Raw genomic sequence first — 72,089 nt, 5'->3', positions numbered from 1 at the left:
CAGTTGTTGGCTCCTTCCCAGTTTTTATCTTTCAGGAATGCCAAAGGTCTTGTTAAGAGATTTCTTTTAATCAGTCTAAGCCCAGAAAGGCTGAGTTCTGGGAGGAGACTTGGCTCCTGACAAAAAAACCTATCCTCCGCCTTCACCTTGCAAACGTTTGCAGGTGCTGTCTGTACCATAGCCCAAATGGGGTCAGTCTGCTATTTCCTATAGTTGATGTGCTTTGAGATTTCCAAAGTCAAGGTGGCAGATAAATGAGAACTTGTGTTTTCAAGGGCTTATGACAATCTAAAACCATAATAATAATCAGATTCTTTGTTTTCTCTGTGCTTTCCGAACCATCTTGAAGAATTCAATCGTATTTGTCATTTCTTGCCCCACTGCAGTGGGGTTTATGGGTCTGGAGCATCAGGTGGTGGTGCCAATGGCAGTGCTGCATCCCTCCTGGACACCTCCACACCTCAAATGTCTGCTTGAGAAGCGGCTCTCTTCAACCCAGGTTCATACAGACAAAAAGGGAACTGGAAACCTGCTTTCCAGCCCTAGGGGCTGGTTTGTAAGGTGCAGCTCTTTGGGGAGCTGAGCAGCACCACAGCTTACCTCGAGCTTATTCAGCGCTTGTGGGCTCTAAATCTAAATTCAGAGATTTTTTTGCCATTCAGTTTCCATTGCTCAGCATGGAGCAACACCACCCTCTCAGTGCTGTTGGCAGCTCTAGGTGTACAGCCCTGCCCCCAGAATTATCTCCCTCAATGTTAAATACAGCAAAGACAGCAGCAGCCCAGAAAAAGTGATAGCCCATTATCAGTGATGCCAGAAGACACTGAAGGGAACACACAATGCAGCATCATTTGGTTTACAACAGCCTTTCTGGAAATGCAATAATCTGTCATGGAGTCACTGTCTCTCTCGAGTGGCTCAGCATAAAGAAAGGTTAAGGCAGCATGGGTGGGTAATTGGCTGGTGTCACATCAGTGGGAGCTTAGAAAGCTGGGAGAAGCGAAACAGAACCAGACCCGAACAGGCAGCAAGTAAACTCCTCTAAAGAATGTATGGAATAAACATTTACCACACTTGCAAGACTAATAGACCTAATAAAGATTAATTATTATGTCTTACTTTAGAAATTTTCCCTGCCAAATGTCCCATTATTTTTTTTCTTACAAATTCCTTCCTGATATACCCATAAAGCTGAGGCAGCCAGGTGTCCAAGCCAAAAGGCTTTTTCTAACGCAAAAATCCCCAACACAACCAAATAAATAAATTAAAAAAAAATAGATTGTGTATTTTAGCTCTGAACATCTCTTTCATGATTGATTTTGAGCCTCACTAAACACATTGATGTGAAGGAAAACAAACACCGGTCTCTGTTAGTTTAACCCATCACAGGGAATCACCTGAACTGGTTCTCCCTGCACTCCCTTGACACGAAACTGGGCCTGTCCTGACAGGGTCTCCAAGCACTTTGGAGGTGTCGGTGCCCAGCAGTCCTGTCCTTGTTCAGTACTGATACCAAAGTACATTCATTTGCACATATTAGTTCAGACTGAACAATACAGAGAGGACAAGGGGTGCTTAATAAAGAGCCTTTCCTGAGCAACTGATATTAGAAGAGTTTTAAGGAACTCATAAATTCCTGATTTGCAGCCCTGTGATTAGCCTGTACCTCTATATATCCAGCAGCTGTGTGAAGAATTCAAACTAACAGCAATATTAAACTGCTGTGGAAAGTGAAGTCCTTTAATTGGTATAACAAATATATTCAGAGAAATTGATGGAAGGCGATTTTTTTTTTTTCAGACAATGCACAATTAGCCTGAGGAACTCATTATCATAAGATATTAACTTTAAAGAGCGTCATGAAATTCAGAAATGGATTGTTTGTACTGAAGGCAAAAATATCCAGTACTAACAGTAAGCACATCCTCTAGAAGGGCTCAGATGCAATCTGAACAAAAATGCAAAAAAATTCTTTTTCCATGTACTGACAGGTAGCAACCTTCCTTGTGGGCAAATCTCTTGCACCATCCCTCTGAAACCTATGGTGCTTGCAGCAACTTTTGCTAGGATACTTAGTTAAGTGGGTTCCGGGAGTAGGATTGCTCTCATCTCATTTTATCCCTGTAGTAAGTGGTGTCCAGTCTCAGCTGGCATCCTGGGTGTCTTCACAAGTCACCCCACTTTACCAAGATAGGCAGCCATTCCTATCAGCTTCTCCAGCAGCCATGAAACAGGAGGAGGAGGGATGCAAGCTTCCAGTCTGTCCGAGGTTTTATCGGGGCAAGCAAATACCCAGCAGTGCAGTGGTCTCCCTTACACCCAGTGGAGTCAGGGATTCAAATCAGTCCTGCTCAGGATGTGAGAGAAAAGGCTTTGTTACAGCTGTAATACCTTGGGCTTTTCTTGATTGCGTTCTCAGAATGTGGAGGACATTGCAAAAGGGGCATCGAGCTACTGCAGTGTCCAGTGAAGGGCCATGATGATGGTTGAAGGGACTGGGGCGTTTCTCCTATGAGAAAAGGCTGAGTGAGCTGGGACTGTTCATCCTGTGCATTCTAACCCAGATACAAAGTCAAACTAGCAACTTGAAAGGGTAACATCTATCAGAACTAATAAGCGCTAATCTAGCATAAAAGAGATAGCAACCAATTGAGTCGACAGGCAGAGAGAGGAACAAAGTCTAGCCACAGCACATTGAGAACCTATACAATTATAAGTCATACATTATAAAACAGCTCACTGCAGACGAAGGGTATAGCCACAGTAACAATTCTAATAAATATTTGAAATAATGCCTTGATTTGGGTAGCGTTATAAAATCAGACTACAACTCAAGTCATTATACCTTCCCAGAAAATAAAACTCCTTACCTGAATCTTCTGTTACTAATCAGAAAAAAAAGCTTCTTTGTAGATAATCAGTTTATTTAAGGAATTGGCAGACAGTTGGCTGTGTGTATGTGTCACAATTTTGAAACTGTCAGAGCTGCACTTATTCTTATTCACTAATCATACCCATGTACCTACAAGCTACATTTCTAAATGGTATGGATGAATAATCCCTTTGCTCTTGTAGAGGGTTTTTTATGGCTCCTCTAAGCTGTGCATCTATTTTCACTTGACTTTAAAGCAATCAATATGCTGGCACAAAGGCTTTGGGATAATTCATAGCAACAATCTGTAGCAACTTACAGACTGATTTGGTTCCCTTAAATTGTGCTGATGAAAAAAATACTAGAAGATTCCAAATGCCTAGAGTCACCACCCCCACCACCCTTCCCCCCACTCAAAAAAAAAAAAGAAAAAAAAAAGAAACCAAATAGAATAGAAAAAGGAGAAAAAAAATAGAGACTGTTCTCCTTAATAAGGGTGCAAATCAAGTATGAAAGTATGACCCTTTAGTTTTCACAGTGGCCTTTCAAATTTCTTGCAAGGTAGCAAGATGAGAATTTAGCCCCAGAGGTAAACCTTGCTCAATGGCTTGGATTTCAAAGACGCAGGAAAATGAGTACCAATTCTTAGGTCAGTTGCTGTGCTCACAAGAAAAGGCAAAGAGGGGCACAAATTCCTGCATTCAGCTTTTCATTGGTTCTTCTTTGTACTGAACATTCAAGGAGCTGCCCTGCCAAAGACAAGCAGCTCCTGTTGGTTATGCCAGTGACTGTGGAGGCTCTGCACAACCACCAGAAAGGGAGTCACAGCAGAGCACTCCCCAGCCTGCTACTAGTGGGGCACCTGGCACCTGGTATTTCTATACACGGGAGATTATTGCACTAAAATTGCACTAAACCCACTGGCATCTGCCTCACAGACAAAGATTAAATGAGACACGTTGCTTTTGTTGTTCCCTCACCCATTGCAAGACATAAATTAGTCGGTTGATGGATTTTGTTGACTAACGTGAACTGTAAAGAAGCAAAACATCGCATCTGTGTTGGCTGGGTAACAATGGCTCTTTGTAGAGGCTCTGTTCTTGTCAGTCCCAGCAGCCATGACACAGTCATTCTGCAGTGCTCTCCAGGAGGAGGAGGCAGGCATGCTTCCAGTCTGTCTGAGGTTTTATCAGGGCAAGCAAGTACCCAGCCATGCAGAGGTCTCCCTTGCACCCAGCAGGGTCAGGGATTCAAATCAGTCCTGCTCAGGATATGGGAGAAAAGGCTTTGTTACAGCTGTAATACCTTGGGTCTTCCTTAATTGTGTTCTCAGAGCATGGCAGGGCATTGCAAGACGTCCAAGCAGTGAGGTGAATTGATTTTCCTTCTTCTTTATGTGCCTGATCCTCTCTCCTCCTGTCTTCTTCTGAGTCAAAAAAGTTTTGCTGCCAAACTGTGCCATTAGTAGTGCACATGATCCACACAACTGATCTGAGACCAGAATAATAGCTGATATCAAGGAGGCAATACTGCTTTGCTTTCATTTATTTGTGATTTTTGTAATTTTTTATTGATATTAGCACACCTGAGACCTCAGCTAGGCTGTCCTCTGGAGGAGGTAAGCTGGCTTTTACCTGTGGGAATCGTAGTAAAGGGAAATAATGACCAAAAGAGAGGTGGCCTGTGCCTGCTGGAGACAGGCTGAGTGAAGATGAAATGGGAATATACTGCCTTCAGTGGGGACACTTTTGGACTGAGGCAAAGTGATGGCAGGTTCCAGACTGATATGTTAAACCATAGCGGATGTTAGACTTAACAAACAAGGAGACATTAATGGGAAAGTTTTGGAAAAGGTGACTCAGACTTTTAAAGAGAGCAAGGTGGACTCCTGCACAAGAGCATTTCTTGCACATCTGCAGTCATTGAACTGTAGGGCTCAGCAAGAAGCAATTGAATGTTGGCTTAGCAAGAGAGCGAGACAGAATCCTCCCACAGGGAGCAAGAACACAAGGACAGATATAAGTGTCCATGAAACCGTGATTGTCTCAGGGTCCCTGACAGATGATAACAAGAAAGTGGTGTTCCACCCGTCTGGGAAGCAGAGGAGTTTTTGCATGGTGAGAAGCGTTCCTGGGGACAGCAGTTAGGTCAGGCTTAGTTGATCAAATGTCATATTGCTGGGCAGTGTGAGCAGCTGGTGTGGGATATCCTTCATCCATGCTGCTGATGGCTAGGTCCCTAAGTCTCTGAAATCGTGTGGCTCCATGCACAAAGCCTGCCAGGAATATACCCTAGCTGGTGCTAACTACTGAACAGTACCTGGGAATGGTTTGGGAAGGTATTAGTTGTACCAGAATCAGGACAGGGGCCATTATACTCATTCAGTGGTATAGGTAATTCCATTCCAGGGTGGGCACATTCCCAGTATATGTTTTTTGAAAAAAGTAATTACTACTATTATTCCTGAAGCTATTATTTGTTTCTGCTTTCTGCTTGAAAGTGGACACTTGCTCCAGTTCAGTCTAGCTCTATCAATACTATCTGTATTTTGTTCCTAATTCTCAAAAACAAACAAACAAAAAACAAACAGACTCGACAACTTACAGGCAGAGAAGCAAAACACCCCCACTTTCAGATCATGGTAGTTAATAAACCTGTGAAAGCAATTTGTTTCTAAGAACTCACATTAGAAATATTGCCTCTTTTTGGTTTAGTCAGCTGTCCACTAACTGGTCATGATTTCTAGAAAAATCAATCTGTTAGTCACAAGCACCTGACAGATAGTTTGCATACAATATAGCTTAGCATGGGGGATTTGTCAGCTGTTTTGCACACAGAGTTCATTATTCACTGTATCGTGTGACTAGCCACTTCTAACATGTGATACAATTCCTTCCCTTAAATTAAACAATGCAGCTATAAACAGGACAAAACCAAACAGATAATATACACATATATAACAGTAACAATGCTAAATAACTATTTTGAATTCTACAACCATTCATTCTTGTGAATCCCCAGGTATCTTGAGAAGGCATCTGAATAATTAACAGCAATGACTCACAGCACATGGTCATGAACACGGCCTTCTATTTATAGCAGTATTTCTAAATTCATCTCCTTCTTAATAACAGCAGTAGTAGCTGAAAAAAATTACTGCATTACACGTTTCTTTGGATAAAATCATACGTGTAGTAGCACCTTTCTTCATTGTCACTGCTCTCAGTCTATGAGAAACTCATGGGAAAAAAAATTAATGTCAAGACTCTGCATTTTTCAAAGTCAGCAAAGGTAGTTAGCTGCTAACATGCTCATTGAAATTAATGATTTGTGTAGCTAAATTCCCTAGTAAGCTTTAAGACTAATCAAACAAGATGTTTTTAATCGGTAGACAACTGCATAACTAATTCTGATAGTCCAGCTGAGATTGTCAGCAAAGAGATTTTTGTTGCACATTCCCTTCCATTTCTTCCAATTGTCTAGCCTTTCCTTGTTCTGCCTTGGCATTCTGCTCATGTGCTAAGTAATGTGTTTTCTTATATCAGATACTGCAGTCTTGTATCACTTTATCTCAATTTTAAGGGCAATCAATTGAAGTTATAGAGAGATATAAGGCCTCTGCATCACCCCACTATCAGATCCACTTTGCTGTTTATCAATTAAAGGTCAGACACAGGTTAGTGAGAAAAAGCTCTCTGAAACGCTGGTCTGCTAGCGTTATTACAGCTTGTGCTTTGGCATAGGGTTAGCAATATGTCAGCTGGGTAGCACAATATATAGAAATGGAAGAGAAATGGTAGGTTTAGAAGCTAAGAAGCAAACTGCAGCAACAAAAGAAGGCATAGGTAAATATGTATTTCTGCTGTTTTGGGGACAGATCTTTAGCTGAAAGAAGGAATTATGATACTATTGCTTTCATGGATTTTGCTAAGAAGGGCAAAGATTTGTGTGGGTGTGTAGAGATACTTGGCTTTACTGCTGTTGTCAGGTCTCTGCTAGAGGAAAGCAGCTGGAGCTGACCCCATTGTTGAAAAATTTGCCACAGGGCCCATTTGCAAATCTCGCCCGATCGAAAGGGAGGCCAGGACCATCTGTATGAAGCACAGATGCCTCTGCTGCAGAATAGCAGCAGCTCTGGCCTCATTCCTGGCAGGGTTTTTCTGATAGAGGTGTGCTGTCACAATGTTATCCTGAACAAAATTCCCTCTGAAGAGGGAACCCAGCCCATGAACAAGCAATGAGAGGTTGTGTCACCTTTCCTCTTAAACTCCATTAGGTCAGCGTTGGTTCAACACTGGTGAATACTGGCCTACTACTGCGCCATTGCCCAAGCCTTGTGAGCAGCCTTTGGGCCAGGCCTGAGGGTCATCCTTCACCAGGGAGCTGTAAGGCATCCAGGACTGTCTTCATGACAGCCGTTTAAAGCATCCACACACGGACTGATGGTGACAAGCCCCTGTTCCTTGTCACAGAATGACAGAATTGCTGAAGCTGGCAGGGCCCTCTGGCGGCCATCTTGTCCAACCCCTGCCCAAGCAGGGACACCCAGAGCAGTGTGCGCAGGGCCACGTCCAGGTGGCTTTTGAAGGTCTCCAAGGAGGAGACCCCACAACCTCTCTGGGCAACCTGTGCCAGCACTCTGTCACCCACACAGCACAGAAGTGATGCCTGGTGTTCAGAGGGAGTGTCTTGTGTGCCAGTGTGTGCCCAGTGCCCCCTGTCCTGGCAGTCGGCACCACTGGAAAGAGCCTGGCTCTGTCATCATTGCACCCTCCCTTCAGGTATTTGTACATATTGATGGGATCCCCCGACCCTCCTCTTCTCCAGGCTGAACAATCCCAACTCTCTCAGCCTCTCTTCACAGGAGAGGTGCTCCAGTCCCCTGATCATCTCTGTGTTGGACTCCCTGCAGTATGCCCGTGTCTCCCTTGCACTGGGGAGCCCAGAACTTGACACAGAACGACAGCTGTGGCCTCACCAAGCACTGAGTAGCCCTCCCTTCTCGACCTTCTCAAAACATCCTAACAGGCATGTTTACCAGTACAAGAGCTCTGCTAGCATGTCCCTGTCACATTAAACACATCTCGGTGTTTTACAGCTCTGTCTTCAGAGATGTTAACAGCTATTTCTCCTGGTGCTGTCACAGTAGTAACAATGAGCCTGGCACTGTGCTGGACACTGCAGTCTCTATGTGTAGTAGCTGCTGTTAATGCTCCATCCTGTACTGGGGTGTTGTAGCTTTGGTACTCCAGGCTTTAGTTCCTTCCTGATTCACAGATAAGTAAACCATCTGGTCCTTGTGATTTATTGCTGTTTAGATTCTACATTAGTTGCTGCTCACTCCTTCTTTGATGTAATGGATGTGATTGTAGTGTTAGAACCTGGCTAGAACCGGGAACAGCGCTGGGGCTGTGGGCTACATAAGGGTAAATTCCTGCATGCTGTGTCTCAGTCCCTCCTGTTACCAGATCAGATGCATGGAAACGCTGCCTGATGACTCACACTGTGTTAACTGTGCTGCGGACACAAGCAGAGTACGAGTGGATTTCTTCGCCGGAGAGCTCATGTTGAAGAAATAAAGACCTCAGTAACAACAGGCAACAGAAATGTCTCAGGTCATGCGTCACGCTGGAGAGGCTGATAAATGCCAGCATTAGAAAAGACCATGTCTGACTATGGAGCTGTGCTGTAATTGGCTTATTGAACTGACTGGTGTAAGAAATTACCATTTTTTTTCCTGAAGTTGGCCTGAGAGAGAACTTACCCTGCATTGCTGCTGCCTCCCTTTTATCATCAAATTGCAATCTCAGATTGCCCAGTCTATTTGCCAGCCTGGTGTGCAGTTATTTGCAGACCAAGCAACAATGCACTGGGGAGGTATTTCCAGCAGAGAAAACAGAGGTGGCATTCACAGACATCTCCCACTGCCTGCGGTGGGAGCTGAGGGAGGTATCTGATGACGCTAACTTTCTGGCTATGTGCATTTAGTTGCTAACCTTGAGCTCTACTGACTGTGGACTGTTTGATATGTTCAAGTGGGCAGATGTGTTGCTGCATAGTCACCGTACTGAGCATTCTGGAAGTAAGGAATAGTGTCTGGGATCTTTCTGTCATCCAAGGATGTGGTCAGAGACTTTTCTTATCTGCACACCCAAAATGTCATATTTTCTCCCTAAACAGGCCTGTAGCAGGCTGCACAAAGGTACTTAAAAAGCCAGTAAGAAAACTATTGAAGACTCAAATAAGGCAAGTTATTGGCAGACAACAAAATGGTGGTAAAGCAAATTCCTCTTTCTGTGATGTGACTGAGGAGGAACATTTGGATTTGTGGCCCTTATTATCAGGTAAATACTTGAGGGAAGAGGAAAGATGTTCACAGAAGGAGCATCTGACAGGCAGGCTGGGGAGCATTAGTGTTGGTCGTTTGCTGTGTTAAAGGATGCCTGCCAGCTGTGTAAATCGGGATTTAGCTCTGCCAATCCAGGCAAAGATGATGTCTCACTGTTAGTTTGCTTTGCATTTTTTTTTATACAAGCAAATCAGCAAACACAGCCATACACGTGGGGAAATCTTTCCTTCCAGATGAAAAAGTTGCAATATACACAGCTGTACCTCAGCCCTGTCTGGTTCTTGATGCCTTTTATGTTAAGGACTGCTATTGCTTTGAAAATAACCACTCAGATTCCTAGAGTAATTCACTTTGGAAATAACGGAACAATATAATGGAGTTCTATCAAAAATACTCAAAAAGGTCTAAAGTACTAAATGGAAAACATTATCCTTTCTTTAGGACTTTCGCACGACCCCTACAATTCTGCAGCAAGGAGATAATTTGCTGCTAGATATTACGGATTAGGCTGTTAAATTTCATCACATGTTACTCTAATGGCGTCTTAGAGGAAATTATTCAAACTGTTCTCAGAATTGTATTTAAGGCAAAAGTTCCTGACAAGAGAAGTACCTGGTATTTGATTTTTTCCCCTTCTGACATCATCTTTTTTTTTTCCGCCTGCTGCTTTTATTAGTTAATCACCTAAAAACTTTTGCTAGGAATCTTATGCTTCGCTGTGTCTGTTCAAATAACACTTTGGACAGTTTTCAGAGCATGCTGATGGAATGACTCCTATGGCAAGGTTCTGATTCCCCTTTCGTATAAGTACAAATGAGAAGTAAATCTGCTGTACTAAATGGCTTTGATACACCAGTTTAACACAGGAGCTGACTGGAAAGCCATGAAGTCTTCTCCATACTGATTTCATAAAATCATAAATAAGCAGATAGGTAAAAAGAGCTTGTTGTATAGAAGTAAATCTTATCATTTACCAGCAGTATTATTGGTTTTCTAGTGAGGGGCTAACAGAACATGTTGGCATTTTCAAGACAATTCCAAATATTTACAGAAGATAATACAAATATCTCAGAAAAGATGCAGAAAAAATCTTTATGAGAGACAAGTTATGAAAACACCACTTTAGAATTGTCCAGAATGAAATGTCTTTTCCCAGAGAGCGGAGGCTTTGCAGATCTACTAAAAAAAACACCTCTCACAGCTCTGAGAAGAACAAAAGATCAAAGATGGAAAGGATTTATCAGGTCATCCATCCCATCGCCCTGATAACAGAGCATTGTTTTCCTAAAGTGTATTTTTTTTTAGTGCTTTTACTAGTTTTAGAAGACCTAAGTGATGGATAGGGTTTTTATCATTAACCTTGGGAAATGACTCCAGAGGCTAACAAATCTAAGTGTCAGGTTTTTTCACATTAACACCACTGCTTTGTCAGTAATTTCATAGCTTTGTACCAGTTCCTCTTTCCCCAGCCCACAGGCTCCTTCTGAGTTTAAGAACAGGATGAGACATTGCAGATAGATCTTGACTTTCCATCCTTATACAAGTGGATTGCTCTTCATGTAAAGCAGTGTCCTGGAAATCTGTGAGAGTATTCCTTCACCAAAGAGCACACAGGGAAACTACAGTCTGACCCTGAACTGATAATTATTGCTGTGCCAGCTGAGTTGCAGAAAACGACCTTGTCCATGTTCCCAGTCCATTACAATAGGAAATAAAGGTCTGGATAAAGCTTAACTTCTGCAACCACAGAGGTGGTCCAACTTGGCACTGCAAGGGAATGCACACTGCCAGAGATCAGCTGTCAGCTGCCAAGGTGGGAACATTTTACAATGTTGTAATCATAATGTCTGAGAATCCTTGGCTTTTTTTATATTCCCCCCTCCCCCCCCTTTTTTTTTTTCCAATTGATTTAAGCATTTGCTTATCTTTTAAGACCAATCTTCATTCCAAGGGATTTGGACACTATGTGATAGAAAATAACAGTCACCTGTGGTCCAAAAGGATGAATGCAGACTGGAAAGGGATAGAAAAGGACTGCAGAAATACAGAGCTCAGTGTGCTCAGCAGGCACAGGGAAGGCTGAGGGGATAAGAGTGGCTATCCATACATGCAGCATAAAGGCAAGCATCGGGGAGAAGGTAGTTTTCCTTCAGGAATACACTGTCACAAAAACAAAAGACAAAGGCTGGTCATGAATAAATCCATGTTGGAAAATAGAAATATTCTCTGCTCTGTATAACTTTGCATGGGGAAAGACAGAAAAAAAAGGTTTTAAGAGGCAACTGCTCTCTGAAAGACATTTCCTGATTTTCAATAAATGGGAAGGAATACTCTGTCTAACCATCTGAGTTAGGTAAAGGAGCTAAATTTCTAAGTTAGTTTCTGTTAGCATAACTCAAATGGAACAAAACAAAGACTCTTACTCCTTTCTTTCACTATTTCACAGTTCAACACACATTAGTAAATGCAAACTTCCATTTAATTAAATCCATTTGATGCAAAATTGTTTCCCTGTTGCTCAGAGGCCAATATAACCCTTTTCACAGTATGTAGGCTTCATTTAACATATCATTTGCAGCAAGGTTTGATTTTGTAAAGTAGAACAGAGTTTGAGGTAGATTGTCACAATTAAAAAAAAAAAGGCCAACTCTCCTGCTGGTGCTTAAAATGTGTGCACAAAACATCAATGAAAATTTTAACTCCTGAAGAAATCTGAAAGAAATATTTTGGACCTACCAGTTCATTTTATATTAACAGGTTCCTTTGCAGTCCTTGAATTTCCCATTTGCCTTTGCATTTCTAGCTTTTTTGAGAAGAAGCTCATAAGCAAGAGGAGGCGCTCCCCACAATTCCTTTTACTATACCATTATTTGCGTCTAAGACAGGCTTGAGATAAATGTTGAGAAAGATTCCTCTGCACAGGGAAAGAACAGTTAGGATCTCAGCTCTCTGCTTCCAGTATTGCTGCATTGCTTATGTGCATAAGAGGGTACAACACATGGGTAAACTTTACAGTGGAAAATCAATACCCTTTCACGAGAGAAAAAATAAGAAGTTTATCTTTGGCCCGCATCTATTAATCAAAGTGATGTGGTGAGTAGAGAGGTGTGACTGAATTGCCATCCCTCCACATCAGGTGAAGAGCCAAAACCAAATGGATTTTGACCAGTGTACATTTAACAAAAGGAAAAGGGAGAGGAGGAAGTGTCATGCTCATTTAAGATGGCTTAGTTGACTGAACATAAGCCTCTGTGCTATTTGTGATGTGCTTTGATGTCTAAGACATTCTCCTGGTGCTGACCAAGATTGTACAGGATATACAAGACACTGATGTTTTTTGGAAACCTTAGTTGGAAGCTGAAAGAAATACTCTAGGGCATCTCAAATGGCAAATATCTATATTTATGCAACCAAACACCACCAACATTGTCCTAGTATGCATCATTGAAAACACCAGTACAATAACAAATGTGAGCTGGGAGAGGTACGTTACCACCAAGGACCAAAAAGAAATATTGCTTTGTCTTAGGTTAGAGAAACCCCCAAAATATGCTCCAGTTAATTCTGACAACATTTTATGAATAATGTGGTTCAATATATGTGTTCTCTCCATCCTTGGAGCTATGTAAAACTTGGCTGGACAAATCCCCCAGTAACCTGACCTAACCTCAAAGACAGCCATGCTTTGAGCAGGGTGTGTGGACTCTTGAGGTCCCTTCCAGCCTGAGTAATACTTTGATACTATGATTCTTCTCAAAGGTAGTAAGGAGGTGAAGGGGAGGATGGTGCTGAAAAGAGGATGATTTTTATCTTGGAGCATTGCTCACATGCTACGTGTTTTAATATCTAACATTCCAATAGTAACCGTTAATAGCCAATGCTAATTCTAAGAATTTCAACTCTCTGAAACAGAATTTGGTAAAAGATGGGAAACAGAGGCTAGGAATAAATGATCATTTATCATAGTAGAAGGACATGACCAGCACAGGTCTACAAGGAGATGTGCTACGGTCCCTTCTGCTCAACGTATTTATCAAAAATCTTGGAAAGAAGGGCAAACAAAGTTAAGGTAAAGGAAACAAAATCTAACTCTAAAGAATTGCAAGACAGACAAAATTTAGTGTGGATAATAATAGTGATGGGTAAAAAGTTGTTTCTGTATGAAATTATGAGCTGATAGAACTTTATCAACCAAGAACATGATCTCGGGGTATAAGAGATAGTATCTTTGTGAAAAATGGTTCAGTGCTCAAAACACTTGGAAAACATGAATCTAATATTAGGAGCTTTAGGAAAGGGATAATGGACAAAACAGAATACATGAGTATGTCTCTATATAAATACCACACGTTGGTGTACAGTTCTGCTCCCTGTGTCTCAAAAAGGATATAATAAAACTGGAAAAGGCTCAGAGACAGGCAACAAGGATGATAAAGGTATAAAACACCTACTCTGCAAGGAACAATTAAGTAGATTAGGAGACCTCAGGGACTATTAGGGGATATATGATAGAGGTCTATAAAATTATGAGTGGCCAAAAGTAGGTACATAAGTAATTATTATTGCCTGTCTGTCCCAAGAAAAGGATTAGTGGGCGTTAAATGAAGCTAACAAATGATGTGTTCAAAGTGTCCAAGAAGAGATGGCTCTTTATAGGTTGTGTAGCTGAGCTGTGGGGCGCCGCACCACAGTTTGCTGTGGGTGTCTTATGTGGATTCAAGAGCTGACTAAAAAAACATTACAGAAGGAAGGGATGCCATCCAAAGTGACCTGGACAAGCTTGAGAAGTGGGCCCATGTGAACCTAATGAGGTTCAACAAGTCCAAGTGCAAGGTGCTGTATCTGGGTTGGGGCAATCCCAGACATGAGCACAGACTGGAAGAAGAACTCATTGAGAGCAGCACCTGCAGAGGACTGGTGAGTTCTGGTGTGTGAAAAGCTTGACATGAGCCAGCAGTGTGCACTTGCAGCCCAGAAGTCCAACTGCATCCTGGGCTGCACCAACAGAGGGGTGGCCAGCAGGGGAGGGAGGGGATTGTCCCCCTCTGCTCTGCCTTTGTGAGGCCCCACCTGGAGTGCTGCGTCCAGGTCTGGGGCCCCCAGCACAAGAAAACACAGACCATTCTACACAAGTTCTTTTGAAATCTTCTCTTTGTAACTACTACATGCATTTTTATTTATTTATTTACTTATTATTTTTTAAGGATAGGTCATGATAGGTATCAGATAGCTAACGCAGCAAAGCCTTTTTGTGTTTACAGTGGTTTTTTTGAGCTTTTACAGACAGGGCACATTGCTCTTTGGATAGAAAGCTCTTCTTTTGGTACGGATTCCTCAGCTAAAAACATCTTCAACTCTTGTGGCCAATTGTGTCTACCAACAAAAATAGATCATCAGCTGATGAGTGTTCAGTAAGGCTACTCTGAACCCAACCTAGAGACAGCAAACATCAGACAGGGGAATGGAAGATGTATGAATGAAGGTACCTGATGTGTATATTTCCTCTCAGTGTAGAGTAGATTGACGTTGAATTTTTGGGCTGCTCAATGGAAGAAGATATTTCTTCTGCCTAATGAGATCCCAGGACACTCTAACTGGAGGCTTTAAAGAATGGGTAAGAAAATCTTGTGAGCTTCTTCAACCCTGCTCTGAGATAACCAGTAGGCTACAAGAGTCTTTGAGGTCTCTTCCAAGCCTATTTTGTGCAATTCACGGATTTTCCAGATCAACTCCTTCAATGTACGTTTTACAATGGAGTTTGATGAAAAACTGCTTCTGTGTCTGCTCAACACTGAATATATAGTCGTGGATTCTTTCTTTCCAATCATCTCAGTTTTATGGGCTTTCAATTAAAATGTTGTAAAACATTTATTACTTTTTGCTGCGAAGCACTGAGGACATTTACATTATAAAAGACACAAATCCATGCTGGGTTTGTGGTGCTCACTGTTGTATTGCTTCCAGTCTTGCCTGCAGTTCTGTATATTCGCCAGCTGTTTGCAACAAAGTCCTTGGATTTCATTGAATGTTCCCATATGGATGGCTTTTTGAGCTGAACCCTCTGAGTTTGAGCTGTTTATTATTGAGGCAATCTAGAGACTACAGATTATCTATATTCCTAAATACAATGAGGTGATGAACAATCTTGTTGCAAAGGGTTTTAGACATAAGCGTGGAGTACAGTCCAGTGCTTGTTTTGCCACAACATATCCGTAAGTCCGTATGGATCCATGTCTTAATTCCCAATGGGACAGTTCATGTTTCCCTGCCTCAGGGGAGTTTCATGACAATTGGTGAGCCAGAACCAGAGGTCTGGCTCTAGCAAAAGAGGGATCAGATGAAGACTGTGGGTAACTGTGCCGGCCAATCAATGCATGAGTAAAGAGGACTAATGAGAAGAAAAAAAAAAAGGCACCACAATATATGTTGAGGCGTGGCTGTATCCCCAGACTCTCTATACTACTTGCCTATGACCTTTTCCAAATCAGTTGGGTCTAGGTCCTCAAAAAAATATTCAGACAATGAATTGATGGGAACTCTGACAAATTAGATTTTAGATCACAGTTTTGAAACCTGGACACCTAAACACGTTCTGGTCTGACCATTCACCAGAGATAAATATCAACAAAGATCATTTCCCATACAAAAACAAATCTATCGGCTTTCTGGGATCCCACTCCACTCTTATCTGACATACAGTCACCATGTGCTTCAGCCAAGAGGCCTCTGTAAAGCTCCATTTGCACATAACAATGTTCTGTGAAGCTGCAGCTACACGCACTGGTTCCCTTGAAAGTGCTTTTGTTACTTCTAGCTGTCATTTTCCTGCCAAACCCACACCCTGAACTATCCCATCTAATTTTACTTACTGGCCATCTTTCCCCTTTTTATTGGCAATATTTTTCTTGTTAATTGTGCATGCTTGGTTTTAAAGAATGGTGTCTGCTTTTCCTTAAGTGGCTCTGCAAGGAATATTTCTGCATCCCGGGTAGTTTCTCTGACATGTTTATGCCTTGCTGGTTACTGTAAAAAATGCAAGACGTATTATGTACTGCTGAAAACCGAGCCGGCACCTTGCAGTTTTAACATTGTGTCTTATTGTATAGTTAAAATAAATGTACCTGATATCAGCTTTATTACTCCTATTAGACAGTCTAATGGCTTGGAGTGCAGGAGTTCTTCCAGCAGGATGTTAAAGGGAAAGCAACAACTGCTCAGCTCAGGCCCTGTATCCAGGGGGCCATCAGGGACTCCACAGAGGAACACACGATACTCAGCTGGGGGTGAGTTAGGGCTCTGAAGTCAATCTCTAGTCTCCAGATAATATATTTAAGGTATGATAGAGTGTCAGAAAGAGGTTAACAGAGAAAAGAGAGAGCAAGTCCACAGACGGTATGTGTAGTTGCTGTCCATTTCTACATTTCATTAAAAATATTACACCTTAGATCCTGTAAAGGCTTCCTTCTGAATGATGTTATAGCAGTCACACAGGACAGGTTTGTTCAAAACTGCTGAGACTCCATTAAATAAATATGCCTGAGCAGTCTGAAGCATGCCAGTATCACTCCTGACTGACAGCTCTATAAAGGAATGCATATGGCAATCCAGAGCTTGGTTCAGTTTGGGGTCTCATGAGTTTCTGCCACTCACTTACCTGACAGTGCCTGGATGGGGATATCTACAGGTGAACAAGTCACCCTGGTCTCCTCCCTTCACAGACTCAATGCTGTTTAGGGTGCAGTTCACCTTCATATATGCCTACATTTGGTTGGATGAACCACATCAAAGTACCTGTTGGCTGTACTGACTAGATCTCCATTGACCACCCAGGGACCACTTACTACCTGAGATACAGACACTTGTATCAGAGACACCAAACGTTAGGCCAGGCGAATCCTATACAACATGTGGGATTTGGGTTTACAAGCCTATGCTAAAGTCTGTAAACCTTTATTTTGCTTGTCCTTGCCTATCTTTGACTTTAATTTAAAGTGAGGTCAATATATTAGAAGCACCTCTGTTTGGTCAAAGGAATCATGCTCTGTGTGTCTCATTGACGGAAAATAAGTGGTGTTAACAGCTGTTGTCATGAACACAGGAATATGCTGAAGCAGAGACAGAAAGGGTGCTGGGTTAACTGCTTAGCCCAAGATAACCTCTACAGGTTGCAATCAGAGTAGGATGATGTAGATGCACATCAAAATGTATCCTGACCAGAAACAGTGGCTTACCACTTCTTAACAGAGAAGCTGAAGTTTTGAGGAAAATCCTCAGGGCTATGTGACGGCATAAAGCATACAGGAGTTCAATTAACCATTTTTAATGATATATATTTTTTCTGCTCACGTTGGGTCAAGAGGTGAGAGGAAGACTCCTGTTGGCAGTATGAAAAACCCCATAGATATTCATCCATACGTGCACGTCTGTTGGGGTTGTTCAGCATGGAGAAGAGAAGGCTCCAGGGAGACCTTATAGTGGCCTTCCAGTACTTAAAGGGGGCCTATAGGAAAGTTGAGGTAGGACTTTTTAGAAGGGTATGTAGTGACAATACAAGGAATAAAGTGTTTTAAACTAAAAGAGGTTAGGTTTAGATTAGATATAAGGAAGAAATTCTTTACTGTGGGAATGATGAGGCACTGGACCAGGTTTCCCAGAGAAGCTGTGGATGCCCCATCCCTGGAGGTGCTCAAGGCCCAGGCTGGATGGGGCTTTGAGCAACCTGGTCTGGTGGGATGTGTCCCTGCCTAGGGCAGGGCATTGGAACTAGGTGATTTTAAAGTCTCTTCCAACCCTAACCATTCTGTGATCTGCAGTCCTAGGTCGAATACTTCCTATGGCTGAAGGAAAGAGGGAGCTGCCATGATGTTATTCCAGGTTTGACCAATAAGCAGTAATTTATACTTCTAAATGAGATCTCTAGAGGTGCCCACCAAAAACAACAACAACAACAAAACAGCATTGAAAAGGAAAGAGTAGATGGAGATTAGACAGAAAAGATTTGACTGAGAACTGGCACAAGTTGCCCGCAGAGGCTGTGGAGTCTGAGCCCTTGGAGATCTTCAAATCTGCCTGCACGTGATCCTGGGCACCCTGCTCTGTGTGTCCCTGCTTGAGCAGGGTTGGACCAGATAGTCTCCAGAGGGCCCTGCCAGCCTCAACCAGTCTGCAATTCTGTGATTAGTTTTGACCAGACAAAGCAGTGTTTCTGAGCCTAAGTTCTCCTGAGCATTTTTATAAAGAACTAACTATGTTAATTCCGCCACCTTATTCAGATTTTAATCAGATCCTGTGCTCAAATGAGCTTTTTCAGGCACTGGAACTCACTGGCCCAGGAGAGCTCAGCTCAGAGGTTGGGTTTGATCTGCAGTGAAATTGTTGTTTTCACTCAATTTCCCAGCTGAGTTGCCTCTGGCACAAAGGATCAAGTGATTTGAGTGAATTGTCCTTGTCTCATTCAGGATCAAAGCACAGGTTTTGCCTGGTTCCACTTCTTTCCTCCACCCACACTGTTAAAGGATCACTGAACCTTTGGTATCCAGTCCCTGATAAGCACAATAGGCAGTGATAAGTGAAAGCAGGGGAAAAAATAAAAAATAAAACAGAGTTATTTCCTTTGGGCAGATACCAGCAGGTAAATTGGTAGAGAAGAGGGAACTTCAGTCTACTCACGCCAAAGAAGCAGAGCAGTGTAATGCATGTTTTCTGCCTGGAGAGGCTACTGAAGGATAGAAAGTGTGTCTGTGGTGTCAGGGGAAGGAGGAGAAAGAAAGGATGTGCCTGTTGGTGCTATGCAGGTAAGGAACTCTGAAATCTCTTCTTGGTCAACATTATCTCAACCTGTGTTTATGAAGGCTAGTAAGCAGAGGAGTGGGTGTCTCATCCTGCCTTAACTTGTCCTGTTTTGTAATTCCAGGCAAGATGTTGTTTTTCTGTCGTTCCCAGAAAAGCCAAGAGCCAAGCCTGCACCTCTGAAGTTGTCATTGTTAGTGAGACACTAAAGGACTTTCAGGAGAGGATTCATTGCAAGTAGTACCCCTAATTTATTTTATCGGATTAGTGTAGTACAAACATTGGAAGAATTTCATGTTATTTTTGAACATTGCCATGGTCACATTATGCCCAGAGAAGAGCCAAGAGTGTAACACTGAGGGAACAGAGAGAAATCTTCAGAAAGAGGATTCAATGTTTCATACCTTCTAAGTACAGCTAGTGCTTATGGTTGAACTTAATGTTAAACTCAAGCACAGACTGACAATGTCTGAAAAAAAAAAAAAAAAGAGATAGGGAGAGAAGTTAGGTGCAGAAATAGCTGGTCTAATTTCTGCCATATTCTGCTTTGTAAATTACTTTTTATGGCTAAGTTAGACTGAGGATAAATTAACCCGTTTTGCAAAATCAGCTTCTAGGGGCCTCAATAGATCTGAATCAGACAACTATTTATTTTCAAAGTGATATGTCCTTTCTAACTATACCAAATAACCCACTTGATTTATTCTCTTTGGATTTTGGGGAAAACTAAGAACAATAGCCACAGAAATATCTAGAGATATTTCCAACATTATTTTTCCTGACTATTTAGAGAATTTGTATAAGAAAATTTCAACAGGGAAGACCTCCTCAAACTGCTCTATTGGCCAGGTTCAGCATCTGCTCTGAGCATTGGAAGACTGATTGAAGACCTGCTTCAAAGCAGGTAAATAAATTTGAAGATGCCGGATATCCATAAGAACTCTAGCTCATTAAGTTCCAGCTGCAGGGAAGAAGGTTCTGGGTATGAACTTTTCCAGAGAGGCCTGATCCAATAAGCATTTTCTGAAAAACACTAGTGGAGCTGGCCCCAAAGTCAGGACAAAGGAAGTAGACACCCAAATCCTTTGTATTATAAGGACTTGGGTGGATCCATAAATATTCAGCAGCAGGAAAAGAAAAAATCTGGGGGATTTCAGTTTTTCCTGGTTAAGTAGCATCTTCACAAGGACTTAAATTATCTAATAAGTGCTTGAAATAGGTGGATGTGGATTAATATTTTCTCAAGTTCCAAAGATTTTAAGAAGACATTTTTACCAAAAGAGGGTTGTGATGCCAAACACACTACGCTACACTTGCAAAGCACAGAAGAATTTTTTTGGTCAGGATGTTGAGTGGCCAATCTGAACTGTCAGAGTCTGTGTACATTTGGTCTAGAAAATATACAGAAATACAACATTTCATGACATATCTGATATTTCCTGTATATAGTGACTCCCTTGGCAAAAAGAGCCCTGTTACAGTGGTGGTATAAATTTCTCCGATCCTTGACAAAACATTAAGATAGAAAGGCCGTGACAATGCAAAGAAAAAGGTCATTAAAACAGTTCTGACTCAAAAAGTTCAGGGTGAGTTTTCAGTAAAAGTTTGTGAGTGGGAAATGATGCATTTCTCATTAAGTCCAAACCAGTTCTCCTGTCCCTGTTGATGATGTGCCCTTGTTTCAAACCAATTAAACAGGAGCTAATCTCTCTGTTGGTTTGAGACATGCTGTCTTTGTTACGTATAGCTTCTTTTGTGCACAAAGTCCGAATGGATTTTTTGTAACCTACATCCATACTGGAGAATGATCATCTCTGTACAAACACAGAAGATCTGGTTCCTGAGCCAGACAACTTTGAACTTGATTCAGGGCCAAATGAGGGAAAACTGAAAGGCTCCCATTGACTTCACTGAGTATGAGATCAGGCTGTCACTGTCTATATTCAGTCAAGGACATACAGCAACTAATTTAAGACCTATATTGTGAATGGGCTGAAAAGCACAATGACAATGCAGTACACATTCTTTTTAGTACCTGTCTTTGGTGAAGGGTGGCTGAAAAGATTTGTGGAAGAAGAGTTTTAGGAACAAATTCAGAACAATGACCATTCAACCTTGCTTGACTCTGATAGAGATCTCAGGAGCACTTTCTTCTGGGAAGTGGATAGAGTATCAAAGGATTATTAAAAAAAAAAAAAAATACAGGTTGGGATGAATCAGATTGACACATACATGGTATGTGACTTCAAATACTTCTGCATTTGGACTTACCGTGTTGAGTGACGCCTATGTTGTTGCAAAAACTCTGGGAGATTCCTGACTGGAAACTCACACAGCCCTGCAAGCAAAGCAGTTAAGCAATACGTATAAATTCAAAGGTAAAGTGGGTTTAGAGGGTTCACTCTACAAGCCTCCTTGTAAATGTGTTGTGCTGTAAATATCCAGCTCCTTTAACCAACTATTCAGTTCCTGGGAGTCAGGCCTGAACACTGAACTCACGGTGATACACCACCACCATGTGGTCGTTGCCAGGAAAAATAAACTATTAGGGAATAGTTGGGAGCAACTTGGGTTGATGTTTCAAAACTTGGGAGATATGTAGTTATTGTGGTAACAGAAGATCCTAAAGCACTTGGCCGCTATTATTTAGTGGGTTGCTAGCAGTTTCCAACACTGCTATAATGTGAGCATTTAATGGACATGTCTGTGAACAATGAGACAGAAAGTCCATGCTTTTCCAACCTCTCTTCCCCAGGCCTGAAGTAAAGCCAGGCACAGAAGAAGGCACTCATGCACCATCAGGTGATGTAGTCCTTCAGCATTTTAGCCTCTCAGGACGTCCTTGTCATAGGTTCTGGTATGGCTGGGACAGGAGATTGTCTGCATTGCTGGGAATAGCTTGGGGTATTCTTTTTCAAGGCAGAAATAGCATTCTTTGAAAATCCTTTCTTAATATCTGCTTTAGAGGGAAGTACTGCATGATGATATTGTTTTGTTATGGTTTTCCTGTAGAGTTTCTAATTCATTTTGGTTCCCAGAGAGATATCTGGGAAAGGTCAGGGAGGTTTCCACTTTTATTAGGGTTGGGTGGGAAGCAGCACCTTGAAATATTCTTTTCTGTAATAGCATTGGTGTCACTGTGCAGAAGGCTGAGCGCTCTTTTTCTTTTTGCTTAGTGGGAGGGATCACATTCCTTATTCTGATTTTGACAAATAGTTATCATCCCTACTCAGGTCTGTAGGACTTTCCAGGGGGGACCAAGAAACAGTCTTTTTAGACATTTTCTGCAACACACTCTTCTGTTGCTTTTTTTTTTTTTTTTTTTTTTTGTGGTTAGTAACTGCAGGGGGATGAGGAGCTGTTCAGGTTATGCATTAATTGTCTATGCAAAGATAAGTCTGTGGGCTCCTTGCCTTATTTCTTTTCTTTCTTTTTTTTTTTTTTCCTTTTTTTTTCCTTGTTTTCACAATCCCAAACTCTTTTTTACTGGGGGTTTTAATGAACCCCCAAAAGCAAGTCTTCGTAAAATATATTAGTAAGGCACTTCTATGTGATGGATCCAGATGCATCTTCAAAGCAAAGTAAGGCAGCTCCTCCTCTGTTTCAGACTCTGCAGTGTAAAAGAGCCTTTAAGCAGAGATCCTGAAGGAAAAGCATCCTGACCTTCTATTGCAGAGCCATGCAGGGATTTTTACTTCCAAAATACTAACCACTTGCACAGGTACATAATAGCAAGGAGGAGATATGTAGCCATGCTCCAGGAATATATCCAACCACACCAATAAATAACTCTGTTTGAACTATTTATCTGGTCTTCTAATAGCTCACTGCTTCACATGTATTTTCATCCCATCTTTATGGGCCTAACTCTGGAAGGTGCTGGGCGGATTGGTTTTCACTTGCCTGAGGGTGTGGAGCCATGAGGAAGCTTTTCTCTGCTCTAACATCTTAAGCTCCCTTTCTCTCTGCAGCAGTGGTGCTCTTTAATAAAAGTGCTGGGATGTGGATAGAAGGCTTTCTCAAGGGCAACATCTCTCCCTTACTCCTACTTCCAGTCACCTCAGTCATATTTTCCTCTGAGTGATCCCCTTAGGAGGGTGCTATGCCCAGACACCAGGAACTTCACTTAGGCTTCTGTCTCTGACTCTCTGAATTGTAATTTGTGGTGCCTGCAGATACTGGATATCCATTTGGGATGTAAATTGCATGGGAAAGGATTTAAAGTACTTCTTTTGTGTATGGTCCCTCTACTGCCTTTAGTTGAGTCAGAGGTTAAGTGTAAATCCCAGGGAAGTACATCAAGACTCATACTGTCCATTATTAATCTATTTTCTGATATACTTTCCAGCACCTATACTGAATTTTGGGAAGATATAGATCTGAAGAACCCACTGTGCAGTAATTGGCTTTCACAGTAGTTGTACCATTTAGGAGAAAGATATTTGGGTCAGACTTACTGAGCAGGGACTGTATCCTCAATCACAGGCACTCTGGAAAAAAACTGAGAAGGAAGAAGGGAGTACTGGGCAAGAAATCAGGTATAATGTCCAGGTGTGACAGTCTAGTGTAAAAATACTAGTGTTGGAGTAGAGAGATTTTTGCCTCTGGCACCTTTTGTGATGCTACAGGAGTCGTATATACAATTCAATTCCCCAGGTTTTAAAAAGGATGTTAAGTGAGAAGAGATAGTAAAGAACTATACACGTTATCTATTCAAAGGCTGAAGAGCGTTACTTTTATTGACAGGCTTGGAGAACTTTATTTGCTTTATCCAAAAGGATATTGTGAGCCCTGGCAGTGCATCCTTCTAAATGGGTCAGTCAGGGTAACACATTAACTGATGTGGAGGCAAGAGGAAGGCAGTGATGCTGCCCTTCATACAGCTTTCTGTCCGTGGCTCATCACGTGTACTGCATACTATTGCTGCAAGAAATGTGATCGGAGTGTGTGATCACCTCTGAGGGGAGAAAAGCAGCAGGTTTCAAAGTCTCTTTAGTAGATGGCATATCAAGAATTCATGGTTAAATGAAAAAACAGGATGAATTCAGATGATAATTAGGTAAGTACTTTAAATAATGAAGGATAATTTCCACTGAAATGAACTGACAAGAACAGTGTATCTGCCAACTCTTGATACCCTCACATCCAAACTGGTGGTCTTTCTGAGGGGCAGACAGAAGGTGAAGAGGAGTCACTAAGCAAAATTTAAAGACAACTGAGAAGAAAATAACAGTATTTGGATGACAGATGAGGAGAATTGACATCTCATAGCTTTTAATTAATACTTATGTTAATGCTTGAATCTTTGACACAGAGCATTTTGAGCAACACCAAACTTCTATTGTATTGGTAACTGCTAAAATAAGAACCACCTGTATCTGCTTTATACGTTTCTTGAGATTTTCAGGAAAAGAGTGAAAGATCTGTTCAAGCCACCAGAAAGACCTTCTTTCAATATCACTTCAGCCACAGGTCACATTCTCCCATGTTCAGCAGTGCTAAGGCAGAGAATGATTGGAGATCTTGAAGATTTGCAGAGCTGTAGATCTTTCTCAATCAAACTTCTGTCTACGAGTCCTTTCCACTGCTTCCATGAACAATTCCTATCTTCCTCCACCCAGCTTCTAGCCAAGAATCATAAAATCATTAGGGTTGGAAAAGACCTCCAAGATCATCTGGTCCAACCATCACCCCACTACCAATGTTACCCACTAAACCATGGCCCTAAGAGAATAATAGAGAATCCCTGAACTTGAGGTCCATCCTGCTTCCCAGGATGAATCCAGCCTTCAAACATGGGTCCAGCTCTTTCTTAGCCCACAAAATCCTGTAACAATACTTCAACATTTAACTGTGTGCAGCGGAAGGGGAGAGGTTGGTGAGAAAAGGGAGCACTTCGTTTTCGAACCCACAGCTTAAAAACATTTGGTGCCCCTGGGTCTTGTGCTATGGAAAACAGCGGATAGTCTCTCTGAACTCTCCATTCCATGATTCTGTTCACCTTTGTCTATTTACTTGTTTCTTGTATGAAAACTATTCTATGCTGTTGCTCATCCCTGTCATGCTTCTTTGGGTGCTTTCTAGTTCTACAGTCTGTTTTTAAGCTGTGACTGCCAGAGACACAGACAGCTCTAGACACATTATAGGATTTGAACATAATGTCATAATGATGTTTTGTTTAATCTACTCTTTCTTCAGTGATTCAATTTGCCTTTTCCAGAGTCACTGCATGAACAAACACTACCCAGTTATGGCGAGATCATTTCACTGAGTGTTGAAATTTGATTTAGAGGCCATTGCTGTATTTAGATACAGTTATGTTTGTTTTTATTTGTGTTTATTGATTTGGATTTATCAAAGCTGAATTTCATCTGTTATGTTACCATCCAGACACTCAAAATCCTGTGATTCTTCTGCTGTTCTTCCAGGGCTCATTAACTGAAACACAAGGCAAGTGAACAAAATGCATCCTTTTGCAGTTAGTTTCTGTTCATCCAGAGCACAGAAGCTGCATGGAAACTTGCACCTACCTGTATTGCTCCATGTGCTTCTATCTTTTAAAAGCGCTCTCTCTCTCTCTATATATATATAGATAGATAGATAGATAGATAAAGCCCTGATATTTAGACAACTGCTAGAGACAATAGCACCAGTTTAGGATTACAGGGAGAAGAAAAAGCCTAAATTTATGCAGAGAATTTTAGTTCTCTCTAATTCCCCTTTTCCCCAAAGCAATGTGACCTGATGAGTGGGCAGCTGAAGTGCCTCTTTGAGGCCGACACCCCTGATTTGACTCCAGGAATTGAACAGTTGAGTGATCGCAGGGATCTTTGAACTGCTCACTGTACTCCACTCGATTCTGAATCTTTAAGAAATATACTCTGTATTTCATTGAATTCATCCACACAAGAAGCATGCACAAGTTCTGCCCCTTGGTCTCACCACAGATAGGACTCTGTTTCCACCATGGCACCAGCAGAATTTTCTGGTAGCATAGGATGTAGCCTAGATGGGGCAAACAGCCATTGTTTCTGGCATGACAGAGCTGATGGTGTGGCCATGTCCTTGCCACGCACATGAAACGTAGTATGATGTCAATGACTTGCCTTCACAAGATACCTCATCCTTTACAAAGCCCAGATGATAAATGGAAATATAAATTAGCCAGTGAGAGACATCCTATCAGTCAAGTCAGCCAACTAAAGTAATGCTTGAAAATAAGACTATGCTACTTGAACTGAGCTTCTTTGCACCGGTGGTGACCGTTTTGGGGGTTAATGTTCATAAGAACATTTTGGTAAGAAGGATCCTTGCCATTAGAGGGCACCAAATCACTTTAAAATCTGCCTTCCTGCCTAGGAATCTGAGGTTTGTACCCAGCCTGCTTAGAGCCTGAGCCCTGAAGTCTCCAGCCAAAACCCAGATGATTTTGCAGTCGTACTTGTTCTGCCTCGGTGTCCCTCACTAGATTGCTACCGTTTTGGCCCCAAATCCCACCAGTGTAGTTGACAAGTTTTTATAACTGTCAGATTTCAGAATGGAAGACAAGCAGCCGTCTGCCTGCCAAAGCGAGCACAGGGAAAGTCATATTTGCATACATTTCTCCCCCTGTCAGTCGTGTAGCCTTTGGGGATGGAAGCTACACTGTGCAAACAGCAATAAACTTGTGAGGTTTGAAGGGTATGACAAGGAATGTCACCGATTAAAAGATAAATGGGCTGAAAAATATGGGAGTGGATGGAGTACAGCTGTTAGGACAATAGCTTACTGCTGTTATCCTTCTCAGTCAGTACTCACATTTTCAGATATTTCTGTGTTTTCCTTTGGCTACTTTAGTCTCGGGTGTGCTTTCCATTTCTATTGTTTTGCTCCCCTTACACTTTTTAGTATCTTTCTAAATATAATCCATTTTCAGCTGGAGTGGGGCTGCCAAGAGGTTACCAAAAGAAGGGGTAAGCTGCACAAAGAAGTCTCCCCTGAAAGTGTTTTCATCTGGGCCATGTCTGAGGATCTTGAGCTAAGACTCAGATGAAGCCTCATATTAGGGCTAAAGTTAAGTTAGAGTTAGGAGAGAGGCAAAGCCCAGAGCAGCAGGTGGGGTTAGGCTGCAGAGAGTGCTGCTGGAGGATGGGTTTGTTAGGCATCTTCTGACAAGCAATGTTAAAATTTCATAGAAAAAAAAAAAAAAGTATTCATCTTTAGGGAAAGTGGAGCAAGGCCAAACAATTAGTTAGACTGCAGGAAACCTGAAGTAACTCTGTTAAAATTAAATGAGTTGCTGTGGCTGTGATTTACTCTATTTCACAGCCTTTTAATTCTGTTGAGTTTGGCAGGGTTATCCCAGATCTATACCAGGGTAAAAGGTCTTTTGACTCTACACTGAGAGCAAAATCTGTTGCAGCTTAGCATGAGGAAAGCAGTATGTTTTATTATGGAACTGAGTTGTACAACCTCTAAATTATGTCACCTGGTGTGGTCTATGGTCTATGTAAGTTGTTAAATATTTGAATAAAGAGATATTTTTCAAATATTTCTGACTGACTGAAGATCAAAGTGCAATGTTGACATTAGTATTCTTTAGAGGGGGAACTCATCACAGTTGTTGGGAGCTATTTCCCTTGCTTCCCTTCTTGTGGGTATGTCATATAAGACTGAACCAACTTCTTTAAAAATTGAAAGGAAAAAAGAGAACCAGCAGCTGCATGAGCATCTCTGAGAAACTCTGAAGAACTGAGGTTAATCCCAGCTGGATTTGTAGTACTAAAAAATAGCTTTTGGGGTAACACCAACCTTCCTCTTAAAGCTGCAGCTAAAAAGGTTTAGAGGAGGAGAGAGAAAAGTATGGGATAAGATCGTGGTGGGACTAAATCAAGTGGATCCAAGCACAAGGGATGGAAATCTGCTGTTCAGCTTTTAACAAAAAGATTTTAAATTACAAACTTTAGCCTTGATTATAGCAAAGAGAAATCTCTGGAAAGTATCCTTCCTTTTGTTTTAACAAAAGTGAGATCTTAAGTTGGTATTTATGTCACTTTATTTTAGGTGTCCAGAATGGATAACGTGTGTGGGTAAGGTGTCTAAGTTCCCCTGAAAGTCAGTGGAGATCTGGTCAATAAAGTCAATTGCATTTAGGATGTGATTCATTGAACCAGATGTGAGAGTGTGTTTTAGTATGAAAGCGCACCCTAAATTACACTAACTTGACACCAACTAAAAACTGCTTAGGCAATGAACACAGATGGATATGGCTGCACTGTAAACACTGCAGTTTGATGAAGCTGCTTTTAGCATCTCTGAATCTTCTTGTTTGGAAGAAATGTCAAACCATCAATAGTTGAAAATGTTTTCAGTATTTCTTATACGTAGGTTTTACAATGCAGATTCAATAATAGTGTCAAAAACATTGCTGAGAAAGATCATTCCTAAGGTTATTGTGGCTGTCAGTTAGATGTTTTAAAAATGTTGTCTAAGTTCAGGTGCTTGGACAGCATTCAAATCAAAGCCAGACTGTCATAGGGCAGGGTCTCACCTGAATTCAGTCAAGGTAGACTCTTGAAAATGGGTCTGGTAATCTCTGAGATCTGAGCAGTAATTGTAGCAGTAGCGTTATTAGTAACTGAATTAAAATTAAAAAAATAAAAATTAAAACAAACAAATAAGGAAACAGAAGCCTCTTGAACAAAGAGTTTGAATTGCTAGGTCTTTGATCTGACTCTGACTTTTTTGTTCTCTTCCCTACCCTCTTTCAGATCTTTGTGTTCAAAAGGAAGGTAGACAAAGTTCTCAAGGGTAGACAAAGTTCTACAATTGATCACTTGCCCAACTAGTCAGGTAGGCTAAGATCTCTGTTTTGCTGTGTTTTTAGCCTTCTGACTTCCATACTCCTCTCTACCCCTGCAGATACTGGTAATGGACATCACAGTCTCAGACAGGATGATATCTATCAGTTAGCATCTCCAGGCATTCTTTCTGAAGTTAATAAGATAAACTCTTTTTTTCCCAGTATCTCGGGTTTATTTATTCCTGTGAGGAAGATTACCACAGTTTTTATGATCATATGGATTCCACTTTGAGAAAAAAATGTGCTGAATATAAAAAAGCAGAACTGGATCTGTGGGATGTCCCATCTCGTATCTTGTAAATCCTATAGTCTAGGGAAGTGGTATCTTGTGCAGATGCAGATAACATTTTCTGTGACCAACAGACATCAATACATTTACTCATTTCAGGGTTTGAAATCTCAGAACATGGCCTCTGGAGTATATTTCTACACAAATGACTTTGGTGATAAGATAGAATGAGTTAAGAAAGTGGAAGCCAGTTGAAAGAGCTGTTCTAAAAATGGATGCTCAAAACTAGCTTCTGCAATTTTAAAGAACATGATGGGCCATATTGGAACCTATTTGCTAGAAATGCTGAGTACCTGCAGGTACTCTGGAAATTAATCTCTTGAGATTTGTAACCAGAATTGGGAACTATGTAAAAAAAATCTATTGAAAATATTTTTTCTCACCAGTTCACCACATTAAAGCCTATATATTACTTTCTGCTTCAGGTGGTGTTCTGTGGCTTCACAGATTAATGTGTTTGAGCTGGGATGATATGGTAGAAAGCCAAGTCCCTATAAACTAAGGAGGTCCAATCCAAGCCTAATTAAGAGGAAAACCATAAATAACACCCTGTGGATACCCATTTTTAGGCATATTTCCTGAGATCTTGAGGCATACTACAGAGCCTTCAGAATTACTTTCATCATGGAAAATTGCCTCTTCTTCTTCTGACCCCCACAATACCCGTTCTTTCCTGACTCACACTACCTATACATATATTCCTATACCTTCTTGGCTATTCTTTTGCTCCTCTGGAGAACATGAAAGGAGCTGAAACATTCAAGGTCATCCTGCTTATAGAGTCAATACAAGCCTGGAAGGGGATTGGTTTCTTGTTATCCAGTAACTCTAAAATGACTCTGAACTCAAGATAAGGAAAGGTAAAACACAACTAAATATTTCTTCACCACATCCTGCACAGACAACATAACTTCATAGGTGATAAAGAAATGACAGCAAACAAAAAACACAGCCCTCACTTCTGGTCTCCAGATATTAAAACACAAAAAGCTTCCCAGTTTTTCTCACTGTTTATCCTGCTTTTTGTGGTTTTCCTGAAAGAGAGAAAGGAGAAGTTTAAAATGGCGTTAGAACTGATTCCTTAGGGAAATGTACTGCTGCACTGTGCTTAGGTACATTCATTCGGATCATCTCTGACAGGCCATTAGTTTGTTCTGAGGCTAAGGGGCTGTGCACTGGAAGTGGGCAGTTCCTCCAGGGCATCCTGCAGGCTGGCTGCCTGGGAAAGGCGCTCTGTTCTCCCAGCTTGCCCAGTGCCTGCATCTGCATGCATATTCATGACCGGCTATTCTTTTGGGTAAAAGAGAAAATTTCTTTAGAAAATTGCAGCAGTAGAGCAGGGCTGTGCTTTCAAGTATTTTGCCTTTCCCAAAAGAAAATAGCTGATGCCATGAAAAGTTTTGTGCAATCGTAAATGTGTTCAACTGCGCTATAATGTTTCATGGAGGGGGAATTTTCTTTCCCAGCCCAGCTGCTGAACAGTTTGTGCCTACAGGCTCCATGAGGAATTAAGAAATAGGACTAGGCATCATACCAATTTTTAAAAATTTTCACCCCATTTGAGGTAATCTGGGACACAGAAGTTCCTCCACGGGACAGCACATTCCTCCCTTCCTTCAGTCTGAAGTCATGTGTGCACGCAAACATACACACGAATGCACTCTCCTGTAATGCAGCTCTCATTCAAGACATTTTATATGAGGAAGTATTTTAGAGGAGTGCCTCCCCATCCAACTTCATACAGCAATCTGACTGGTTGTTTTTAAAGGGCTGTCAGTTTGGGACTGGTGCTGACTATAACATGGTAACACTTCATATGTGAACGTGCACCTGCTTAAGTTTACACTGTCTGCTTATAGATATTATGTTTTCAACAACAAAATGCGTCACTCAGTAGAAAGAAATCTGATAATATGAGGACCTATTTTCCCTTAATGACCAAGACATCCTAAGAGATGAGGGGAACATTTCAGAACTTAGATTTGCCCTCAGAAGTTCAGGTTGTCTAGTCTGTTGTTCAGCCAGTGACAGTGTAAAGAAAAGTCTCATTGTGTTAGATGCAAGAATAAAACTTCTGTAATAGGTAATTAATTAAGCATTTATATGCAAACCAGAAAATACCATTTCCCTGAACACAGATGAACTGTATTCCTTGGCCTAGAGGTCAGAACCAGGTAAGTTTACAAGAGACTCTTCAACAAAGTTTCCTATGAATCCATGGTTACTTTTAAATACCCTCTGTAGAAATGATATTCTTCAATACCAAGACTAATCCCCTGTTGTATCTGTACCTCTGTTTTTTGTTGCAGTTGTACCTGGTGCCTCTGAATTATTCATTGTGTCAAGTTGCAGAGGGACAGACAGATTGATGAAAGCCATTTTTGGTGTTATTCTTTAGCTTCCATGCATTCTCATTCATGGCTGACAAGGCTGGGTGAATCAAAATGTTTATTTTTACCCTCTCTGTATCTTTCCTCATTCTCTAGTACTTTGTCATATTTATCTCACTGTCCCTGTGCTGTGCTGAAGAGCCTGGGAACTGCATCTGCTTCCTCACTTTCTGCCATCGCCTAATGCATCCTTACCATTCGTGGAAAGAGCCACAAATGCTTCTTCTTTCTTTTCACCCTGTTTTGTGGGAAACACTGCTCTGCACAGATACTGATTTTGAAATTGCAGGTGATGTGGGTGGTTTCTTATCTGCCTCTCTGTGCTTTGCCCCAGGACCTGACCTCTCCATGCACTGCAAGAACACAACTCATAACTTCTCAACGTCTCCAAGCAGGCTGCTGCTCATTCCTTCACTAGTGGCTTGTAGGGTCTGAGAAAGCTGCTTTGCAGGCTTTTGCTTTAGACCATCATATTTATCTATCTATCTATTTATTTATTTATTTTAAAGCATCATTAGAATGACCTTGGAGCTGAAAGCCACATTCCAGGGAAGGCTCCTGATGCTGAGGAACTTGTCTCTAATGAGAGGAAGGAATTTGTCATTGCCTAACTAGAGTCTCCTTTGCAAGCTGAGACTTTCTTCTCTAGGATGGCATGTTCTAACCCTTTCACATTCTCCTACTGATTTTCGTGCCTAAGAACAAGACAGAAGCAACTGTCTCCTTGCCCTCAAGAGTTCTATCAACAGTACAAAAGAGACTGCATTATGGGAAGGCTTTACAATGACACGAGACCTCAGAAACTGTGTCTTGATCCAGGCTCTCTGCATGAAATTGAGTTATATTTATCCACAGGCTCAGGGACTGCTCATGACAGTCATATTAAAGAACCATGCATTAAGAAAATAGGTCTATGGAAAGAAAGAGGGCTGAAAAGTATGTTCTTTATCTGATTTGTAACATCTTGAGCTCACACTTCTATAGTAGCATCAGCTGTTGCTATAACTTGACAAGCTCTATGGACTCAGAGCAAACACAATGAAATATTTCATGATATAAATGTGTCCTTTGATAAACCTACACATTGCTACTCACTGTCATTGAGACTTTGCTCTTGACCTGAGCTCCATGTGTCATTACAGCATCAAGATGACGGTGGCTCTGCTGCCTACATCTCTTACACTGACTTCCTTCCCTTTACACAGAGCCCTTGCAGGAAAGATTCCAGTTCACTTCTCTGCCCAGTATTACACAAATGCAAAATGAGGTGGGAATGAAAGGCTCAGCCAGCATGGCCACGACTATGCCCAGGTTGTACCCATGAACGCAGCAACAGCTGGCTCCAGGCTGACGGAGCCTGGGAGCTTCAGCTTTCCTCCTCTGCTTGCATAAAGGTTTGTTTTGAAACAGCACTTATATGAGGTGAATATGAACTCAGCTTGTGCTGAGGAACAAGCTTAGGTGACATCATTTCCATACCTTTGGTGCCTGTGCTGGTACTTCATTAACTGTTGACACAAAAGCTTTCCTGTAAGCAAGGTTTGTCTGTGAATACTCAATGTTGCAGAGTAAGCCTAGGGTGAATCTGAAGGAAAATCTGAACATTTTCCCAAACAAATTGAAATGTCATATTTGGGCTTAAAATAAATAAATAAATGTTTTTAAGTAAAGTGTAGAAATTTATTTGTCTCATGGCTGAAAAAACATAATCACTTTCTTGCTTTTACAAGATGGTAAGGGAGCTGGCTGCACCAGGGCCTCTTCAGGTGTCTGGAACAGAAGATGCTGAAAGATGGGATCAAACTTACAAGGAAAAGAAAACCATTCTGAAGACCTGCACAGATGGATTTTTGTTGGACAGCACTTCTATAAACATTGGAGCTAGAGTTGAACAATCTCTTATTCTTCAGTTGTTAGGGACTGGCCCCAAGAACAGGCTGTACTCTACAGCTAGTGAGATTAGCGAGAGCTTCAGTCAGGTCCTTGCAAGCCTCCCTGTGTGCCTGATGTTACTGCAAAAAGAGCACAGATATCTGTGCAGGTGGTCCTCAGAGGACAAGGATTATCCATGGGCCAGAAGGGGTTACACTTCATCTTGGTGAGTACAAGCATACAGTGTTAGAGTTCCATAGGGTAAAAAGCATGTAAGAGTCAAATATTTTCATTCTTCCATTTTTCCATACAGTATTGTTACCTTTTAGTCTCTTAGGGCAAGCTTTGGGCTTTTTTTTTTTTTTTTTTTGCCTTTTGTGTGTGTATGTTTTTGTTTGTTTGTTTTTTGTTGTATAAGACTTCTATTAACAGTCAAATAATTTTTTAATGACACTTCTTTTTTGGGAAGTGCATTGTGCTATGGGATTTGTGTATTCCATCACTCCAATGGCACCTTGGCAGGTGAATAAGAAAGGGAGCTGGATATGAAGCTATCAAATATTCTGAAGACTTCTGCATGAAAAGTGCCTGATCCAATCTTTGGTGTAATCAGCAGAAAAACTGTTACAGAACTCTGTTGGACACAGTCCATAATTCATTTGTCTTAATCTCTGCATTTTTCCTCTTTCTCATTTCCACTTTGTCCCAGAGAGAGAAGTGCTGAAAAGCCACAAGAAAAATTATTATTCTGTTCTTTTAAGTACTTGTGGGACAGAAATTTTCAGTAATTTAATGATTCCTTCCTTGTAGTCCCAAACCACTCCCTCAGACTTGCCCTTTTCCAGCTTTTTCAGGCCAAAGATTTTGAGTTGGTTGGATAAGCTGTAGTTATGCATCAAATTTTGGGTGTCTACAGGACTAAATAATAATCCCAAGGCATTTTGATGAGCAATTCTCATACGGTCTTGTGCTAATGTAGTGTGGCTGCATACACTGTACAATTAACTGCTGTCATAGGAACAAATCATATGAAGATACTCTTCAAGAGCACACTACCTATTTTTCAGCATTATGATAATTTCTGTGGCTTCATCATTTATTTTAGCATCTGAAGAATATTCAAAGCAATTTTAGGTCTATGCTAACCGAATGTTGCTGTCTTTGAACTCTTCTGTCATTGCAGTCTTGTGTGTTGCTCCTGAAAACTCTGTTAGTGTTAGGAGACAGCACTGGCATGAAAAATACTCATCCTTATCTGAACATAGTAATTTTTAGGCTAATTGACTTCCGGATCCATTCTCCTATTACCTGGTGGGTTTTGTTTTTGATGATTTTTTGTTGTTGTTTTGTTATTTTGTTTATTTATTTGTTTTTAATGAAGAGGCTTTTAATTAACTGGCACATGTGTGGAACTGTATTATCAAGGTTTGTGGACCAGTAGAAGTAGATCTGCGTAATGAAACAACTAGTACTAAGTGTCTAATATCCCTTTATTCACATTTGTCCCTTTATTCACATTTCAGGTTTACCTACCCTGAACATTTCAGTTCCTACCCTGAACTAGCTCTGCTCTGGTCTTGTGGAGTGCTTTGTGGTACAATACATGAGGTATGCTCCTGGAGCACACTTTCCACTTCAGTTTCATCTGGAACGAATCTGGTTCATACTCTCCAAAACAGATCCATGATGGGAAACAAAGCACAGTAAGTGGGGATAAAGGGAGATTTGCTTCAAAAGTATACTCTTGATCCATACTAAAAGCCTGGTGTAGACATATCCCAAGTGAGCCACTGTAAGTATTTGGAATGGATGAAGGAGCTGTCAGGCTGCAGACAGCTAATGCCCAGGATGGGGCACTGGCTGAAACAGCTTGCATTGCTGGAGGGAAAAGACACAAGTTCTATGCCCGGTGATGCAGTCTGAGAAGCGACAAGTCATCTCACATATTCAGAGCCATGAGGTCCCAAGTGAAACAAAAATGTTATTTTATTTTCTTCCTCATTGAAAATATGGTCCGTGTTAGTTCTTTCTGAAAAGTCCTGTTAGCAAGCTGTGGAAAATGCATGGTTACAAAAAGAAACTCTGCTGGGAGGTGCATGTATCCTATTTTCAACTAGATTGGCAGATACCTTACAGTTTTGGGGTCTAATGCATGGCTGGACAACGTGATTTAATGAGAAACCAGAGTTTCACAGAGGGAGACCATTCTGAAGGACTAACTGACATATACAGCAGCTGCACTCTGCTTTTCAGTCATTTTTTCCACCATTTTAATGAATGTTTTATGTTATCTTTTCTTGCTATCCGATTGTCCCAGCTCCTGTTACTGGACACAAGGGCCGCCTTTCACGACCTATATCTCTGCAACTGACATAATATAATTCTGGAAATTCCAAGACACATATATACTTCATGGTAACTCCCAGGCAACTAAGCCCTCTTGGAGTTAGTAATTTTACTGTATTTCATTCCACAAAGGAAACTTTACTCCCAAAGGAAGCAGTAAGCTTTGGCCACCCCTATAGCTGATAACAATCCAAGACTTTCATCACATTTTTTTGACCCATTCTTGGCTTTCAGGAATAACAACAGCTGCTGAAAGCAATACAATTTTTAGTTGTGCTTCTTTACCTTCCCCCTAGCAAGCATCCTTAGGAGAGGCTGAGAAATTAAATAGCCTTGGGGTAAATCAATCCCCAACAGCTGTTGCCTCCAGCATTCCTGACTGTCAGTGACTTCATTGAAAACATATGAGTGATCTTTCAACATGTTCACAAGTGGAGAAATGTGTCAACTGGGAAATCTCCCTCCCCCCAACCCCATCTTCATAAACCTACATGGATAGTTGAGTAGTTTCTCAAAAATCCCACTGGTTCCATGAAATTTCTTTCTTTATCTCCTTGGTTTTGTTTGTAAATCTATTTTATTTATTTATTTATTTATTTATTTATGCAAAATAACTCTAAAAAGGATGAGGATGAGTTACATTTTGTCAGCCTGAACTCCCCCTTCAAGAGACACTTGTTTGGATATGTAAATCAGTCTTCATAATGCAAGAGGCTGGGTCAGAACTGACCGATGAGGAATGAAGTCAGGAATGGTGGACTGAAAACCAAGTCCAAAACTGCAGACCACTACAGGTAGTCCATTTTTTTTCAATAATTTAGGCAGATTTCATTTTGCTAGATACCCTGTAATACCACTGTTCCCGAGCACAAGGCACAGATGGCATGTGCCTTCTCTTTCTGTAAGCATGACCTTCCAGCACACCATGTTCAAGACCAAAGGAATACATACAACGTGTAGTCCAGCACTTGTTCCCTCAGGCTAAGTCAGCATTGTCACAGCTTCCTCCACCCTGGTGGTGGAGACACGATGAATTACAGAAGCAATGCACCAAGTAGATAGAATGAGGCTGTTTATTAGCAAGGATGAAAGGTTTGCATAGGTTCAACTCCTTAGTCAGCTCTGAAATACTGCCATCTGGTAAATCGACTCAATTCCCATTTGATTTGGCTGCTCTAATCACTCTAGTATCCATATTAGCAGCTGTGTATTTTGTGTGTACCTAAGGATATCCCTGATCCTATATACACCTTGATCAAGCTCCATCTTTAGCTTATTCTCATTTTTTTTTATACTTAGGAGGCAGTTAAACAAACTTACTTTTCTGATAGCAGAAACCCAATTCTGCTTTCTAATATATATATCGGTAAAATTTTCATGTGTTTGTTATTATGACAAGCATTATCTTTTAGCCCAAAGAAACTTAGTTTGAAAACAAACAAACAAACAAACAAACAAACAAACAAACAAAAAAAAACGTAGTTTGAAACCTAGTAGGACTTTTCATAAGAGTGAATTTCTGGCCCAAGATAGTGTTGCTTTGAAGTTGAATAGCAACCTCAAAATTCAATTTAAATTGACAATCTGAGTATTTGTTCTTGTTTTAAACCTGATGTTTTTTTCTAAGTAAGAAATAGGGAAAACACCCTTAGAGCAGCATATACTGGACATGTTTCACTTCCTGAAGATTTTGAAAGGACAAGTTCAAAAAGAAAGATTCTTACTCAGTTGTATTCTTGCTGCTTCCCTTCTTCTGAAATTCAGCTTGCTCAAAATGCTCACTCAGACACTTACTTTTACTAAAATACAGTATTGGATGTATATTCCCTTCAGAACTCAAATGAAAGTAAAGGACCTTTGGCTCTCACATATCCAGTCACAAAACTTGCCCTTGATTTTCTATGCCTGAAAGCCTGGACCCACTTCCATTGACAGTGAAACACTGATTGGCTTGAGCAGAGTGAATATTTCATATCACAGGTTTAAGATGTGAAAGCTACAAGGTAATTCTCTCTCCCACATAAAAATGATCAGTCCCTTTTGCTAGAATCATAACTCAGTTAAGGATTTGGAGAATGATTATCTTTTCTAAAGCACTTTTTATCTCTGTGTCTTTAAGTAGCTTGAAAAGCAGACTGAAGCATACATATATATATATATTTTTTTTTTTTCCATTTCAGAGCCAGGGAACTGCTGTGGCCGGTTTTGGAGAGGCCATGTCAACGAGTCCTTCCATAATACTTGGCTAAACTGCAGTTGTACAAAGTTTTTGTCCCTGTGGAAGTGTTTGGTGTGATTCTGCTGGAATTACTGGGTTATCATCTCACACAGAAACCTGGTGAAGTCTTTGGCAGCTGCTTGAAGTGTGCTGAAAGAGAGTGGATCTGTGCTCTCTCAGCTCAACATTTACCATGTTTATCATGCTGTAGTGCAGGAGTAAGATTTACATACTGGACAGGAGGCAGATTTGTGAGCTGGGGAATTTCAAAAGAACCTTTATTCCTTACTTCAGTGTTATACTAAGGTGAAAAAATGACAAGTTGATCAATGAGAGAACCCTGCTCTGCACTTACTATCCTTTGTTAGGAGATTTGACTTTCTTTGAAGCACTAATAATGAAGTTTCAGCTATTTCAGCTAATTTACATTTCCAGTTCACAAAACTGACCGAGCATCTCCTATATTGTGCTTGAAAAGTACCCTGAAGGCTGAATGCAAATTTCTGGAGAACTGTTTTGACCTCTTGACTGAAAAAAAGAAAATGAGGGAAAGTGTAAACTTTTATGAACAGATCTTATGTCATGAGGCAGGAGAATTATAGTGACTAAATGATGGAGCAGAACAGAAGAACAATTTTGTGCACTGATATGACATGACTGCAGTGAAATTTTGCAGCAAACGGCATTCATTATGCGTAGGACTGTACCTGATTCCCCTGCAGCCAGAGCACTGTCATCCTTGACCGTAAGATACCTACTGCATGGACAACAATTATTGGGCAAAGTGAAGTAGAGATCTGAATTGCCTGGCTTGAGGTCATGCTGCTGATCAGTGGATGTTGGAGTTATTTATAAGAAGCACAAAGAACTGCTCATTATGTTCCCACTAGCACAAAGAGCTCCAAAGGGGCTTGTAGCTTGCAAGTTTTGCTCTCTTCATTTTATTAAGCCAAGGGCTTGAACATTTTGTCCTTGGGATATACATTTACTTTTCATAATTATGGCGGGAACCAATCAGGAAGAGACATTTACAAACTTCATAAAATAAGTGCAAGGTTTTCTCACACTGGAGTTTTTAATTTTTTTATTTGACACCAATTAAAAAGCAAAGGCAAAATATTTGTGGAAAAAAAGATATCTTACCTCCATGGTTCAAATGAACTGTCCGCAGTATATCAGGAAACAGCGCTCTTCCCAAGTACTTTCATGAATGTCAAGGTGACAATGTCTTTCACCCAATTAATCCCACAACTGCCATTTGACTGTGCTCCTACTCAAAATACCTTAGGCCAGCAGGCCAGATTTCTTCTAGCAATTAGCCTTTAACCCTCCCAGTCTTTGCTTTTTCAATTGCCAGTGACTCTGTGTCAGATAGGAGTTTTATGCTTCTCTTAAAGCCTATTTCACAATGGCTCTGGCTTGACCTTTGGAGTATGTGCATTTATAAGGAAATTGTTCGAGTGAGACGTTTCAACTGCAATCTAAGAAAGTAAGTACTGGGACTCCCCTAGAAAGGTAACATAATGCTTGCCTATATCTCCAGATGTAATTTTGTCTCCCTGCCCACTTTTTATTTTGTTCTTTTCTTTATGAAAAATAGAAAACTATAAGTCTGGTACCAATTGTTATAATCATTATATATCAGAAGCAAATAGCGGTCATTTTGCAAGTTCAGAGATTGCGTAATGCTGTACTTCAAGTTCAATACCACCTGGTCGCTACTGTTCTCACACTGTAAATTAACTTGTGTATATGGAGCACATTCTTCTGTATTGGACAGAATCAGAACAATTCAGCTATGTGGACTGGACACTCCCTCAATAATGATTTCTTGCAGTTATCAACAAACAGTAATTCTACGGAGCAGGGAGTATAATTTTGGAGAAGTAAGATCAAGGGACCAATGAATGTAATGTTAAAATGGACTACATAACAAGCCTTCCCAGACAGAAGTTACCCAGGAATCACCAGGTCACCTGATCACAGGAAAATTCAGGTTGGATCTAGGCTAATCTCCTGCTTAAAGCAGGGTCACCTACAAGGTCAGATTTAATTGCTCAGGGCTTTATCCGGACTGTTCTTGAATGCATATTCCTGAACGTTAGGATATTTTCAGAAAGTTCTTTCTTTCTTTTTCTTTCTTTCTTTCTTTCTTTCTTTCTTTCTTTCTTTCTTTCTTTCTTTCTTTCTTTCTTTCTTTCTTTCTTTCTTTCTTTCTTTCTTTTTTCTTTCTCTCTCTCTCTTTCTCTCTCTTTCTCTTTCTTTCTCTTTCTCTTTCTCTTTCTTTCTCTTTCTCTTTCTCTCGCTCTCTTTCTCTCGCTCTCTCTCTCTCTTTCTCTCTTTCTTTCTCTTTCCTTCCTTCCTTCCTTCCTTCCTTCCTTCCTTCCTTCCTTCCTTCCTTCCTTCCTTCCTTCCTTCCTTCCTTCCTTCCTTCCTTCCTTCCTTCCTTCCTTCCTCTCACTCACTCTCTTCTCTCCTCTCTCCCTCCTTCCTTCCCTCCCTCCCTCCCTCCCTCCCTCCCTCCCTCTCTTTCTTTTTAAATTTTCCCTCTTAAAGCTATATCTCTCCTAATACTGTGGGGCAGGAGAAGAAAGGAGAATATATGAGGCAGTGTCTCAAATTGAAAATCTCTCCCGTAAATAAGTTTCACTCTTCTTTGTTTCAGCAGTAATGGAATTTAGTGGAATTATTTACGAGGTGACTAGTTCACCTCAATATAACCACAGACATTATTTAGACAGCAGCATAATTGTGAATAGTATTTTCAGAGAAGTAAAGGTCACTGTCTCCAGCAAAAAGCTTCTCACCTAAATTAAGATGTGAGAAGGGAAGTTATCAGCCTTCAGCTGTTCAGTAAGGGACTAGAAAAGTGAAGCCATATGTACAGACACTTGCAACTTCTGCCTCTGGTTTCAAAGGAAAAGCTGGGGAAGGAAGTGCTTTTTAAGGAAGGAACACCACAATGCAAATTGAAGTAACCAGGGAGTGGAGCTGCTGAGACACTGGTATGGCACAGCAAGGCAAAAGAAATTCAGCATGCTGCCCATTGGTAGAGAGTGTGTGACTGCAGTGTAGGTAATCCTGAGTGGGTGAGCCCCACTACTAACTTAGGACAAGGAAGATCTCCTTGATCCTGAGATGCTAAGCCCCTCTTTGCCACAGCTCTGCTGCTCTGGGTGACCACACTGGTTTGTTTGCCCAGGGGTTCTGTTCAAAGAGCACTGTATGCCAATCTGTTTTTCCTTAACTGGCATATATTTCCAAAGTATATGCAGATCAACATCAGCACTTCCAGCAAGTTTATTTTCTTTGCTGAGTAATTGCTATGGCCTAGAATGGCTTAATGATCCTTTATAGTTATTAGTTTATGAATCAATAGAATCAGGATTTCAAAGCCAAAATCTTTCCTGATTCACAAGCAACACAATCTCATTAAAACCAATATATTTCCATAGGGAATCTATCAGGAGCAGATTTGGCCTTGAGTTTTCATATTAAGTAGAAAGCAGTGCCTAGAGCAATGCCTCTTGGCAGAGTCTGGCATTCCATCAGAGAGACAGACAATTAGCAAATGATTAGTATTCACGAACCTCGAGAAGAAGCCAAAAATTCTCATCTAATATGGTACAACGATCTCATTGAGAAAGATTTTTGCTGGACTGACAGTTCCAGCGGTCAGGCTGATTGTGCTGAGGCCATCTCCTGTTGACTTGTCAGAGAAAACTCCGTCACGGGAGGGGGACTGAGCCTTAACTCATGGCAGCAAGAGGCACACAAGGGATGGGTGCTGTGACACTGAGCATGTGAAGGTGCCCCTGGGACCAAATATTCCTCTATCATGGGGCCTATAGAGTGGGTCCTTCTGTTGAAGCATCTTCTTTTGTGACTGGCTGACTCTGTTTATCCACTAATGAAAGGGCTTCTTATGTAATATAAAATGCAGACTAGCCCCTAGAGGGGACTTAGGTATTGCAATGCTTGGCACAGTGACTAGTGCATATGCCTAGGTGGTGACTTCTGGACTACAGAGTTTGCTCCATGCGTTTGTCTATGCATTTTACACTGAATACTTCACTGACGAAGAAGCATGAATAATCCCTAAAGGAAAAGACTGGAACACAGGACTCCTCTGCCAAGTAAGTGATCTCACAGGCTGCAGAGCCAGGCTTATTTCTGCTTCCTTTACCTCACCCAAGAGTCTTGAATTCTCTTCCATGCAGTGGGCCAGCTTCAACAGGAAGCATGAATAAATATATCAGCTCCAAAATAACTTCTAGCCTGGAGGCTACAGGGATCTCTTGTCCTGAGAATAACTGTGCCATGAAATCTAGGGTGAGGAGCACTTCTTCCCTGGTGGGGCTTGGTCTTCAAGCAGAGGCCAGGCTGCACAGCTCCAAGACAGCCAAGGCCCTTCTGGACTCCAGGGCTACACCAACACAAGTCCATGAAGGAAAACCAAGGTATTCACCCAGGCACCGGGACTTGATTTTCCACATCAGACCTAGGTATGTTTTAGATTCAGCCATGATGTTCTGGAGCTTGTTAGAGTTGGCACATGGCCTCTTATGTGCTGCTTGTCTTCAAGAATACAGAGATCCTGAAGTATTTAATTACATGTACATCCAATTTTGGTGTCAAAGACAGATGGGAAGATTAACCCACAGAAAGCTTTCTGTTTGTTTGCTGTCAAAGCAACCTAATGGATCAGCTGAGACCAGAGAGCTAAGTTTTAGGTGGATACAGTCAAATGAGAAAAGATCCTATCAGTTATTGTGGAGGTTGATTGGATATAGTGGGATAACTGTTCCACAGCAGCCACAGTGCTGTCAGATTTGTGCTCAGTCACAGATTAAAACTCTGGCAAGAACTGATAGCCTGATGTGGAGCACTTTTATTTTCTCTAGAGGAGTTCCCCAGAGGCACACCCCATGTACAACATTTGCTAACAGAAGTGCTTGGCCACTTGAGTGCAAGAAAACTGTGCAGGAAACTTTACCAATGCACAAATCTTGAGGAATGACCACGGGGCATTTAGAGCTGGGCAGCCACTAGGTGGATGTGCAGAATATAAAGAGCTAATGGAGAAACCTGAATAACATTATGCAAATCTGGGTACTTAAGGGGAAAGAGAGATGATGCTAACACAAACATAAAGCAGTGAAGGTCAGAACATTTGCATACAGCTCTCCACCCTGAAGTCACTTGAGTTTCCCAAGGAAGTTAAAAGCAAAGGAACCACTCTGTTTGGTAGCTCAGCAAATTTCAAAGATCATCATGGCTGAATCCCATTCCTTTAAAGTCCCACAGATATAACAGGAGACAGAGGCACTTTGAGGATGCTGCAAGTAGGTGTCCAGAGAGAGCTAACTTAAAGAAAGAAGCCTTAGCTTTACTAACTGGCTGGGAATGTGGACACTGCCAGAGTCCCCCATACGAGCTGTCTGAGCCTCAGGGTATTCAAGTATTAAGTGGAGAATGAGAAGCACTTGAAGTCTACTGATAAGAAACTCTATATAAATGCAAGTTATTAGCAATAACTTGCAGACTGTCAAATAACATGGAGATTGTCAAAACACTGAGTGATGGAAGGCCTAGATCAGCTGTTTTGGGGCTGTCTGATACTGTCTTTCTGAGTGTTTCCAGAAGCAAGGGAAACTTAGCAGGCTTTAGGATAAGCTTCCCTTTGCTACTCAGTGACCTTATGGAGAAATTCAAAGGTATCCTGAAGCTTCTATGCTATTCTTTACAAAAGGTATTCATATCCTTCCTAATTACCGATCTATTCCCACAAGCATCTTAACTTCCTTTTCTAAATAACCATCTAGATCATTTATTATTGCAGTAAATAGAAGCTTAAACAATGACTGCTGTCACTTTGTGCTAGGTGCAGTATAAAAATAGAACAGGAGGCAAAACTTTCTTGGAAAACATCAAGATCTTTACAGATTAAAATAAATTGTGGAAGGGGAAACACTGGGCAGGAGGATGAAGTGACTTGCCTAATTACAAAATCAGTCAGTGGCAGAGAAAAGAAAAGGACATGCAGATTCCTAGCCTTGGGTATCAAATATAGTTTATCATTTAACTTTTGTTACTGCTATTCATTCTGATGAATGCAGTTTCTCTTCTTTCCCCAGAATGAGTGTACCTATCCAACGTGCTAGCAATTCCACAACATTTTCTGCCTGAGAGGAAAAGACTGACTCTTCTTTCTTCCCCCTCAGGTTGTGCTGTGCAGCTGTGATACCAGATCTTTAATCATAGTGACAAGTACAGAGGCTCTATGCAAATGTAAGCAAATAGTGTTTGACATTTATATGAAGATGATAAAGACAAACATTGGGGGTTGCTTTGAGGGTGGAGAATGTTTACATTATTAGTACAAGAGTACACGGAGATTTAACCAACCAATTCTCCCAAGTCTGAGCTGACATGCATTCAAAGATGGAGTGACCTTGCTGGCTAAATGGATGCTCCACAGGCTGTTTAATACATTAAACTAAAGAGCAGCATCTGTCCTAACACCACTCATTGTAGGATACACCTTTGTCCTCCTTTTCGCACCATCTTTTCTAGCAGGAGATCTTTTGCATCATGTTAAGCCTTGTACTGGTATTTTTGTTTGTTAATTCCCCCCATGTGATTTTGAATTGAGAGATGGAAAGGAATAGCTTATTAATAGCTACAGCCTGGCAAATTTTAGGACATCTGTGGCCTGATCTACACTCTCTCGAAGCATCTTTCTGTTGACTTCAGCAGGGACTCCTTTATCCTATTTATGCAGCATCTAACAGTTGTGCACAGATCTCAGAGGAAATATGTAGGCACTCTTGTAATACAATAGCAACAATAAAACAAGAATAATAACCTCTCTGAATTAAATATATGTATAGCTATATGGGTACAGGTTGTCCAGGTGCTCTTTTTCTGTGGATGTTGCTGGTTGCTGCATTTCTATTTCTAGCCTGAATTTGAGGCACTCTAAAAGACTGCTTGCACAACTCTTTTTGATTCACCATGATTAAATGCCCCTCTCTCACCAGATTATCACCCTTTCTGCTTCAATATTTCTTTTGAGTGTATATTTCTATTTGCAGTGTATACCCCTGCATTTGTAATATTGTCCTCCAACAAGTGAACAGCGGAGAAGGCATGAGGATAAGGCTTACACAAAGATCTTAGTTTTGTGGTCTTGTATGTATGAAAGTAACTCTAAGATAATTCAGTTCAGTGAAGCGACTCTATTATAGTTTGTAGTGATTGGCTGGAATTCTCTCTAGATTTATTTTTGTTATCACAGAGAGAGGAGTTCAGTCATGAATCCTATGTCATATTCTTTATGTCTAGAGACCCACCGGTTCTGCTCCACATAACTACTTTGCTAAACTCTCTTTCTCAGAAGCTTATATATCATTCTGTGCAGAAATGGGACACATTACCTAGGATATAGTAGGATGCTATCAGATACTGGGTGTTTGGATCCTAGTTGTGTTGTAGGATCTTTCATCGGAAAGCATTTGCTTTTTCTCAGGGAGGTGGTAGAACAACTAAATGGTTGGAAAAGTTTAATCCTTTTTTGACAAAGACAATGAAATAATGGATATTCATCTGAGGATATTATCATCCTTCCTGTAGTATGTAAACAAGTGAGCATTTATCATCATAGTCACACAGGCATGAACTAGCTGGTCTGTAGGAAACACTTGTGCTATTTCTAACCATTTATCATGCAAGTTTCCTTTCCAGTCGGACTTTTATACCTTCTTTCTGAATGCCTTACACAACTCAGAATGAAAAATAACTTCTGTGGTAATGATTGTGGTGTAACGTATGGAGCAAAGTTTATTTATTTTTTTTAAAGTTCACCTCTTGCTATGAGCAAGGTGTTATTACTCATTGCTTGTGTCATGTCAGCACAACCAATGGGCAGGTTTTCGTCTTGCATTTAACTGAGTTTTCCTCTTGCATTTAACTGTCTCAGCTCTTCCTCATTGCTCTGGTGCCCACTGATCAATAAATGCAGGTACATTCCTGAATGCACACCACGTTATTGCTTCAGCAAGCCCCTGGGAATGTGCCTGCATCTATGGGAATGTGCCACCAGCTACAAGTAAGAGATATGCTTGGTGTTTATTGGAGAAAGGAAGAAGGGAGGAAAGACAAATGCCGCTGTGCAGCCTTTCCCTTACTCACCTGTGAAACTGTGACAAAATATAGGACCTCTGCTCTTACTCTTTTGACTTCATCACCTAAACAGAGTTGTCTGCGTTTCAAGCAGCTATGGGTTATCATCCAAGTCATTGCAATTCATTTGTACCAAAGTCCTGGTCACCATGGTGTGTAACCTAGCTTGCAAAATCCATCCTGATGATGCAGATCAGCTCCATTGTCATAAACAGAGTTGCTAGCTAAGAAAGTGAATCCACAATAATACAATGAATATACTATGTGATTCAGCAAAAGACGTGGAATCTGGCTTTCTGAAATATGTTGTAAGCATTGCGTTGACTTCATTGATTGCATAGTAGACTGAGAAACAGTGTACCAAGCTACAAGGCAACTTGATGGTTTAGATAAGCACCTTAATATGCAGTTGAGGGCAATAGGGCAATGACTCACAGCCCAAAGTTACAGCTGAGGCTATGAGTTAATAGATTGAAGGACTATAAAGAGATAAAAGCAAGCAAAGATATAAAAGCAAGCATTCAGTCTAAGATAGTACTTATCACCCCTCACCTTCCCCCCACCCCTTTATTTTTTTTTTTAAGAAATCCAATTCCAGAAAGCAATTCAGCCCATCATGGATAAAGCAGGTGGAATGAATTACCCTGTATAGATTCCTAACTTTTTTTTTTTTTCCAAATAATAGGAGTCTTGACAATTAGCTCTGATTATACAGCTAGGTTTAAGATATTAGACCTCATGAAGAAGGATGACCAAAACTATAGACTGGTATTTGAAGAATATTCTCTGTTAAAAAAGGACAGAGAACTATTTGACCAAAACGCGGGTAAGTTCAAGGAAAGTAACAAGTATAGCTAAAGGTAATCCACTAAATATACCTTTCTGATACAAGTTTATGACTAAAGTTCCAAGGTTAAAATTCAGTGATTTTTTTTTTTAGATCACTGACCCAAAAATCATTGCAATGTCTCTAAAGTAGCTGTTAGAAACTATTACAGTAGATAACTTAGAGAAACTTTATTTCACAGATCAATGTCCCAATAAAATCAAACAACTCCTTTCTGAGTTGTCATAGTTTATTGTATCAAGGCCCTACTTAATGTAGTTTTAGTTGCTGTGTCATTGATCCCATTGACTGGAATGACTTGTGTTTTTAATGTACCCTAGATCTTTGTGGAGGAGAGGATATCTGCCTAAGTACTGGAATATACAGTAAAGAGCAATTCTAGTTAATCTGGAAAGAGCTTCCCTAAAGCAAGGAAGAACTTGCAGTGGCATTGGCTTTAACTTGTATTGTCATCTAGCTTCTGTCAGAAAAAAAGACTGTTGGAAAAGTGGCCTAAAGCTTTTACCCATGTATCTTCTGACTTTATATTGGATGCAGCTGGAGTGGCAGGAGGATGTAGTAAGATGTTTATAACCAACTTCTTCACTATATTGTTTCAGATATTCTAACTGTGGATTAGTCAGTGAAAGCAAAATCCTTGGAGGCTTTTGGATGCTCTGAACTTCTGACTTACTTCTGACTTACTCTGAACTATTGACTTACTGTTATTGTGTACAACAGCAGAACTTCAGAAAGATGAAAATTCTAGGAAAAATGGTTCCATCAGTCCACGGCTGTAAAAAGAAAAAAGAAAAAAGAAAAAAATTGCTAGATACATGAAGACAGTGTCTTGTATTACTCTTAACAGAAAGAATTATTTGAACTGTTAAAAAGTCGTATGTTTAAAGGTGGTTATAACCTAGCTTGGATTTAGTTATAATACATAAAGACATCTAGGAAACTCTTATGATGTGACTTATCTCACCTTATTTAAGCCATCTGCAAGTTAGACATCTAGTTTGTTAGTCATCTAGACTCTCTAGAGATTTTCTGAGCTAAGACTGGTGACAAAAACCTCTTTCTAAATGTGTTTGTTTTGTCTACATGGAAGACAGGGAGCTTACACATCCAGCTTTTAAGAAATGAATGATAGATTTTAGTAACTCAAACTAGAGGGATGCTCCCACAGACTGACAGAAGCATACTGAATTTAAAAGGGTTTGTTTCCTGTTCTGGGGTGGAAGAGGATAGGGTGAGGCACAATAATTGTGTTTAAGCACAGTGTATAAAAAATCTTTCAAATATAGGCAAGCCAGAATATTGGAAGAAGATTTTTTTTCTTTTTTACAACTTTGTTGTCTAGACAATTAAAATCTTTAAAAGTTTACTTTATAAATGTTTAGATGTTGCATTTAGTAGTTAGATTGGACACATTTCCAGCAACAATTTGAGGGGGCAAATTTATGCTAGGCAGAATGCTTCCAAGATTGTTTAGACTGCCACCACTTTTGGTCTGTAAAACATTTATTAATAAAACTTAGAAACGTTTTCTTCTCAATAGCAGCAGAAGGTTATAAAAGCAAAAGCTCTAGCAAAATCTGTATCTTCTAGGAACAGCACACTGCTGACAGGTACATTTTTTTCAGGTAACAAACAAAACATGACATAAAGTCAACTGCTTGTATTAATTACTTGGCTAGGTCCATCAATGTTCATGATAACAGTGAGAGACAACATGGTGGGATAGCAGGTTCTTCTTTGATATAATTAATAATCTGTGGGGAAAAATAAGATTTTCTCCTTATAACATTATTCTAATCTTCCCAGCACTTATGAAGATAATGAGTTACACAGGATAGACAGAACCTGTTCAGGCCCCTACTCCTCCTAGTACCCCAAGCAGAAAGTTAACAGGAGTATAGAACAGCTTGAACAATTGTCTTGTTCCTGAAATACATCAGCCACTCTTAGCTGATGATCAGAAACTTGTACTCAGCAGAAACTTTTATGCTCTAAAGTGCTTCCTGTTTTGATTCTCATGCTTCTGGGATACCACATTACCAGGAAGAATAGGGCTTAAAAGCCTAATTCTGAAATTCTGAGAGATATGACTCTATGACATACTTTTTCTGGAGGAACAAAAAAAATAGAGAAAACCTTGGGAGGTTGATTTGGCTGACTTTCTGAAGCCTACTCAGCTGCCAGACTTTTGTTGTTACTCAACTGATATTTCAGCAAGAATTATATTTATTATAATATGTATAGTGGATGAAGGCAATGACTCTTGGACTAGATCAGATCATGATTTAAAAAAAGGCATTGGCATTCAGATAGCTCTGAAATAGTTCACACAAGACAGTTTTTAACTTTTTGTTTGTTTGTTTATGCAATTTTGTAAGCTAATTTTTTTCTCCGTGAAGGAATCCGAGACAATAGAGCCAGGAAGACAACAGACACTATGGAGACATGTGGAAGAACGTTATGAGAAAGGAAAATCACACGTTTCTGGAAAGGCAACTGCTGGGCCTTTTTCTTTACAGGTTTTGGAGGGCCAGCAAAGAAAAACATTAAAGGTTTAAGCTGTTGAAGGCCAGAGATTGTTTAGTCCTTTAGTCCTATGGGTTAGCTTTATTCCATGGTTTTATCTGAACAGTAAAGCTAACCCATAGATGATACTTTACTTCAGGGCAGAAGCTGACTACTTTTTGAAAGAACCTACCACATCAGTTGTGTTTGGAGCTTTTTAGGAAACACTGTAACAACAATAATATTGACATAGCCAATGCCAAATTGCTTTCCCAACGCTGTGGCATTTTGAAAGGTTCTAGACAAATTTAAAACAAATTCTAGTAGATCTTTTAGTTATTTCAGATTTAGAACTGTGAAGTCTTATTCTTCTCATATTTTCCAGCTTTTGTGATAACTTCAAGACCAACAAAGTGAATTTATTTCACTTTATTCTTTATATATTTTTAATGACATTTATGATTCTTACTGTGTTCACAAGATGCCAAGTTCTATGCTTTTAAGCAAAATGCCTGTATCTTATCGTGAAATAGTAGTTTCATGATACTGGCAATTATGTGTTGGAGTAGCTGGAGAAGATTATGACTCCTCACCTTCCAATTACTGTATACAAATGTATGTTGCAAAGAGGAAGTGTTGACTGCTTCTAAATACCAACGTGCATTGAATGCTTTGATTTTGTGTCAGCCTTAAAGGCAAGATCCACTCACTACTGTATATAGCATTTAATCAAGTACAAATGGGTTCATGCTATTCCTTCTTCCTAGCTCTCTCTTTGCTTTACGCCTTGGGGAAACTTCCCCTCCTCTGCAAGAATATTAAAGTAAATATATATTCTCAGATTTCAGAGAACAGTAATTACAGAATAGAGAGATCAAATTTCCACAGCTTGTAATTTTCATTACTTCATCCCTTGCTCAGTGATGTGAACAGACAAGCTCCAAAAAACAGCTGAAGCCTAGCGTGGAGGGTTGATTTTACCATGAGAAGAGGAGGGGGGATTAAGTGGGGTGGAAAGGGCTTGCGAACAGCTTCAGATGCACAGAAGAGGAGGGGAGAGGCAGAGGGAGGGATGTAGCAGAGGGAGGTGATTTTTCACATAAACCCAGAGAATTAACTTCTCTTTTGATCACCAGGCCCTTCAGTAGCCCAGTAAAACTAGTTGGAGGAGAAAAAAATGGTGTTGAAGCAGCCCCCTCCCTTTGTTCTTCTGAGGTGGCGTAGGGTGTCCTGTTCTCTTGTTCCTCAGTGTGACAATGCTGTTCCACAGAGAGAAAAAACTGACAGAACTGGCCCTGGCAAATTTTTTGATAAATGCATTTGAGAATGAGCAGAAGTTGTAGGAGAATTATCACCCACCTGTAAGCTGCTGAAATCCTACAGCCTGCATTCTTCCTTTTGAATTCAAGGGGGTTAGAGGTCTCCATTTATTACTGTGAATGTGCTCAAGGATCAGATGGTGAGGAGACACTTAAGCTGTTGTTTTTTCATTCGCATCAGCATTGATGGTAAAGAAAAATGACCCCACCAAATCTCTGCTTGCTTCAAGGCATTACTCACTTTCTCCCTTAAAACCCTGCTCTGCTCAGAGTGGGGAGGTCAGGACAAATATGACAACTTCTGTGGGATGATGAGTGTAATTTAGCCACCGTGAACATACTCCTCCTGTGGCCTCAATCTTCCTCTCTCATTTGGGAGCCCTAAGGGTCAATGGGTTGTGCTGTATGGAAAGCTCTAGAATCTTGTGGAGCAGGGCAGTATGGGCAGGACAGTAGCAGGGCTCTCATCAAAAAAAGGATAAACCATAATTCCATTTAGCTGAAATTTCTCCATATGAAGCTGCATTGCATTTCGAACTGCCTGTGAGTCCTTAGTCCTAGACCTCAAAACCTCTCATCACCAGGCACTGAAAAGCAAAGGAAAATACAAACCAAAAAGACAGTTGCAGACTAGAGCTCAATGAGTCCTTTAACCCAGGGAAACCCAGTGTTTGGACAACTGAGTCCTTCAGAGGAGGCAGTCAAGGTTCCTTCCTGCTGAAGGGTTTGAAAAATAAGGTACAATTTCCTGCACTGTGGAGCATTCCTCCTGCATACAGCTATACGATACCCATCTGGAATTTGGAATGAGTGCAGCTCGCCTCCGGCAAATTCCACTCCATGAAATACCATCATGCCCACAGAGCAACTGATGGCCCCAAATGCCCTTGCCCCATCCTCCCCTTTCCCCCCTCAATCCTCTTCCTTTTCTTTGTGTTGTACTGGGTTGATTACTCAGTAGATTAGTTAGTCTGGGCCTGGGTTTGGGTTTTTCACTCTGGCTAGGTGAGAAATGCTCTGTTTTCATCCCCGATCTACACACATGTGCCCAGCTGCATAGGATGGGAGCAACCAGCATCTCTGGTGTATCAGCTGGAGTTTGCAGTTATGGCTTGTCACTCTCTCCACGTTCAATCCTGCTAGTATGCAAAGCATTTAGAGTTCACAGATGGGGAAATAAAGACCTTTCCATTAGTCATACAAAATCCCTGACATCAGTTACTGACGCTTTGTGGGAGTTGTTTTTTTTTTGTTTTTTTTTTTTTTTTTTTTTTTTTTTTTTTTGTCTTGGCCATCAGAAATGAGTGTTTTCATGTGTATATACAATTACAGGTAAAGTCAACACCTTTTGTGTTATGCGGGACTGTCAGGCCTCTTGCGCTGGATGCAACACCTGATCTGTTTGACTCTTGCCTCATACTTCCTCACAGATAAGACAACACCTCATGTATTCCCAGAGGGGCAATATGACATTTCCTCCTATGTCACACTCAGTTAGACAGCAAGTTGGATCATGAATTTGGATATAGCTGTAGGTGCTGAGCTGTTTTGCTGGATGCCTGCTATTTTGAAAGTCCCCGTACTTAAGAGCCCTGTTTCAGGGCACTATTCTGTACTGCCCTGAGAGCTGCTGTGTAAGCCAATGTAGTGCACGCATCCTGTAGGTGACCTGACACCGTGTGTCTTGGGATAGGGTTTGTTTCCTGCCTTGACACATCCTCTTGTCTCTTCATGCTGGCACTGCTTGTAGTACAATTACTTGGTGACCTGGATTCAGGAAGGAACCTCTATGAAAATAAAACAGATAGGCACACCTAAGGGACAAAGTGAAGAGGGGGAAGGACAAAGTGCTGGATTGAGTGGTAGAGAGTATGATGAGGTAGAGATACCTGAGCTGGAAGCATCGTCCCAAATGCTGGGGTCTATGTGATAGCATGGTGTCAAGTACTGGCAAGTTTGTCCCATGCAGTGACCTCCATTCTGTAGGAGATGCACAGAGGAAAGAGTGGTTGTAGATGAACATTTGCAGAATCCCAGAATGTCTGAGCCTGGCAGGACCCTCCGGAGGCCACCTAGTCCCACCCAGCTCAAGCAGGGACACCCAGAGCAGGGTGCCCCTCACCCTGTCCAGGCAGCTTTTGAAGATCTCCAAAGGAGAGAGATTCCACTCTCTGTTTCAGGAGATTCCAACCTGTGCCAGGCTGTGATTTCCGGGGGACTTTACTTAAATGCACCATCTTGCCTTGTATATGACCTCCACATCCAAGCTGCTAAACTCTTGGTGATTTGGGGGCGATCAGCAGAAAAGGCAAGTTAACCCTGGGTACCGCAAGTGGCTTCACTTAGAGATCTTTAAAAACTCTTAACAAACTTTTAAAATCCATTTTTTTGTCTATCCCTGGTTAAAAAAAAAAAAAAAAAGAGGAGAAGCAGGAAACAGAAGCAGAAAAGGGATACAAAGCAGGAAAGGCATGCTCTCCTCTCCTTTCCATGAACGATTTTGCTGGGCGGCTGAGGAGGGGGGGTCGTGGTGTACCGTGAGAGACAGGGGCTGCAAGAGCAGTGGGGCAGAGGGGACAGACAACCCGGGGGGGCACCGGACCCCAGCACAGCCCTCTCGGAGGCGGGTGGGGAACCATTTCTGCTCCTCTCCCACCCAGAAGCATCCTCCATCCCCCGAGGGGAGGGAAGGGCAAAGCGGAATGCCAGGATCTCACCATCTTCGGGGCTGGTGGCCGGCAGCCGCTGGATGGCAGCATGTCCCCGCCGAGGGACCGCCGGGCCACCCGCCCTGCTCCTTCCTACCCACAGCCAGGCAGGCGGGAGGGGCGAGGGGGATAAATAAAAGAGACAAAAGTTAATGTTTTCCTTTGCCAAAGTCCTCCTTAAAAGCAGGAGGAAAAGATAATTGCTCTAGATTTCAATCGCTCGGTGTTAAATGTCGTGAAACAAAAGAGCAAACACACGTAGCAGGATTTTTTAGGCAGGGTATCCCCAAAGCACTGGTTTGGGTCTCCTCTTACCCTCAGCCCCCAACCATGTGTTGGGTGTGGGGGTGTCCTGATACACGGCCCCCTCTGCTGTGGCACGCAGGGGTGAGAAAGGATGGTTTCTCTCTCAAATTATGCTATGGAGCTGAGAGCCACAGTTTCTCCTAAGGAAATAAATCCTGGCTGTAGAAATCCATCAGACCCAAGTCTGCTTTCCATGACTGGGGCAAGAAAGAAGGAGGAGGACACACAGGCCTTTCTATAACCTTTCCTCTTCCCCTTACTCTCAGGCAGCCTGGGGCTGTCCAGATCGCAGCAGCTTTGAGAAGAGATTAGCCAGAGCACTCCAGGCTGCAGCTGCAGCTTCCTCCACCCCCAGCCTGCCTCCAGGCTTTCCCAGCCCAACAGGGGCTAGGAGCAAAACTGCCCGACATCAGCTCCATCTGGGGTCACTGCATCCTGCCCTGTGCTAGGCAGGGGCCCCAGCCCCTTCTCCTTGCTACCACTGTCACCTCTTGCTCACCGGTGACCGCAGCTCAACCTGTCCTCCCAGACCACACAGCAAACCTGCCTTGCTGCAGGCTGATAGCAGCAGCCAGAAGGGTTTGGATATATTTATCCTGACCCTGCCCTTTAGGCAGGCATCGAGAGGGTCACATACTCTTCCTTGCTTGTGCCCTTGCCGTGGCCATCTTCTGTTTCTGTCCCCTCAGCTAGGTCACCTTATGTTGCCAAAGTGGCAGAAAGGGGCTTTAGTGCAGTTTGAAATCCAACCCAAATTATCCTGCAATTACCATTTGTGCTTGGAACAACATGAGGGAATGCACTTCTTTGCCCCCAGGCAGTCGTCCAGCCTGCTCCTTGCTTCCTCATCTGCTGCCACCTTCCAGTCCCCCAGAAGTGGCTGCCAAAAGCAGGATCACACAGGAGCCATCCCAAATTCCCCCTTGAACTCTGAGGGCTTGGGGGCTGTGTCCTATGGCAGCTGCTTGGATCCAAGGTCATTGAACTTAATTAGCTGCAGTCTCAGAGGGCAGAACCAGGTGGGATGGGAACAGTGAATCCCCCTGTTTGCTGCAGTATTGATACCTCCCTGTGGTCAAATCATCTGATCCACATGGTTGCCTTTTTGCTTGCTGCACAGACTGGATGCCCACGTGAATGTCTATGTCCTGCATCACTCAGGAGGTCAGATCTGATGGCTGGAGCCACCCCTCTGGCCCTAGATCTGCACAGCGTTTGGGATGTGATTCTCAGCCAAATGAACTTGGAGGGCTTCACACACTTAGCTTCACCTGTAATGCTTGTGTCTCATGCTAGCAGAAATGGAGTTGACAAAATTGGCAAAAAGTTGGTGTAAATGAAGTGGGATAAGTAGCAGCACACATGGAAAAAACCTACTGCTAGCTGTCACCTCCAGCAACCAAATACAGACCGTGGCTTTGACACACAGGGTAATGCTATCTGTAGTCAGATCACAGGGAAAGTCTTGCTGAAGGGTGGGTGGCCACCCAGGGTTGGTGGGTGGTGGAGTAAATCACCGCCGCACTTGCACTGGAGGAGTACAGGAGTCAGTGAACAGGACCATAGCTGGGACAGCTGACCCCATCGCTGAGATGGAGAAGACCAGATAGCCCACATGATGGGCCAACCAGATCCAGAAGGAGAGAGGCCGTGGACAAGAGGGGTTTTGCTGTAAATGCAGGAGAGGCAGACAGAGATGCCAGGAGGCAGCAGTAGCTGTTGGAGGAGGATTTGGCTGTGTGAATCTCGCGCTTGGTACATGAGTCTTGGCAGGTCTTGTAGGAGAGCTGGATGCTGCCTGTATGTGTCCATATCTGAGGACAGTGGTTGGCTCTAGTGAAAATCTTCCGGGGTGTGGCTCAAATGTACTTCTCCCGTAAAAATGCAAACACACACAGAAATGCTTTATCTGGGTGCTCTGTTTTTCTTTTTGTCCCAAAATGCCAGAAGTAGCCTCAAGGGATAGTGAAAACTGAAAGGAAAACGTTGCAGCTTTTTTAAAACTACCAGCTGCAGTTTGGAACGGCAGCTAAAATCTGATTACTGCACACACCCGGCGGTGTAAGGTGCCTGTGTTCTTGTTATAAAAAGCAGCTATAAAATCATGGAAGAGTGAACAGAGGAACAGAGGGAGCATGTTAGACTCCAGGACTGCAAGCTCCAACACGTTCCCAGCCCAGCCAGGCAGCTTGCTGAACAAGGGATATTCAGAGTTTCGGTCTTCTCAGCACCCTCCTTGCAGTTGTTTCAAATGAAAGACTTGTCACGATTTTTAAGCTGTGAGACATTTGCTATTTATGGAGGCTCCCTCTCCCTCTTTCTTGACCTGTAATGGCCTTATAAAGTGCCAGCCTCAGCACAAAGTGGACTGTTTCTATCCTGTGGCCCTGCCCCACTGTGCCTGCTGGGTTGGCTGGCTGCATTATAAATAGCTCTCCAAGAAAGGTATAACAGATAACATTTGACATCTGAACCCCCAAACTCTCTTGCTATTAAAATGTCTAAAATTTTGACTGAAGAGCCTGCTAAAGTCTCCTGTCCTCAGCGCTGTGTTCTTAGGGGCTGAGTGGAAATCAGAGCTGAGAGTTGCTGCAAGTCTTTACTGTAGCAGCACGTAAGTTAACGAAAGTTAAAAGAAAGAGTCTGGGAGGGAGAAAAATTGTCCTGGGTGTCTCTGTGTATGGCTGTTAATGCCAACTATCAACTACTGATTTGAACCATAATGATCTAATGCTGTACTGCTTCAACTCAAACATCAAAGACTGGTTATATCAACATTGTCACCCAACTTCTCCGATCCCTCTGTCATACCAACTACAAAGCTCAGCATCCCACACACCCAAGTCTTACAAGAATGTAGTTGCCGCTACTTCTGTCTGGTTGGGGTTCATATTTCAGAGCAAGAAACATTTAAGTGAGAAACGAATAACTTCTGAAGCATTTAAATTTTGGTTATGACCTTTAACTGCTGATCTTTAGAAAGAAAGATTCATTTCCATATGTACCAAGGCAGATTTTAGGTGACTTCCTAGGTCAAAATTGAGGCATGCATGAAGTTTTAGAGGCTTCCAGGTGAATAAGAGCTGAGCCAAAGCTGTGAATTGCAGTATGTGAGTTAGATCCTTAGGTAGGATCCAGGCATGTCCATCCTTTGGTGGCTGTGAAGCAGAGCTACCTGCTATTCATGAGGGCAGCAACAAGGATGAGAGCAAGAGCAAAGCAGTGACTTTTGTGTCTTCTTTAGTTATTTTTATTTTTATACATCCATATTATTTCTGTTAGGATGCAAAAGAAAGATTTTTTGATATTTCCACTGATGTCAGCTGAGCAGGGGATAAATGTTGATTTGAAGGGAAACCAGGCAAAAATCCAGCCTCTAACTTTTTTTTTTGTCCTATTTGGAAAAGAAACAAAACACAAATTACTGGCGTCAAAAATAACTACATCCTCTTGGAACCTCAGCACAGCGTACCGAGTTAAATTCCCCCAGGTATAATACATTAAAGTGCGCACTGATTTGCTTATCAAAACAAAGAATGAGTATGCACACGCCAGGGGTGGGGTGCCGAGTGGTGAAGGTGCCTTGCTACGGAGTGGAAACTCCATGTTTGAGTCTTGCAGAAGGCTTGTGCCAAAGGCCACTCTCTTCTCTCCAGCTGTTTCTGGTCCTGCAGGCTAGGAAAGGTCAAATAAGCTGAGCTCCTTGTTAGTCACATAGATCCCCTGACTCCTCCTGATGCAAATTAATATTTCTAGCTAGCGTGGTGCATAGGCTTGGGATGGACCTTTGTTATGGAGGCTATGGTAACACAGATAAAATGGCTTTGAGTTGCCTCCCTCCTTTCCGTACAGTAAAGTCTGTTCTACTTATGTTTAGCACACATTGATCTCAAGACCCATCTTTTACTTGACACAGAATTGCTCTATAGTCACATATCTTCTATTTTTTAGTTCATTTCCTCTGCTTCTGCTCCTGCCCTGGCCCTGGCAAAGCACAGGTCAGGCACTGCGCTCTGAACAGCCATTAAGGAAGACATCCCTGGAAGTTTAAAGCAGTGTCAGGAATAAGAAGCAGATACAGTGCTCACAGCTTGACCCCCTTTTTTTCTCCCTAATCTCTGCTGGATTTCTGTATGTGCAGTGCTTGCAACACAGGCCATTCAATTCACTGTAATGGGTGGGATGAGGCTGCTCCATCATACTCTTCTCTGTGTAATTAAATTTTACAGGATGAAATATAATTATGGGTATAGTGATTCCTTATGCGCAGACCTGGACCATTGGCGCTTACCATTCACTACAGACTCTCATAGTTCATTCTGAGCACAGATAATCCAAGGAGTTGCTGCTCTAACAATCCCCACTTTCTATTTCACCACTGACCCAGTTTGGTAATTACAACACTGCCGAGTCTCTCTTGGGTTTGGCAATGGATGTCATATGCTTGAGTGATGAGTAGCCCCAGCTGTTGTGTTTCATTTTATTTATTTAACGTGAACTCATGTGAATTCAATAACATCTAATCTACCGAGCACTGAATGAATCATGCAGAACAGTTTGTAAAAATCCTGTATATATAGCTTCAGAGTACGCAAGCTATTTTCCTGGAAGAAGTTGCGTAGAATTTCATTAGCTGCATGAATCTGGTAGGAAGCTCTTCATGTATGATATATTGTTTCTCTGGGATTTTTAATGTGTTGTGAAAGTCTGCTGATGCAATGCTCGTCCTTTAATTTGACATTATAAAAAAAATAAAAGAAGAAAGTTATTTTTATCCTGAATGGGTTTATTTGGAAAATATCACCAATAAAGCCAGATGATTTGATGTTGCTAAACATTGCTGTTGGTATGCTCTGACATCAGAGCCTATATATTCAGCCTTTGCAGGACAAGTTACAGATGCCCTGAGAGGATCCTTTAGAGGAGAGAGGTGGCTAATGGAAAAATATCTCATCCTCCACAACACGAGTTTGCCTTAATAGAGACCACAGAGAACTCAGAGTGAGAAAGAATAACAGGATTATTCAAAGAATTCCATGTCTCAGGACAGGACATGATGTATTAGACGTTGGTCCATTTCCTACACTGTGCTGTGGATGTTCAGCAGTGACCACCCACAGTAAAAGCCATTATGTTTGTTTGTCTTTCCTGATGATTCAGGGTTCAGGGCTTTTGTTCATTTATCTTCTATTATATCTCTGACCATTTTTTATTTTTATTTTTTTTAAATTGTAAAGTCATACCTCTTAGAGATGCCCCTTCTTCTTTAAAAGATGGGAAGAGACAAGAAGTCTTAACTGTTTGTCTGTCAAGTCCTTGCTCAGAAAGACTTTCTAGATTCTGTACTTCCTAACGGTCAGACCAAATAGCCAAGACTGTTTTTCATCCTCATCAAAGCTGTAGAGAACCAGAAGCTCCCTTTCAAATGGGAGCGCTGGCACAAATATCCTTTCCCCTCTGCTTCCTCCTTGGGACCTGCGACAAAACCAAGCTGCCTGATGTCAAGGCAGGATTTGAAGAACCATTGTAGGGTGACAATGTTTTGGTTGGGTCATGACGTGGGTCATCTTTTCCAGATTGCTTCAGACATTTGAACAAATGAAACCCAGGCTGAAATGGGAGTCAGGACTGAGTTATTTCTGGGAAGCACTGTGCTGGAAACCACTTTTCCCACTGACACACCATGTATTGCTCCAGAGAAGCAGCTGAAAGGTGGCTGTTGGTTTCAGAAGCTGCTAGGTACTCTCATTTTTGAAGACAAGTTTGAGGAACTAATTTTCCTGTACATAACATTGAGGTTATTGGCCAGTTTACCCCTTGGCTTCATAGCACCTGAGTAGATGCTTCAGGATTTAGATGGCGCAAATTTTGCCATTTAAAAACAAAACTCATTTTTAAAAGTGGCAGAGATTGAATCAATTCCTGCCTAAGTAACAAGGGGTGTTTTCCCAATGAAAATACTTTTTAAATAGCCGAGGAACATAGACAGAACAGTAAGGAACAAAGCTTGTCTGCAAGGTACCAGACTGGAAAGCTGTCACATTAGTGCTAGCTACTATCTCAGCTTTCAAACAGCTTCTATCATAAATGTTTAATTTAGTTTTTTCTTCGATTACATTCTTGCATGGATAGACAAGGAAAAAATGTCAGACTTGCAACGTATTTTGACATGCTAATTTCCATGGGATCAAAATCTTGCAAGAGGCCTCTCTGGAGCAAGTGTCTTCAGCAACTAACTGAACTGATGAGCTTTTAAAGAATTTATGATTTCATAAAGCTATTTTTCTGAGGCTGGCTTTTGATATTTTATTGGTATCTCTAAAGTATTGTTTTTGTTCCAAGTACCCTTAGGTTCAAAGGCAGATACATCTAAAATTTTTAAATGATATTTCAGAATACCTTCTAATATTATGCCCTTATCTTTTTAGAGATATTGCGTCCTTGTCACGTTGATGAGAAAACAAAAAACACAGAGAAAGCAACTGATTTCTCATATGGGAATGGGAAGTCAATAACATGATAAGATACAGAACAGCAGCCATGCTTTAAGTTAAATTTCTCTGTCCATACCAGGCTTCTCTAGAAAATGTAGAGGCTCTCATGGATTTTGAATATGCAACACTTCTTCCATTCTCTGCATTGAAAGATATGGGATATATATATATGTATATAATGATTTGTGTTTTCCAAACACCCATCTGTAATTTGCACTGCTTATCCAGGTTTTGATCTGTCACAGAGGGAGGTGATAACTATGTAACACCGAAAGTAACCTGCTCTGTAGTAGTGAATGGCTCATCCCATATGATGTCTTTCGGTCCAGTCAACCACAATGACAGACAGGCAATGAACAGAAACACCTGGATAAGTATGAATTTACATCTTGCCTCCAGCTATTCTTTTGCTGTGGAACACATAAAGCTCCTCCTACACTCTGGTTCCTTAAAAGTAACCAATCCATCTCTCACCTTTTCCACTATCTGCCTATTTAGTATAGAAAGACTGAATGGCTCTCATTTCTATTCAGGTGGTCTCTAACCATCCCCACTTCACTGTGCAGAAACAATATTACCCTTGCTTCAATAATATATGTATGTGTATATGTAAATATATACATATTCATATATATATACATATATATGTCATTCTGGGTGGTAGAAGGCCTTGAGGACTGATAGAAATTATGATAGTCAGAAATGAAAGGACTATGAAAATATATTTCATCCTTCATCTGAATTCATGTGACCTTTACTTGGCAAGTCTGATGACCTCTTTAATCCATCTTTAACCCCAAATGAAAAAGGAGATTGCATGGTTTGCTTTGTTTCATTCTCTCTGAATTTTTGGATATAACAGAATGAAATATGAATGAAATGCAAGAATTCAGACCTTACAGATTTTAGCCATGGTTGGCCCTGTTGTTCTGGGGATGTCTTCCACGTGTTATAATTCTTCTGCTCAACGCCTGTTCACTTCCAATTTCCACTCTGAGTAACGCAACTCACCTTCAAAGTACCCAGTGACAAGGACAGTTCATGAGGCAGATTGGGCTCAGCGAAGACAATTCTGCTACATAAGCCTAATTCAATGTGCAAAGAACTGGAAACATTTTGTTCGAAGGAGCTGGGGGTAGATCTACATCCTACAAGATGTTAAACAAAATGCAGAATGTAGAACTTCTTATAATTACTTCTTTGAAGAATTCTGTTCACCTCAAATTTTGGACATAGACAGTAAAACGTGGTGTGATTTAATATTTTCTCATCACTGAATTCCACGCACAAGGAGAGAAGTATAGAGAGAAGAGAGAAGAAATTTTTCACTCGCTACACCAGAGGCCTCATTATTCACGTTTCAGTGAATAAAACAATGATCACTACAGAAACCAATGAGGTAATGACCACTGCAGGGAAAAAACAAACAAACAAACAAAAAAAAACCCTAGCCTTACATCTGAAGTTTCATGAGGTTTGAGCCAACTCATTTTGCTTCGTGGGTGGAACATACTAAAGGTATATATGGCCAGCTACGATTGTGCAGCTAATGAATGATAATCTTTAAACAATAAACTTAAAAATCATATGTTTTCATGCATACTTTTTTGTTTGTTTGTTTGTTTGTTTTTGTTTTGTTTTAGTTAGTTAGTTTGTTTGTTTCACAATCCTCTGACAAAGCCAGGGTCCAGTCAGAAAAGGCGTGGTATGGTAAGAAAAGAGATTGTACTTGATGTCTCTGCTGAGTGTTTTTTCTTGGGCAAGGTTGAGGTGCATAGATAAGCTCACAGTTACCATGCTTCCTGAACAATGCTACCCTTAGGTCTCCAATACCAATAACTTTTCCTAGCAATACATTCCAGTTGTACATCATGCAACAGATCAGACTTTGGATCTAGCCTGACTGCAAGTTATGGCCAAATTAGTGAGGAAACAAAGTTCTTCCAAAATGGTCTAGTTCAATCAAATGTCACAGGTTTGTTGTAGTCATTCCAGTGTGAAGTTTTACGGTGTGTATGATCCAAGAGGTCATAGATGGTAATGGTCCTTTCTGACCTTAAAAGTCCGTGAATCCCTCCTCTACTCAGTCATTCAGTTCTTACAGGAATGTCTCTTACTGTATGTAGCAGTCAAAAATTGGATGGAATTGAATTCCTTGAAATGTAAATATATATATACTGTATTATACATATAAATATATATATATAATGTATGATTTGTGCTCAAAAATTACACTCCAGATAAAATAAAACAAAGTGTAGACATTGATAATTCTTTTCAAGCAATTGCTTATAAATTTAGTAAGCTGTCTGCCTTTTTATACTTTTCAGTCTGTTCTCATTACAGACATGGCAGAAGGCTTTGTAGTAAATTTGGAATTTGCTGAGTGAGAAAATGAAGATTTATACAAAGCTAAATTGAACAAATGGTGAATAATTGATTTAACTGACCTGACAGCTCACACTGTGCTTGTAAATAATACATAACTTTTTACTATACTGATAATTTAGTATTCTGTGCTCCTAGACGCCTTTCAGTAAGTTACCACAAGGAGCAAATAATCTTTGACCATTCTAAAAAGACAAAAATATGCTTACCAAGCATATTCTGGTACCCTGATTGTAGATTGCAACAGTCCAATATTGTGCTGATAAAGCATCTTCTTAAAGGCTCTACGCCCTTCTGTCTTTTCTTTCTATAATATTGTTGGACAGATAACATCAAGATAACTATCTCTTACTTTTCTGCTAGCCACCAGCTCCTGGAGTTAGACAGGCTCTGTGTAAATTTACTTAGCAGCACTGCAGTGAACAGGATCACAGTGACTTGTAACAGCAAATGCAGTTGCCAGTTCTGCATTTCCTTTTCTTTCAATGTGTACGTTTGAACCCTTCATCAAATGCATAAACACAAGCTATTGGTAAACTGGTTCTTGACACAGACATACAGCCCTAAGTTTATATATGTGTCTGATAGCTTCATTGCCTTGTAACTACTGTAATAACCTATACCATAGGAGCGTGAAAGGCTACCACTAGAATCTGGCAGCCTTCCATCCCCACCTTGCAGCAAAGTAACTGGTTAAAAAAAAAGTACAGAGCAGTGGAGAGTTTAGCCTGCTTTGTACTAGAATCTGTTCACTCACAACTGAAATATATCCACTTGGAGAAGGGAAGCAGCCTTTCTTAAACACAACAAGGAGCATAAGGATTTAAGAAATAGCAATACTGCATGACCTGTCGGAGTGACCAGCTGAAAGCTCTGAGGGCTGCGTACTGTTCATTGAACCCCCCCAAAAAAGTTCTCCATAAAGCCAGTGGGAAGCACATGCCTTTCCAAAGCTGGTCTAAAGTTCTCACTTCTGGAGAGAAGACTGGTACATATTACAATTTTGCTGACTCCTTTTTAACAGCATTATCTGTGGTAAGTCGCTATTAGTACATTGTGGATGAGAGCTAAAGCACACACGTAGCTAGGAAATGTGAAATCATGATACCCAGTGCAATTTAAACTGAAACTGCTGCACTTCTTTCATTTTAATGCTGTATCATTTTAATGTCTTAAGGTTTGTGTGCAGTGCAGCTGAATTATGATAACTGCAGAAAATTTCTGGGCTTGACTCCAGCTGCTTTCTCTGAAAGCAGAAGACACCTATCCTACCCATCAGACAGCATGTCTGGAAGGCTCTACCTACTGTAAATAACATTCATTCTGCCCTCTGACTTGTAAAATTTATCCAGTCCTAGTGTGTGAAATCCCCAAAGTAGACTACACATTTAGCATATGTCTAGGTAAGTAGGCTGGCACTGGGTGCAGAACAGGAGGGTGACTTCAAAAGCTGGGACCCATGAAGAGGTAGACATTTCCAGGTTGCAGCCCAGTGCTACAGCCTCTCTCCTACTTGTACCCAGGCAAATCGGGATCTGACAGATAAGTTATGGACATGAAGAAAGGATGCAGCATAATGTCATATAACTGGGTGAACTTCAGTCTGAACAGTTGGTGGAAAGGGTTCATTGCACAAGTCTCACCTTCAGAGCTCAAGACTCAGCCAATCCTTATAGTTTAAGGTCCCTCACTCGATTTGTGTGTATATGTGTGTGTGTGTTTCCAGCTTGTCATCTTTTTCTTTTCCACTCCGGTCTGGATGATGCTTTCCTTTAAACACCCACACATGAAAGCTCCTGAAAGAGAAGAAGAAAATTAGGGACTGCAGAGTTAGTCAATATCTATGTTCAGTGACACCAATTTGATGCTGATAGAAGATGGAGCAGCTGAAATTAGAATGAACAGATTTATGATAAGCAATATCACTTGAATAGCTTTGATGAAATGGGGCTGAAGCCCAGCAGACTGGGCTTACAAAACAATCACTTTTTGTATTTGTTGGGTGAAGAAAAGAAGAAAGGCAGAGAGAAACTTGCAGAAGGGAGAGCTGTAGGGGTCTCTACCCCCTGTGGGCACCTGTAGACACCAGCTGCAGAGCTCTGCATACTCTCTGTTGAGCCAGACCTTTCCCTCTGGCAACAGGTTCTCAAGGGAAAGTCCATCAGAAACCAGTATCTCTTGCCTTTTATTTTATCATAGGCTGGGTCAAGCAGATTGGGCAAGACATGACAGGGATAGCTGACTTTGCAATGATGAATTTTTCATGCTGATTTCTCAGCAATGATTAGCAAAATATTCTGGGTTTGTTGCAACAGCCTTTTATTTTATGTACATACCTGACATTCTCCAGTATGTCCCATCGTATAAAGATTCCTGTTCTTCTTACAATAAAATAGCATTCTCTTGTTATCCCATATCCTTCCTTGTGTCTGATTTCCTGTCTGATTTTTAGGCTGTTTGTGAAGGCAGTTCTTAAAATTGTAGGGTCCTTCTGCCACAATAGCATGAACATCAGTAGCTGCTGGTAGGCTCCAGTGTGAGCTGCATAGGTCTAATCCGGAGTTAGATCTGTGGAGGTAAATATCCAGGCTTGTTTCTCTGGGGTTAGGTTTTGCTTTTATCTGGTAGGTGTTTATGTTTCCTGATGCCCTGTCTGCAGGCAGGAGAGTCTGAACAAAGTCCAGATCCTCTGGACTCTGACCCCAGAGGAATGGCTGCTTCCCCTTTATACAAGGAGTTTGCTGCAGCCCAATACTTGCTTCCTTCCCCAACACCAGGGATGGTGTGCACTATTCTGACAAAACAGATGTTTTGCCTAAAAGCTTTTGAACCTTACAAATGAATCCCAAATGCATCATCTACCTCAACTAACAAAAGGAGCTAAAACATGAAAAGAGAACTGAAGGGGGGAATGCAGCATTTTGATGCTGTTGAGAGAACGAGAAGTGAAAAGGCCCAATGCTATTTTAAGATCACAGAGGGGAGAACATGCAGTGGTTTTCTGGTCAGCTTGGAACAAGAAAACAATGATTTAGGAGACCTAAAAAGTCTTTTTAAAAAGTTGTCCAGTGGAAGCCCAACACATCCACCTCCTTTTATTTTGCAGACAGAGAAACTGAGGCAAAGCTCAGGCAGCAAAGTCCTTGTAGTAAATGAGCACTCCAGCACATGTGCAATGGTGGCAACATTGATCACACTGACAGTTTACTTCCAGAGTCAAAAATTCTATTTTATCCCCATGTTGTAGATGAGGAAATGCTTGACATGCAGACCCAGCCCAAATCCCTGTTCAGTTACTTCTGCCCTTGTTTCTCAGACCCTTTCATCTGTTATTTCAGTCTGTTTGTGATGAAATAATGTACCTGGTCCAGGCTGGGACAGAGCCATGCCTCTGTTTTCCATCTTGCAGGATGTTTGGTGCAAGCTGATGATCTGGATGAGTCTGTCTCCTCCAGGACAAGTATACAACTCCCAAATACAGGAGAAATGAATAAACTTTTGGTTTTGCTGACTCTTCAGTATTGAGTCACATCACTCCCTTGGAGGCTATCGGTCTTCTCTTTCAAGGCTCTGAAAGATATTTCATCCAGTGTCTTTCTCTGGTGTCAGCTGCCTTCAAATTATATACAAATTCATGGGCAGGGACATGTTCCTTTGCCTCTTTGCTTAAAGGGAAAGTCTCCTTGTCCCATTATATCTCTGGGGACACGTCTGCTTTGAGAGCTGATCTTTGTGTTGGGAAGGGCAATGGTGAAGTACTCTCCTTCTCATGGTGGAAGCCCCCCATAATTTGGGGACCATTCTATGTCAATAAATCTAAAATGTTTTCCTTCCTCACAAGGCCTCCTTTGCAAGGCTTTCAAAATATAGGGCCAGCTTACCAAACAGAGAAATCTTATGTTGTAGTGAAACTCACTTTCTCAAGAACAAATATCCACTAAATAAAAGTATCTTTTTAGTAAACCTTTGCCCTGTTTCTCTGATTTTTCTCATACCGTCTGTGTGACAACTTCTGTGAGCAAGCACTATGAACTATGCAGATGAGTACAAGTGTACAGTTTAAGCTCATATTTATATAGTTCTCTGTGTGTATATAGAGCCCCCCATAAAACACAATCACCAACTACAAGTTCATGATCTTGCCAGGAAAGTACCTTCTCCATCTCATGGTTCATAGCCTTCCATAAACTCAGTAACAAGCCTCTCTTTCATATTCTTCCTTGCAGGTCTGGCTTTTTCAGCAGCAATGTTTCTTCCAGTAACACTCAGGTCACGTCAGACCTCTTCCCGAGGGCTCCAGCTAGAGTAGGAACAATTTGAACCCTGCCACTGTGGGATGAGCAGGCTCTGTAAGAGGGATGCTAATAGGAGCGAACACATAAGCCCAGGTTTTATGCACAGTGGGCAAGAAATGGGGTAAAGGAAACCATAAAGAGCAAAGGAATTGGCTGGCAAGCAGCAGTGCTGACTACCATAAAACACTTTGGGGAAGGTGGAAATTGTGGTCCAGGTAAAAACATTGGCATGGGAGGGAACCTTGTGAGGGCTAAGCATAGGGTGGTGGGATTCATACAACATATCTTAGAAAAACAACTACTATTAATCTGATGTATTTGAGCCTTCTTCTTTAGGTTGAGATGAAGAAACACTGTCAGGACATATTTCTCTTCATTGACTGTATATGGTGTGACCAGCTCTGCTGTATGTATTTCCTCTATAAATATCTAAAGTTAAGGAAGGTGATCCAGACAGATCATCTGACTGGCTTCCAGACATTTCTGCTTAATTACAGGACTCTTCATGATTGGGATTTTTTCTGTCTTGACAGGGTGAGATTACTTCTCAGAACTCCATTTTTCACTTGTGAAGAGACGGTTTATTTATTAATTAGTATTAATTTAATATTTATACAACGTTCTGTATATGTCTGGCAATTTGGCAACATACAAAAGGCAGTCCCTGGTCTTAAGTGTTTACACTGTATTTTCAGATAACACTGTAAAAGATAAAAAAAGGCCAAGGAGAAGGAGGAATGTGAACTATGAAAATACAAGACCATAGGGATGTTGGATGTTCAAGGCATATGTCTTCTTGGTTTTATTCTTCTGTGTAATACAGGTTTGTGGTTTATAAAAAGGCATTTTAATATGCATACATCACTTAGGAGAATAATTTTGTGTAAGAAATATGTCACTAAAGCGAAATAAATTTAAACTGGTATCAGACTTCCAGAGGTTCTGGCACAATAGAGAAAGTAATTCCTTTAGAGAGAAAAATCTGGATGACCTGAAGAGTAAATATTTTTCATGGATCATGAAATCCTTTTAAAAATGATAATCTTTTCCAGAAAAATACTTTTGAGTTCTCATTTATTTGTACCAGGATTTCTGAAGCAGTGTTACATTTCCTAGCTTTACTGAAAAAACCTGAAGTGCAATCTTACCTCCCTCCCCCCCGCTTTTTTTTTTCTCTCTCTGTAAATAGGAGTGGTGATTCCAGGGTTTTACATCTTAATCCAACCTTCAGGCTGTAAAGAAAACATAAAGTTTATGAGACTATCAGTAGCATTCTTGTAATGCTGAGTACAACAATGTGTAAGTGAGTGAATGAGAAAATAAAACTAAGTCAAGTGGGAGTCTGAGTTAATCAGGAGTAAGTAATCAAACAAAACAAGACAAGTAAAGCTAATGGCAGCTGTGGATGAGTTATCAAAAGAAGTAGTTTTGTTGAAAAAAAATGGCAAGAATGGGACAAATTTTTGATGAGCTACAGAATTCCTGGGGCTCATCTGGTAATCATGTCAGAAGGTATTTAGAGTACACAGCCAGAATGGAGCAGTTGAGCCTTCTGCATATTTTAGAATTTAGAATAAATAAGGTATTCAGAGACTCACAGGCTAACATTAAAAATGTAATACAAATTGTGTAGAAAACATTTCCTGAAGGAGAAATCAGGGGTCATTAAAAGGTTACTTTCAACTAATGCTGCTTGATTGGTTGTTAGTGTTCTGCTTCCTCTGAAGTGACAACGCGTTAGGGTGACCGTTGCCCTCTTCCAGCAATTATTGGTGCTCTGGCAATTGCTCTCAGTTTTAATCAATTAGAGTCCTGAATGGTGCTTTTCTTGGTTTCAGACAAAAGAGCCAACTGTTGAACTAGAGATGTCCACTTCTTTTTGGCAGCTTCCTGTTTTCTTTTGGAAACTTTTTGAAGACCATGTTGGGTTCAGGAACAATCATGATAAATCCTTCCTCTATTAGTATGGGACTCGTTATATGATCTGTGTTCCAGCAGAAATCCATATAGTCAATAGAATCAATAGAAACCAGAAAGACAGGAGTCGGCATCCTGGAGCACAGTGAAGGTCTGTCCAGCATCTGGACATATGTCTCCATATGTTTCCATATGTCCACCAAGGTGTTGGACTGCCTGTTTTAGAGAAAGATTTAAGAATGTCGTAGCTGGAAGGTAAAGGATAATATTTTCTCCTCAATCCCCTCTTCTACTGCAGTCAGTTGGTTCTATATCTGTAATATTTAGATTTTGGCTTAAACTTTGAAGTAAGAGGTTGAAAAACAAGCATTTATCTGTTAGCAATATTTACAGCTCTGTATACTCCTGTTATGTATAAGAATATAAATTTCAACAAACCCTACTTACTGATGTCCAGCAGGAGTTCCCAGTTTCAGGTGCATATATCATTAACAATGCACGTTATCTCAAAGAAAGAATAATTGTTGGCTCAAAAACTGAACACCCCCATAGAAAACATCTATGAGTAGCTTTGGATAGATACGGTGGTGCTGCACCATCACCTATGACAGTTAGTGAGGAGACACCTTATCATGTACGTTGGTTTCAGGATACAGTGAGCTAGGAGACTCCTTATCATGGGACACTGGTTTCAGGATACAGTTTTCACCAGCAGGACCAGCTTGATGTGTTACTATTTTCCTACCACGTTTCTGCCCCATATTTTAGCACATATTCTCAGCTATGATAGCGCAGCAGCTTGTGCAATGATGCTGCAAAGTGGCTCTGAGAACTGCTACAGTTTGTAGAGGGCTAGGCTTGGAAAATCTGGGTTACTTCCCTGTTCCAATTCACAGCACAGCAGTGCAAACTATTGTGCATGGACAACTAGCTGAGACTAGCTGGCTAATTCCTCCACTGCTGTTGTTTCATGATATCAATCTCTCATCATTTCCCTACACTATTTAGGGTGGGAGAGAGCCCTTCCTATTTGTGTCCATAGCACTTTGAGGACAACAAGGTTTGGGTCACTGCTTGAAACTCCTTGAAGTCTTGCATTACTAGTGGTTGCTGAAAGATTTACAACAAAGCTTAGTGGAAGGCCATGTGTTATAAAAACAAACCCTGCCAGAAGTCTTATTTTTACTTCCTTTTAATAAGCTAAATACTGCTTTCTGTGTAAATATCTAGGTGACAATATATATATATTTATACATGTAAAAAACACTGATTTTATATAGCACTAAACGCATAACATATAACCATAGATTCAACATATAAGAAGTAGGACTAAAAAAATGGCAACTCAAGCTAGAAACATTAAAAAAGTAGGTTATATTGAACATATTCTGCCAAAATTTTTATTTGATTACCAATTTGCAGGGGGTGTTTTGTTAGTCAGAAAAAGATTTTTTTGAGGATTGAGGAAAATTTCAAAAATCTTTGTAAGACTAATTATAATTCAATAACAAGAAATTGTAAATAGTTCAAATTCTCTCCCCTTCTTTCTTTTATTGACAAAAAGATGTTTGAGAAGGAACAGAGTCAGATGAAGTGACCTGAGTATAATCTACACTTGCAAAGGAAAGTGTGGTACAAGTTGAGGGAAGAGGTGAGAAATGCCACAAGAAAGGAGTTTTAAAGAGGACACTTCTCCCAAGGACCAGCCTGTGTTGTGGCTGACTCGAGGTGCCATGGGATTGCTATGACTGACCCAAGTGACAGTTTTCTTCCAGATCTATGGTAGCTTAAACTACTCTGCTGAGAACTGGCTGCTCATTAAACCACAGCGACTCAAAATCTGTAACTCTGTCTATAGCTGAATTCAAGACCAAAAGCATATTTTCTGGGAGAATTTTAGAAGACAAATGTCCAAACTCTACACTGCTGTGGAGCCCATATAAACTTACAAACTTGGACTTGAAATTTAGTAAAAATGTAGTTGCTACAGCTCACATTTTATGGATGAGCAGCTCACAAGGCAGTGTATATTAGGAATAAAATCAGAGAAGATGGAGTTCATTTTAACTGTTTCCCATAAATCAAAACACTTATTTTTCTGTCTGTATTCCAGCACATCTTTCCCCATCAGATTCTCCCTTGCCACTGGAGGACCTCAATCCCAGGATGCAGTATTTTTTTTTTTTTTTTTCCTGAGGATTCACTGAAACTGATTTGGCAACATAAAATTTAGTAGTGCCCAACTCACAACTTCATAGCATTTCTGCTGTATTTAGAAAGCAGATAGTTTTAAAAAAATGTTTTTAAACCTCTGAAGTTCAAGAATAACCTTTGATAGAGTCAAGCTCCCTTCTCTTTGTGTGAAAGAACTAGCAGGTAGCTACCAGAACTTTCAGCTTCATGCTCTGAATAGTTGAGATTCAATGAGCTGTGTTTCAGGGAAGGGAAGCCTTTACTTAGCAAATGAGTCATTACTGAGCTTTCTATTGACACCTGGCACCAGCAGGAACACACCTGAGACTGATCTGGACACTGTGTCTCATCAAGATGAACTGTAAAGTGGCAAAGACCTTTTTTGTTGTTTTATACCGCAAAAGTTTTGGTATCTGTAGTCTCATAACTTGTTCTTCAAAAAAGTCTTCTAGGAAAATCAGGACAAATTAATGTCTAATTAGAAAAAAAGAAAAAAAAAAAAACTCTCCTCCAAAATGGTTAATTTTTGTTGTATGAGAGGGAACAGGAATTTAAGGTAAAGATATTTGATATACATCAGTATTGCTGTGTGTTTGTACTGAACACCAAGACATTTCTTAAACTCTAAGTAAATTGTGGGAACTTTCACCCAGAGAAAGCTACAGCTGAAATGCAGCGTGGCATTTCTGCAATACTTGTTAGTGCTGCCTTTTAGGAGTAGATATGGACAGCAGGACAGGTTGCACCAAGTGCTTCAAGTCCACACTGTCTGCATTTTGGGGGGTTGCTTCAGACTACCTGGAGCCTGTGGACTGAATCGTAGTGCTTAAGCTGTGGGTAAATTTTCCTTATCCTTCAGTTCAAGAATAGTTTCATACCCCATAGCAGATGCTAGAAGGCATGCTCAGAAATGGAAAAGTCACACATTTAAGCATTTCCCTCCTATATTATATTATATCCTAATCAA

At 41.0% G+C, this 72,089-nt stretch overlaps 1 protein-coding gene and 1 long non-coding RNA gene across 2 annotated transcripts; one reads left to right on the top strand and one right to left on the bottom strand.

Annotated features, from left to right (window-relative positions):
• The first annotated feature begins 18,867 nt into the window (after positions 1–18,867).
• On the top strand, positions 18,868–40,406 carry LOC310894233 (uncharacterized protein). Its single transcript, XM_083824098.1, has 4 exons — positions 18,868–19,015; positions 33,261–33,628; positions 34,926–35,105; positions 37,929–40,406. Exons 1-4 carry the CDS (start codon positions 19,010–19,012, stop codon positions 37,984–37,986), a joined length of 612 nt encoding a protein of 203 aa, XP_083680224.1. The 5' UTR covers positions 18,868–19,009; the 3' UTR covers positions 37,987–40,406.
• A 21,147-nt stretch (positions 40,407–61,553) lies between these two features.
• On the bottom strand, positions 61,554–65,997 carry LOC310895661. Its single transcript, XR_014580833.1, has 2 exons — positions 65,054–65,997; positions 61,554–64,513 (listed from the first exon to the last, which is right to left on the bottom strand). It is a non-coding gene; the product is annotated as an uncharacterized lncRNA (long non-coding RNA).
• Positions 65,998–72,089: the final 6,092 nt, after the last annotated feature.

This window comes from Anser anser (assembly GCF_964211835.1).
Source record: "Anser anser genome assembly, chromosome: 2".
NCBI classification, from domain to species: Eukaryota; Metazoa; Chordata; class Aves; order Anseriformes; family Anatidae; genus Anser; species Anser anser.
The sequence above is the reverse complement of the archived record's forward strand: the minus strand, read 5'-3'. Positions and strand labels throughout refer to the sequence as shown.

What these genes read in the sequence shown, in the direction of transcription:
- LOC310894233 (XM_083824098.1), top strand. An exon ending in AGGGGTTACACTTCATCTTG is followed by an intron (nt 33,629 to 34,925) that starts GTGAGTACAAGC and finishes TTCACATTTCAG; the next exon opens with GTTTACCTACCCTGAACATT. An exon ending in ATGATGGGAAACAAAGCACA is followed by an intron (nt 35,106 to 37,928) that starts GTAAGTGGGGAT and finishes TTTCCATTTCAG; the next exon opens with AGCCAGGGAACTGCTGTGGC.